Here is a 72,089-nt window from a genome sequence, read left to right as displayed (position 1 = left end):
CTTTTTCTTGTTGTTATGCAGCATACAGGAATTCGTCAGCTGCATTCAGACTGAAAGTGTGTGTTGGTACGGGTGTGTTTTTTAAAGTGCCGGTGAGACAATGAAAAACGATGCAGGAAGTCTGGTTTGTGTTACAGATTAAAGGCTGATCAGAAAAACCCAGCACAGCAGTTTATAATAGTCACACACTCGATTTTACAACTCGGGAAAATTCTCACGCTGCAGTCCTGTTTAGTAGAGAGCACAGGTGGAACAACATATGTCCACAGACCCCTGATTGTAGTATGCATGGAACACATTCACATGCAAGTCAAAAGCTGTCTCTTAATTATAAGTGCCTGAAGAACTTTTACTTACTGTAATGTATTTTCTTGATCAATATTTAGTCTATTAAATATTAGAATATATTGATCATCACATCATTATAAAGCTGAAAGGTGATGATCACATGTCTTGTTTTGTCCAATACCCAAAAGATATTCAATTTACTGACACATGAGACAAAGACAAGCAGAAAATCATCACAATTTTAGAATCTTGAACTGGAATTTTATCTACAAAATGACTTTGATGATTAATGCATTAATCAACTAATTATTTCAGCTCCAGTATCAAATTTACATTCTGACACATAACTCAAGGACTCAAAATATGTGGTGATATTCTTTATTGTTATTATTGCCAATATATCTCATGTACAGAGTCAAACCAAGAGTGAATTGATCTACTAAAGTATTGTGTGTGTATCAAAGCCTGATATATCTTCATCGTCTGTGCCATAGAGCTCCATTATTGTCCAAAACCTATTAAAACACATCAGTGAGCCACACTGTTACACTGGCTGACATGTTTCGTCATCACCATGAACACACACACTGCAATTTATTTTGATTCAATCACACACACAACATCCTGCTATCAGATATACTCTCTAGAACACCAAATGTGGATTCATCCGCTGCTGAAAATAGTCCTCAAGACATGTGCTATTTCTTCTTGTTTGAGTTAAGTTTCATTAAAAACTACAGTGACAAGCGGTTTTAGGAAATTAGTGAGACATTTTTTTAAAAATGTATCCATATATTTGTGCTCTTTTTAAACATGTTTGTCTTCAGCAGGAACCAACAGGCCCAGGGCTACAGGTAGGATAGGTGGGTTTTGGTCTTGTCATGGGATTTGTTGATAATGAGAAAAATATAGCAGAATAACATTAATGGTGGGGGAAAAAAGGTTAGGTTTCCCCCTCTTGCATATTTCCTTGTTCTTACTAAAATGTCATGACCCAACTGCACTCCATTGCTGTCCATGCACTGGTCTAAAGGGTGTACAGACAAGTTAGCTCTGATAGTTATAATAAAATATGATTTGACATGTTTTTGGGAATATGGGAAAAGAACAAATCTACAAATAATTTTGAGAGGAAGCAAACAGGAGCTGACAAGCAGAATGGTGGAAAAAAGTTTGAACGGCCCCAAGTGATAATTCAGACAAAGAAGAGACTGCACCAGCAGGAACTTCAGTCTACTCTCTCCACTGCTTAATACAGGAGCATCATCTATAATACATCTACAATATGCTACAGAGAGGATGGAATCCAGAGGGAAACAGGCTGTTCTTACACTGTTCTACTGTCTATTGTCTTAATGCTCTGTCTGAATAAACATCATCCAATTATTCACAACTCTCCCGTACTGTCACATTGCACAGCTGATATGTTGACTTTTGATTTGGCAATCTTTGAACAGGTCTATGCATTCTCTCTGTGTGTCATAATAACTCTAAATTATCATATTCCTCACAAATCATCATCTCGCAGTGAGTGACAGTTATAATTGATATCAGCGCTCGGTGCGATCGATTTTTCATGGAGAATCTTTCATGTGGCGGTATGATTTAAGTCAATCAAATCAAATAAGCCCCACACCAAAACTATCACTATACATCTGCTCTGCTGCCATTTAGCGAGTTCACACTAAATGTATATCGAGGCCACTGATTCATCTCAAGTGGGAATGGATCCTTCTCACTGTGGCATCAGATGGCAACAGGACAGTTTGTTGCACATTTTCTCTTCCAGTTTGCTGTCGTCCGTCCTCCTCCACACGCACCTTTCAGCAGCGGGGGTGGATTCAGGTTGGAAAGGCATCAAATGCAGTGGTGGTGGAACACAAATGCTCAGTAGTGGATTGGGACTTGGTTTTATTGCTTGGTTTTGTCCTTCGTTTCTACTGGTTATGAACATGACATTACTATGACTAAGTGTGATGGGACAAGAAAAACAAGCACAGGTTGAAAACGAATTAGCAGTTTAGTCAGATTATCTTTATTACACTTGAAAGTTAGCCAAACTTTCATAATGTTATACTTTGCCTTTGTGTTTTCATTAAAACTGCACTAATCCATCATTTTATATTAACAACAGATAATAGACAGTCCAGTGCATCTTGCCCAGTGAATTCAGTGCATGCCAAATTCACTTAAGTAAATTGAATTTTTGTAGATATGGACTGATATGGAGCTGTGGCTCTTGGTCCTCAGAGAGCAACAGATCTGAGAGTGCGAGGAAGGGTGGTAAGGCATGAGAAGGTCAGTAATGCAGAATGGGGTAAGACCATTCAGTGATTTTCTGAACACCACAGGTAATGAGTGCAATGAGGCAAGAATAGGGGAGATGTGCTCATATTTATGGATTCTGGCAAAGAATCAAAAGAGGGGAGGCCAGGAGACCACCAAAGTGAGTGGGCTTCATCCTCTGGGTACCATGAATGTCTGTTCAAATTGTCATTATAATAATTGTTGAGAGATTTGCATTGACGTACAATTTATCATGAACTCACCTGTTGATTTGCATTAGAAACCATACAGAATAATTCATCATAACCAAGCCCTTTTTCTTTTTAGATTTTTTTAAACTCTGTATTGGTGAAATGCAACGTCACAAAGCAAAACATGTGACACATAAAAAGAAGAAGAAGAAGACGTGATGCGTACATAAGCATGAATGTTTCTGTGGTTATTGTGCACACAGTCTGGTACTGGACCCCTGCTGGACCAACTTTGTATGACATTCCATTCATATGTGGTGTGTTTCTTCCCAGGTGCTGTGATTCAGACTGATTGTCACAGGACCTATATAAAGGGGATGAGAAGAACCTGGGTCACTCTTTGTTCCACTTCCCAGCAACAGCCTGTGTCCTTGTGTTGTATTAGTGCTTTGCCTTTGTGAGTGTTTGTTTGTAGGTGATAGTCTTGTTTTTGTGCCTTTTTTCTGGTAGGTTTAAGATCCTACATCCCTTTGTTGACTGGTCTTCTTTTTATTCAGAGTGGCTGGTTCATCAGCTTTGGTTGGAGATTGTTGGTTTATTTAGTTAATAAATTGGTTAATTTTGTTGTCAACCTGACCTTTGTGATTATGTTTGGCCCTCTTGGACACAAGCTGTTTCAGTGGGTTGTAACATGGTTGCACAAAATGTGACCAGTGGAAAGAGCAAAACATTAATAAAGAGGTTTGTGTGTGGCAATTTCTTTCGCTAACAATTTTTATGCTGATAGTGTGTCAGTGTTTGTGACTTGTCCTGCTGCCCCCAAGTGGACAACAGATCCATTAATGCTGTTTTAAGTGGTCTGATCATCTAACCTGTTGGACTTCTTTTTTGTAATGTCACAGTGTCCTCATATCTCACCAGATAATGTGTGGTGTATAATGTTACTATTACAGATTTTGCAGAAATTATGGCCAAAAAAGCCCCAAACTGTAATAAAGCAGAAAAATCTTTTAATGAGGTAACAACAGTAAAACATCTTCTAATGCCATGATTACGCTCCCACAGAAAATGTGTGGTTATTATAAAATCATACCAATCTTTACTAATTAAAGAGTTTCTGCCTTTTGAAAAACCTAATCAGGTCTAGAGAACGATGGAATGATGATGAAAAAACAGGCATTAAAAAAAAATACTTTTAAATAATAGAAACCACTGCATTTCAAATGTATTGTCAAAAGAGTGCAGTCACAATGGTGGTGTGTTACACACAAGATCAATAATCACACAGCTACAACTCCATTGCTTTCTTTTGTTTTTTAACTAATAGGCCTATTTTTTTTTTTTTTTTACAGCACATATTTTAACATGTCATAGCTGAAAGAGCACAGGTGTAATCAATATCACTAATGCTGGCCGCGTTGTATTTAGCTTTATTGTGCATGATGGCTCACTGGCATGACTTAGTGGGACACCTTAGTGAAACAGAGCCATCGTTAATGTTATTAGTTACACCTGTGTTTCTGCTGCTGGTGACAGGTCCGAACACTGTGACAAAAGTCATGGAGTTTTCAACAGATCATGACAGATGCAAATTAAACTCCATTAAATACATGTTCTACCACCTCACACCTTTAAAACAGCACATGCACTTATCAGAATCTTCTTTTTAGAGGCAGAAAACTGACATATCTCCACCATGATCCTCCTTTCATTTCACACGTGAGTCTGCACCTCAGCTTGTAGGAAAAACTGTGCTTCCAGGCTGCTGCAGCTATATGATAAAGAACATGCACATCTCCAGATGCAGTATATATCATATCAATATCACCTCTGAGATCAGCATTTAGATTCTCACAAAGAACAATGACAGGCATATTCTCACTGTAATGTTCTCATGTTCTCTCACCTGTTTGCCAAAACATCAACTTACTGCTAGATAATGAATATGGGTTTAAATAAGGGTTAATAAGGGTTTAGGAATTGCAGCTCTTTAATATGTACCACCTTCTTTTTGAGGGGACCATAAATAATTGCAATAATAAAAGCTGTTTCATAGACAGGTGTTCACAATTCCTTTTTTATTTCATCATCAATTAAACAGGTAAAATGTCTGGAGTTGATTCTAGGTGTGGTCTTTGCATTTGGAAGCTGTTCCTGTGAAGCTACAACATGCAATCAAAAGAACTCTCAATGCAAGTGAAACAGGCCATCCTAAGGCGACAAAAATACCATCAGAGAGATCTCAAGAACATTAGGAGTGTCTAAATCAACAGTCTGGTAAGATAAGATAGCCTTTATTGTCATTGTACAGTCATCTATACAACGAAATTGGGAGTGCCACAACTGAAGGAGCATTATTATAAAAACACGAACAAGAATAAACAAAACATTAAGACAAAACAGGCACATCAGATGTCATAAATAAAAACAACTGAGGTACGATTGTCATGAATAAAGATAAATAAAAAAATAGAATAAATAAAAAACAGTGAAGGTGAGGCAGTGAATTACTGAACTTGTTGAGGTAGTATTACATGTACGTGAAATATTGCACATCCTATTAAATGTAAAAACAACTGGCTGTTTAATGTCGCATGTGGGTGTTGAGCATCCTGACAGCCCACGGGTAAAAGCTGTTTTTCAGTCTGTTAGTTCTGCTTTTTAGGCTCCTGTACCTCCTTCCAGAGGGCAGCAGGATGAGCAGGTGGTGTCCAGAATGGAGATGGTCACAGAAGATCCTCTTTGTTCTGGAGAGACATGGGAGCTGGTGATGTCATCCAGGGAGGGCAACGGACAGCCAATTGTCTTTTCGGCTGACCTTATCACCCCCTGCAGTTTTTACTTGTCAGCCACCGTGCAGCCAGCATACCACACAGTGATGGAGTATGCCAACACGCTCTCGATGGTGGAGCGATAGGTCACCAGCAACCTCTCCTACAGTTTGCTTCTTCTGAGTACTCTCAGGAAGTGGAGTCGCTGCTGGGCCTTCCTCACCATCGCTGTTGTATTATCTGACCAGGAGAGGTCCTTGGATTTTGTTTATATTTGTGGACTGTATAAAACTGTTTGCAGTTCCTAATGTTTTTCAACTATATTTTTGTCCAACCCCTTGAATGAAAGCTAAAGGTCTGCACTTCAATGACATCTTGATTGTTTCATTTCAAATCCATTGTGGTGGTGTACAGAGCCAAAATTACAAAAACTGTCTCATTGTCCAAATATTCATGGAGCTAACTGTATAGCGTTTTTGTAGTCGTCTGACTACTCAAAACACTTTTGCAGATTCAGATTTACTCATTCACACATTGTTGGTGCAGCCATTGAGAGCAATTTGGGGTTCAGTATTTTGCCTATGGACACTTAGAGCCAGGAATCGAACCGCCAATCGTCCGATTATAATCAGAATTTCCATATTGGCGATTAATTCAATAATTAATACAGCAATTAATTTCAGCAGGTATGACATATATCACGAATCAGATCTGATCTGCAGCTCTGTTGTGCTCTTAACTCTTTCAGCTTTGCATGATTTTTCCTGGAGCGTGCAGGCAGCAGCTTTTAAGAGCATTGGACCTTTACTGTTGTCTCTCATGCCAAGATTGCTCTTAAACCATCACAGCATATGAGCATACATGCCTAATGCAATGGCATGTCAGACAGCATTCACCTTATTGTCAAACACTGGCAACAGTGAGCCTGAAAAACATGGAATTTGCCAAGTGGCATTGGAAAGGCAGAAATGTTTGGTAAAAAAATAAATGGGAAAGAGAGCAAACATGAGTGGGGGTAGGTAACATAGAGTGTATTGTCTTTCTAGTGTGAGTGGGAAACAATAAGATGTAGGAAATAAAATGAAAAACAACCTCAGATTAGAGTGGGAGCAGAGTGGAAATGTGCAGCTCACATTCTCTGCATGTCATGGTTCTGGCACCTCTGATGCTAACTGCTGTGGTTTGCGGTTGGAGTGCTTCTTGCCACTGTGTCACCGTCCACTCATTCACTCACAAACACACTCTCACACAGAAAAAAAGATGACTTGCTTATTATAGACTCACACAGACAAAGGAGCTTCTGTACTCCCACCCTTGAAAAGCAGAGATAGCTGGCTCCATGCTAACACTTTAGCATGCACTGTGCTTAGTGATAGCAGGCTGTATTTACAGACATCCAAACACTTTGGTTCAGAGAAAAATACCTCAATGACTACTGGCCAGATTGCCACAAAATTGGGTGTTGACATACACGGTGCCCAGAGGATGGATTCTGATGATTTTGGTGTCTTTGGTGTCATTGGATTAAATTTGTTCAACAACATTTTTCATGCCAAGTTATCTTTAAAAAATGATGTTAAAATACTAGAAATATTTATGTTCCCCATAAGATAACTCATGATTATCACTCTTGTCATATCGGTCCTTTCCTCTAGTACTACCATCTGCCCAAAATTTCCATTTTATGCAAGGAATATATAAGAAAGTACAGATTATTTGCTAAACACGTTCATGCTCCTCAGAGGTTGAACCCACTCCATTTTGGGCACCTCATGAGCTTTTTAATAACACTACCCTCAGACCAAATTTTGGAGTTGATAGTTGTCTTAAGACTGTAATATGATGAAATGTGATGTGGACATGCATGGTTCCCAGAGGATCAACCCTGGTGATAGCAGTCACCAGGCTGACCAGGGTAGCAAATCCTTCCTGTATTGCCTGAACTGTATGGCTTATATTAAACTCTAGTGATAGCAGTGACCAGTCAGCCTAACTCTACTTTGTTCACAAGACAATCAATGGCTGGATTGTTATGTATGAATGTTCCCTATAGGATAAACCTTATTTTGGTAACTCCTCAACCCTTTCCTCTAGTGACAAGCTTACACCAAAATATATTCCATGATGTAATTACTGCGATATTTACAGAGCACATTCATGCTCCTCAGAGCAACATCTCTTATTTTATGACTTGTTCTCTAACAATATCCTGCAAGTCAAACTACTTACTTTATAGCCCCCTGTAGTGAGAAGGCTGTAAAATTCTGTTCAAATGTTTGTTTCCTCAAAATACAGAATGTATTGCGGGCTATAATGAACGTTGATGCCTTAAGGGGCTTCAGATGTTTAGTCTTGTTTTTGTTTGCTTGCTTTATGGGTGGGGGATGGGGGAGGGGTTGTTTGTTTGTTTTTGTTTTTGTAACAGATCAGGTTAAACTCTTTAGCTGCAGGGGTGCATATGATGTAAATTTGGTCATCTGCTGAGACAGCCAATGTTGCTGTAACCATTTTGGAGTCTTTGGGGCCTTTAGTCTTCTCACCAATGCTAATGGCATATTAGCACTCATTGTGGTGTAGGCACTTAGCTGTTCAGTTGTTAGGCATAAGCATTAAACATAAGCATTACATTAGTCTGAATCTTGATGTTTTTTGTTTAGTTTTTTGTTAAGTGAAGCATTATGGCATCATGAGAGATGTGACATCTCATATATGGGATGGCACCGTCGCTGTATCCTTGCAATTTATATGTTTTTATACACTTCACATAATATAAATGAGTCTGTGTGTGTGTGTGTGTGTGTGTGTGTGTGTGTGTGTGTGTGTGTGTGTGTGTGTGTGTGTATGGCTTAGTTAGCTCGTAGCTTAGTATGATTAATAGACCTTTAAGTGTGATGAAGTGACTTTTGCCATCCACTCATATAGACGATGTGTGTGTGTGTGTGTGTGTGTGTGTGTGTGTGTGTGTGTGTGTGTGTGTGTGTGTGTGTGTGTGCGTGCGTGCATGTGTGTGTGTGTGTGTGTGTGTGTGGCTGCCACCTTTGAACGGTTATTGTTTAAAACTGAAGATATGCATGTGACCTATGACGTGTGTGTCACTTACTGGCACACACACATACACACACACACACACACATAAAGTTGGACCCATTCTCAAATACAGATTGATACACCTCAGCACATGAATACAGTGACAATGATAATGTACCCACCCATGTAAACTCTTTATCTCCTTATTTCTCACATACACACACACACACACACACACACACACACACACATGGAGGGTGTCACTGGTAGGTGTCGCCGGGCAGATAATGGCGAGGTGACAGGTCAGAAGCTTGAGGGAGGGTTCGAGAGTTAAGAGGTTCAGTGAGGGGACAGCACTTTGGCTGATTGGTTATGCTCCCATGGGATGGGGGAAGCACTGAGACATGACATCATAGTGTCCTGAGAGGGGGAGAAAGAGAGAGAGTGAAAGCAAAAGAGAGGGTTGAAGGTCATGAGGTCCTAAAAATGGGGCACTGGTCGGTGACAACAACACCATCTGCATGAGGTCAACAACTCATTATCATCAAGCATTCTGGTGAAATTTACAATTTAGCTCAGTTTAAATTTAGGGATGTTCAGCACAGAGAGGAAACATAACTCGTGCTATTCCAGAATTTTAAGCTCTTACTCTTTTCCCTCAAGATTTCAAATCATGTTCCTATGATTTGGATACCACTTATGCTATATTCCAATCATCAATCTACTTTGCAATTTAATGGCAAATACTGAATAGTGACTATAGCCAAATGCAAATAGATGTTAAAGTTATTTTTTTGTACACTGCAAGGTTGTTGAATAGAGAAATGAATGTGACAGTATACAATCAAAGCACATGATTACAGCAAAAATGGCTGGATGTAATGGTTGCATTTTAGAATTGTTCACCACCTGAAAAGTGCACTAGAGTCAACAAAAAGCGCACTTACCCACTTGTAATTTGCTTCTTGCTTTTTACCATAGTGAAACTGTATTCCTCTGAAAGTGAAACAACTTCAAGTCTTTGAAAATGCTGTTTGCCCCCCACTGACTGAACATTGAGCCATGTGAAACTTCAGCCCAAGTATTTCAGCATTTTGGGAAATAAGCTTAAAAAATATATGTTTTTCTTTTTGTTCCTACAGTTTGGATGTTTGAGCTTCACTGTGCAAAATGATGTATGTGCAGAATTTGTTTTCACATTCATCTGCTGACAGTGGAGAGTTTCTCTGAGCTCATTGAACATCTGATTTTAAGAGGCGTTCCTACAAACATCATTTGTAACATCACAGGTAGTTTAGAAGCCAATCGTGGTCCAAAATGAAACTTGAAAATGAAAATTGTGATGTGGAAACTAGAAGGCTCCAGTGTTCAAACACTGAGAATGGACTTAACATTGAAGTAGGAGTTCCAAGCAGAGTATTTTTATATGTCTTAATACATTTATGGAGGAGATCTTTAATATCGAAGGAGAACTCACACTGATTTTACATGCTTCCAGCCCTGATGGAAAAAAACAGCTTAAACCAGTTTGAGACTGAGCTGGTCTTAGCTTGTTAGGCTGGTGAACTAGGTTGGTCAAGCTGGTGATAGGCTAGTGCAGCTGGTTGGCCATTCTCATTGAGCTGGTCAGGCTGGTCAGCCAGCTTGGAAAAATTGGTCTCAAGGAAAAATATATGGTTGGCCGACTGAGAGAAGCTGGGTCAAGCTGAGCTGGTGTAACTAGTAGGCCAACTTAGTCAAGCTTGTGTTAGGCAGGTGAAGCTGGATGCACTCCAAATTAAAAAATCAATCTTAAACTGGCATATCTTTTTATAGATCATCCTGAGAGTTTGACTAGGCTACAGGATTTACAAAAATCTATGACATTTGATTCTTCATATTTAATCTATTACTCAAGATTCGATTCAAAATGTACAATGGTACATTTGAAATAAGCCTGATATTAGAAATTTGTTGTTGGGGAGTACGACTTCATACATGATGAAAGTGATGAACAAATCTGAGGCTGTGGAGTTAGAAAGAAGTGAGGTTAGCAAACCAGCTACATTTAGCCATTACTAGTATCACCTTCGTTGAACCTGTATACAAACAGACATGTAAAAACAGCAGTTTACATTTTGTGTCTTTAGGTGGCGTTAGAAGTTTGAGTTATTTGAGTTAGTGAGCACAGGTTTGTCATAGCGCTCTGTAAAAAGGCATGATGGTACCAAATCTGGCAACCTCACTGTGACAACAGGCCTCCAGCTGAAGTGAACCCAGCTGTTGTTCACCAAGAAATAGTTATAGCATCTCACTTTTTAACTTAACCACTTAACTTTTTAGATTTACTGTCATATTTCAATTTTTAAATTTTGAACAGTCAGCCCCCTGCTTCCTGTCTTAGGCTAAGCTAGGCTAACCACGTCCTGACCCCAGCTCCATACTTACTGCATATAAACAAAAGTGACATATTGATCTTCTCGTCTCAGTAATTTACATGTACATGACAAGCCCTACATCTGCTATGATGTAAACACTCACAAAGCACTTTATTGCGAACACCTGCACAATATAATCCTCTGCAACAACTCATAAATTCTATTCTCACAAAGCTCATACATTTTCATTTTTGTTGACATTGTCAGAAAGGTGATAATTCTACTTTATGTTTAATATGGAGGTCATAGTGGTTGGTGGTGGTGTACTGGAGTGCATTATATTGAAAAGTGTCCTTAATATTGTCCACCCCATTAATATACATGATTCTGTCATCAATCTTTCTGATTAAAAAAATATGTGTTCCTGGGGTTTACTATCCATGCTGTATTTAACCCTTATACCTCACATTTTTGGCTTTTCATTTTTATTTCCTTCATAATTTTGGGCTGTGAAGCCCCTAAGGAACCCAGAGGGAGTTTATTTGTTTTGTTTCTTTAATTTGACATGGCACAAAAAATAATAATGCATCAAAATCAATGTTGTTGCTAATCACTGGCATGACTGTGATAATTCCCTTGGAATAATTAACGTTTCATGTAGCATATGGAAAATTCATTTTTTGTTTTTTTTGTTTTTCATTTAAAAATCAATTGTTTTATGTAACCACCCTGACATTTAAAGGGTTAAAATCCTGAAAGTGAATGAATATTTGATAGTTACTATCAGGACTGGTGTTGATTTAAAAAAAATAACTAATTGAAAGTGGAAAATAATATTAATTTATAAAATTTTGATGTCAGTGTTTTGACGCATACATTTTTCTCACTACCCAGATAGCATGCGAATGTGGGCCACTTGAGGCAATGATCCGGCACTGTAGGCATTCTTCTGGCCCGGACAAAACAGATGTGAACCTAAACTGGCCCATTCATTTGGGCCAAATATCACAAAACGAATATGGCCCATCTTTGGCCGAAATATGGCAAGTATGGCAATGACTAATCCGGATGCGAGCCTAAAGAGGCCCACATATAAGGAAACATACTTGGCCCACCTTTGTTGAAACATATTTGGGCCAGTCTTGGCCGAACTGGTTTATTTGGTGTGTTTTTGGTTGACATCTGGCATTGTGATGGCTTGGTTATGGCCCGCTTTTGGCAAACATGAGCGGACCGCCCAAGTGCCATCATTCCATGCTGTATGTGGGCCGGATGAACATGTCAGGTGTGGGCCAGATATGGGCCAAAAGAATTTTGCTATCTGGGTAATGAGCCATGTGTAACACTTTCTAATATGACTATCCTGTACTATGTAGTAAGTTCTGTGCTACTTAAATGACAGAATATGTCAGTATACAAAAAAGTGACTGTTCCCATGGAAATTTAAAGCATGCACTGATGTTGTTGTAACTCAGTTTCTTCTATAACCATAACATTCAGCCACTCTTCTGCCTAAAACATCTGCACCAATCCATCTGTTATGACAGACATGTATGAACCCGCCTTGTCTATTGAGCTGGTGATGTTCAGCCTGTCCAATTATGGAAAAGCTGTACTTTAAAAATCAAAGATAGATATTTCATTAGCATTGACTTAGTCCACTTAGACCATTTAAAAAAAATGTACCATTCATATGTTGACATAGAGTAACCTATAAAGACTGTTGAGTAATGTTGTGTCTTACAGTTTGATTTTTAGTCATTTAGAAAGTCAGTGTAATGTGGAAGAGGTTTTCTTATTTCTGGAATAGAACCCATAAGTTCTAGCTTCACAAACAACAAACAAACAAATAGAAAAACACATCAATGCATCTGAAGTGATTGTCTGCCTTTGTTCTATTACATGCAGTAATGTAATTGCATCTGTATTTCTGTATTGGGTAAAAATTGCTTTACTCATATTTAAATAGCTGGAGGTACGTGTCTGATATTTTATCACCTTCATTATGCTGTAAATCTAATCCTGTCCACTGCTTCTGTGGAACATCTGAATATGAAGCACATCACCTCTAGCTTACAGTAGGAATCATAAAAAAAGGGGGGGGGGGGAAGTGTTTGCCTCAGTTTTACTACAGTGTGTGGAGCGACTGAGAAAATCTCTCAGTGATTTATTGCTAAGTAAAAGGATGGTGTGGAGAGGAGGAAGAAAAGAGGCTGCTATCTTTCCTCATCACTATACACTGCTTAGAGTCCCACTGCTTAATGGCTTAAGAAATAGATGAAGAGTGGATAAATGAATGGGTAAAAGAAAGGAGGTGGTCAAATGAAATAAGAGTGACTGGTGCATTCTGATGGATAAAATACATCACAGTGTTTGAATCAGCCGAGAGACCTTTGTCACAAAACATTACACTCCCTCAGCTCCTGTCCTTGATCACTTAATCACAGCATCAAGAAAATGTTTTTCTTTTACATTTTGCTGTACTGACTTGATTGTTTTTAATGAATCCATTTATTTAAAAAGATCAATAATAACTGTCTTTGCCATCAGTACTTCATAACATCCATGGATATGTTTACCCCAGGCAGAGGGGCCTAACAAAATATTGGTTGATCATTAAGCCAGAGGTACATCCTTCTCTTAATGAGGAACTTTAACTGTTTAACATTGTATTAAATTCTTGGGACTAGCGCTAAATGCTGTGAGCATACAGCTAAAGATGCTTCTGGACACACTTTCAGTGATGTTCCTGGAATTATTGGGTGTTTCAGGTCTTTCAACATCATACACCCTCCTCCAGGTGACCCAGTGGAGGAGGGTCAGACCCCCAGCTTGTGTCCAAATGGCAAGCTACCATGACTGCATGGTTCTCCACTTTTGAGCCACAGCCATCTTGAGGCCTTCTCTGCCTCTTCGGTTGTACTGCGGATAGCTTTCCTATTGATTTTTAATTGATTTTGATGCCCAAACTAGGCTCCGGTTAGAGAGTGAGTGACCTCACCTAGCCCTCCATCCAGCTTGCTGACAGGTGCTGACCAGTCCCAAGTACTTGGAGAGCTTCCTTTCAAAGGCCTCTTCCAAGCGATCTTCCCACAGGACTGTTAGCTCCAGCAGCACCACTTGTTTGATTGACTCAGACACTTGGACTATGTCTGGTCGCAAGGTGGTGGCTGCAATATGGCTTGGGAACTTGAGCTGCCGATTGAGATCCACCAAGAGCTTCCAGTCACCTGCTGATGTCAGGAAGCCTGCAGAGTGCGTGGGATCTTCTGGCAGGCTTTGGGTGCTCTCTGCCTCCGACAAAGGTGAAGGTCTTCCTGGAGGGTCGGGACTGCTTTACCCTCTCATGTCCTGTGCTGATGGCTTCAGCATTGGTCTCAAGGACCTGGTCGTGCCTCCATTGGTATCAACAGTGCCTTAAAGATGTTCAAAAGGTTTAATGTTTAGCACTAAACAAATGTAGGCTACCACTGACACTGATAGAAATGATGGCGCTAGTTGAAAAGGCAGGGGATCACCAGTTATTACAGTCTATCCTATGGGGAATAAGGATTTCTGTACCAGATTCTATCCATCCAGCAGGTGTGGAGATATGTCATTGACTAATAGAAAACTTTAACCTACTGGTGGTATTAGATGAAAAGTTGGGGGATCACCTAAAAATTCATTCTCTGGGGGCCTTGAATATCTGTCCCAAATATCATAGCAATCTATCTTATAGCTGTTGAAATGCTGCATGGCCATTCATGCTGGTAAGGAGTTGGGGTCAAGATATTGTGACTTTTTTGTTCCTAGTAGTGGGGAGAGCTTCAAAAGCACTGGATCCTACACTTCCAATATTGCATCTCTATCGCGTCTCCTTATCAGACCCTGGTAATGCCTGCTAATGCTCAGGTCTTTTAAACTCCATGCCCAATTTTCTAACCCAGACTTTCTGTTTCTGTCAAGTCTCAGCTCAGACATCTGATAACATCATCAGAGTTTTTTTGGAGAAAGCTCCTGAAGAGCCGTAGAAACCGTTTAATAATTGTGTTCACAGGGTGAGTCATGCTACCCATACAACTGCAAGAAATATCAACAATCAAGTAATTTGCTGTAGACATTAATGGTTTCTAGATGAATCCTAAAAACTTTAGTCTTCTAGTGTAGAGACAGATATGTGTGCATCATGGTAAAATGTGAGAACAAGAGAGACGAAAGGTCAACAGTTGTACCAGTTGGGGATGTTGGAACAAGCCCTTTTAAGGAGTTGTTTTTACCATATCGATATCCCAAAAGGAGATCAGATGTTAGGTTTCCAGGAAATCTGATGTCGGCTGAAAAATGTCAGGTCAGGTCGACCTGACACACAAGTTGGCCAGACACTAAAACAAATAACGCCCACACGCAACATTGTAGTATAAAGAGTTTGAGTATACGGTATTTGTTGGGCTGTTCTACTGTTGTCATCGTTTCATTGGTGTCTGCAGTGTTTGCAGTACCATCAATAAAGTCCCAGTTGGCTGTTTGACGACTTCTGTTCTCAGTCTCTTACTTTAGGGTTACTGAAGTTAAGTAATCAAGTAATTATCTTACACTAGTGCCATTGTCAGCCTAAACTTTTGCCCAGGAAATATTAAAATCTCAAGGGAAGATTACGATACTAAACACATTTATGTTTCCCAGAGAATTAACCACTTCTACCTTGCACATATCATGAGCATTTGTTTCGCTTTTCATGTCGAACTGTCAACTTTGTACACAAGATATCTCATAAGCTAATAGTCAGATGGCCATCACATTAGTCAAACACATGCATTGAAGGGAATTACTCCATTTGGTTTCAGTGTGTTCCTTCACTACCGTAAAAGTGTGGGGGCAATTACTTAGTCTTAGCCCACCTACTAAGGTCTTCAGGTTGTATTGAGACCAAAAATGCATTGGGTTGGGCATACTCCTGCAGGTCCAGGTGAAAATATAGGACACAAACCAGGGAGTCAAGTTTGAAGAATACATCCATGAGTTTAATGGCCTATCAACGACTATAAAGATGTTGCACAGCAGTTTTGACTCCTAAGTGGCAGAATTATCATGAGAACAATCATTTTGTCCTCTGTCTGAAACTTGCAAAGTAAACAGGAGAATTATCATGACCCTACAAGGTATTGGTTTGTCTGTTTACACGTATTGGATTTGCTAGTAGGTGCGTAGCTGAATGATGATGTGCACTTTGGAAAAAATTGAGCTAATTTATTTTTGCCAGATAACTCAGTAGGTATATGTTTAGATTCAAGTGACAGCGCCCTCCAGTGGCTGTAGTGATTGTGACAAGAGCATTGCTACCCTGCTGGAGCACAAATTGTCTTGGTGAAGATCATCCAACGACAGGCAGTTTACCTATCTCTCTTTCAAGATTTTAGTTTAGTTTGTTTCATATTCTGTTTGAATAATGCAATAAACTAATGTAATAAGTGGTATATTTTTACCTTTTTCTTGTGAAAGTTCAAACTATAAGTGGCATATGTTTAGACTGATGTCAGGCCAGAGCTGACACCTATTGTATTAACATATTTTACCATTAACACTGATGACTAAAAGTAAAGATACTCTCACCTTTATTATTTTCTGTTCATCAAGTTTAGTGTGTGAGTCAGACAGTTTGGTCTGTCTAATATAGACTTCTATTTAAAACCCAGCAGATTGGTCCCAACTGCCTGTCAATAAAGCTTAGCGAGGGAGAGGAGGATAATAAAGGGCTGATATCAGTATTTATTGGATTCAAATTACTGACTCAACTCTATAAGTAACTCGTTATACTCAGCAATTCAACAAAGATACTTTAATTATTTGCTGGAATAATATACTATCATGTTTGAACGTGGCTTTTGTATTTAGTTTGAATTCATTTTGAATGTCTCAGCTTTTTACTCAAAGTTTGCAAAGAATTTAGTTGCATTTATATTCTTCACAAGTCTTTGACCGAGTGCCCACATCCTTACATACATCCCTCAAGTACACTATAACCGTTGTGCTGGTTGTGGTTGCCAATGGAAAAAAAATAACCAGCTCTGACATCAATGAAGCAGCCCCAGGACATGACACAATGCGGCACAGTGGAAACCACACATACAGAATATGTCACATTTTAACTCATCGGACAAAAGACTGAATTCCACTCATCAGTCAGCTTTTTGTTTTTATGACTCAGACATGTCAATAAGACTTATTCAACTCTTTTCTGCCATCTAAGCAATAGTTTCTTGTCTGTTTTTTCCTTCTTAACCTCCTCTGAATAACTGATGTTGATATATATGTTTATGTCAGAACAACCACTTCGTTTTTCAAGTTCATGTCGTGTGCAGACGGGTTGTGGGTGGATAAAAACGAGCTGCTGCAATTTCATATCACTTGTAAACCTGTACAAAAATACTGTACTGGATGTAAATAATATAACTTTTTAACTAACGTTGTGTTGATTCACCAATAAATATGTCCAGGAGATCCTGAAGAACATTTGCATATTTCAGGTTTTTTATGATTGTTTAGGCACTATCTTTGAAACTATAGGCTATTTTTGCAAAACTCTACATAATACCCACAAAACCTTACACCAAACCTATTCAAACTCTTGTAAAAATGAAGACCAACTATGCACTGATAGTATAAATGAATAACATGTGTGGCCTTTGCTTTTTCTGTGTAGGGCAGCAGTTTCCAATAAGGTTTTGTCATACGTGTTTTGTCATACACATACACACAGGTATCCAAATGCATATAGTATAGATGTGTATGTCTGAAGATAACAAACTATGGTAAATGGACTGCACTTAATTAGTGCTTTTCTTGTCTTTTTGACCGCTCAAAGTGCTTTTACATTACATATCACATTCACACACTGATGGCAAAAAAATGAGGCTAAATCTCGTCTTCCTTGTGGATCTACACAGCATAGTGCTCAAGCTGATTTGTAAGTGAACTGATTATCTAAAAGCGTTTTCACACATGTCAATGTGGAAAGGTAGCTGGCAAAATAGTGTCACAATGTAGAGACCAATACTTACAGTTTAGCTAGAAGTGTGTTATAATATTACAAATGGAGTGTAAAGAATGTGCATTCAGTTTAGCACACGTGGTAAATGCATTGGCTATAGGGCTGGGTATCGGTATTGACCAAAATAAATTGATACCAAGTAGTATTAAAAGATCTCCCATCAAACAATACCTGCAATCAACCTTTTTGTACCAAGATATAGAAAATATGATTGTTTGTATGGACTTGTTCACAGCCAATCAAGGCAAGTTTTCTTCGATTTAATGTGACGTGATTGGCCCACTGCCACAGCAGTTACTGTCTGTGGTGGTGAAGTCGCAATTTAATGCTTCTATTCGCATGATGGGTACTGAATGAAGTACTCAATTGGTATCAATATCACTGGTCATTTTCTAAACAATACCCAGTCCTTATTGGCTACAAGTGTGAATGGTTTCAAAAATATAGTGCTTCAAGAATCACGTTCATGTGTTGTTGTCTTAATTCGGCCTGCAATGTGTCATGTCACAGGTCAAGAAAACAGCTGCCACAAATGGATGTCATTCATTTCTCAATAACTTTTGATGATAGAATACTGCTGGCTTCAGCTGCTACCTGCTTGTTTTAGCTTACAGGAAGAGTTGGAGATAAATGGCCGTTCAACTTAGTGCAGGCATGTCCATACTATTCCATAAAGGGTCATGTGTCCGCAGGTTTTTGTTCCAACCAATCAACTGTGTGAAGACTAAGATCAGTTGATTAAATGAGTCAAGCCTGCTGTGTTCCTTCTTGGTTGGAATGAAAACCTGCAGCTACATGACCTTTTATGGAATAGTTTAGAACATGCCTGACTTAGTGGTACAATTTTCTTCTTACAGGTTGCATCTGGCTGAGATCTGATCACAATATGAGGCTGACCAACTCCAAATGTGGTCTGACTGATCTTATCACATCTCAATGTGTTGTGAGTATTTGCATCTGAATTATCATGTGTTTTTCCTTGTGCAGATATCATATCCAGATACAGCTCACATCTGCTCTGACAGTAACCTCCAACAACCTGAATCTTCCTTCTCTCTTTTTCCTCTTAGCAAAGAATTTACAATTCAATTCATAAATGTATTTTATGTAATTATAACACAAGAAGTGACTGATTGTAGAAGACATTATAGTAACTTTGTGCTAATGCTGGTGAGGGCTAACTTGCTACGTAATCTTCTCATCCATTGTGTTAACATCATGTGCATTTATGTAAAATAGCTTTAATCCAGCTGTTCATATTTCACTGTCAGTGAGGCTGTGTCATCCATATGAGAACACATTGGTTACATAGCACTTAACATGCCTGCAACCTGACAGCATGGCTCTGACTGTAGCAAGTTTGGTGTCTGCACGTTCCCGTCTCACTCTTATGATCTCATGTTCTGTTCTTCAAAGCTCGGGGGAGCAGGCTTGACTCACCTGTAGCTGCAGCCAGGACTGGACTCTATCAGTCCAGACAGTAAATATTTGGACAGTTACATATTGTATGTTCTTCAGGCTTAGTTTGAAGTATAATAATGGATAGCATATTAAAAAGCCAAGTCTCAGCTTTAATTTGAGAAGGTTTACATCAGCAGGAAGTGGGAGGATATGGCCATTTTAACAAATAATGCCCACATTTCAGGGGTTCCAAAGTAATTGGACACCTGGATACTAAATGTTTATTGGGCAGCTGTGTTTCAGCACAAAATAGCTCAAACATGACTCAGAGCTCTTTAACCCTGTAAAGTCAGAACCATCAAATAATTGCCAGAAAATGTGCTGTTCGACTGAGGAGACCAGGCCTTGTGGATGAACAGAAATGAATTTGCTTGGTGAAGAAAAAGCCCTTGATGATTGCACAGCAAGTCAAGAATGCTCTCCAGGATTCAGCACAAAGATGCAAACCTCTGCTAAACCTCAGAAACAGAAAGGCAAGCAGCAGTTCACAAAAATATACAAGAAAGAAAAGCGACAGAGTTCTGGAACAAAGTTCAAGGAAACAGAGGACTGATGAAACAAAAATCAACCTCTATCGAAATGATGGAAAAGGGAAAGGAGAGAGAGAGAGAGAGAGAGAGAGAGAGAGAGAGAGAGAAAGGAACAGCTGATGAGCCAAAGTGTAGCAGCTCATCTGTCAAACATGGTGGTGCTTCTGTTACGGTTTGGGCGTGTGTGGCTGCCAATGGAGCTGGCACGCTGGCATTTAACTGATGATTTCACTGCTGACAGAAGCAACAGGATGAACGCAGGGGAACAGAGGAGCCTACTGTGTGCTCACATTCAGACAGAATCACAACTCATCGGAGCACGTTTTCATCAAGTCAGTGATGAATGATGAGTCAATCAGCCGGTCGCAATCCGACTGAGCTGCGTTCCACTAGCTGGAGACTAAAGCTGGAGGTATCTGCAGCAAAGATACAAAGCTGCTGATGTCTGTAGCTGCAAAGGATTTCCCACTAAATACTAAATATGATCATTTTATTTGACTTCAAGTGAATCTGAATCTCTAAACTTTGGCCTCTATGTGTTAAAAGCACTATATCTCCCACACAGTTCTGTCTTTATTGAAGTAAACCCACTCACATTAAAGCTGAGACTTGGCCCTTTTTATGTAATATCCATTATTATAAATTTACAACTAAAATGTACTAACAGAAATCTACTGTGATGAGACTGATGGTGAACAGCCTCTCTCTTTTCTCTTTGTGTTGGCAGCTCAGATTTTATTTTGATGGATAAAAAGGATGGATGGAGAAGTTTCCAAATTGTTACACCATCCAGAACCATAAATAAAATAATCCAGCCTATCATCTCCACCACTGCTCCCAGCCTCCCCTAGGTGTGCTGCATCAGTTATGGCATGATTTAACCTGCCAGCTAAAAGATTCACTGCATCATCACAGGCTTTAAATAATTAACTTTAATAGTTTGAAACACTCTGTAACACACTATACTGAAATTTGATAAAGATTCTAATAACACACATTTTAAGCATTTATTACACATGTTTACACAGAGTCATACACATGTGCAAATCCTTCATATGCTGATTTAAAACAAAAAAACTAACTTCTTGGTATTGTAAAATATAGATTAACAGACATTCTGCATTGTAATATTAACATTTGCTGAGTACTAGAAGTTGTTAAGTACAAATGCACATTTTAATCATACAATAAATTAGGTTTTATTTCAGAATTTTTCATACATCACTGCACATAAACCTAAAAATGCTATGAAAGTTTTAATGAATCTAAATATACAGTTTATACAGCGTTTGAATGCAGAAATTCATTTTATTCTTGAACTTCAAAATAGAAATTCTTAATTCAAGAGCTTTTAGCCACATCCCATAGTCTTCATCAGTGCATGGATTGAGAAACAAATGATTCATGGATAAATAAATGCTTCATTTATACAGCATTTATTTGGAGCCGTGATAGAAGACAGGACTGAACCATTTCATTTAAATAGAGGGGGTTGTTTGGGCAATAAAGAGACTTTGGATTGTTAATTCTTGCCAGAAACAAAAAGATTTAAGCATTAGTTTAATGAGTACATTGTAAATGAAACATTATATTGATATCTATTAATGATTATAAGTTTAAAAAACAAACAAACTAATATTGCAGTTTTTTTAGGGCCTCTGCCAGTCATGGGTCCTTAGAATCATCCTGACTTTTCACCCCTTTACAGCACCCGTGGTTACACATGAGTCTCTTTAAATTAAATTAAAGAGTAGATCTGCTCTATGTGAAAAGTGCCTTGAGATAACCTTTATTGTAATTTGACACTATATAAATAAAGATTGATTGATTGATTGATTGATTAACAGAAGCATATACTGAGGAGTTCCAGCACACTTCCTGCTTGAAACTATAATACACTGTGGTATAACTATTTATGAATTGATTATAACACAGTGTAAAATGACATGTTACCATGTTGGCACTCTGCTCTACATCTCCTATTGACTCTGTGGGCTGTTCACAAGAATACATATTTACATCCACAAACAAAAGAGCTACATATGCAGTTCCCTCCAATAAAACTGGAGATCAGAATAGGAAAATAAATACAAACGCTGACAGTCTCATTACAATGAACACACAGCAGGACACACTCTTCAATAACACTGCAGACATGTCTGTGTGTTTGCTCCATGCTGGCTCCAGTGTCATGCATGCTTTCCTTTTTTATGATTACTGTGGAATATGTCAACATATGCATGTGTGCACATTGGTCAGTGTGTGTGTGTGTGTGTGTGTGTGTGTGTGTGTGTGTGTGTGTGTGTGTGTGTGTGTGTGTGTGTGTGTGTGTGTGTGTGACTGTGTGTGACCCAGCTGCCACTGAGCTGCCCTCCCCCATTCTCCAAGGACGTTTGGCCAACAGAGAGTCAGCCCCTTTGTCTCTCAGTGAGCTTACATGTATCCTCTCTCTTTTACATCATCTATGTTCATGTCTCTCTCTCTCTCTCTCTCTCTCTCTCTCTCTCTCTGTCTCTCTCTCTCTCTGTCTCTCCGTCCCCGTCCTGCTCTGTCTCCACGTCTCTCTCCTCCTCACAACTGCACCTCTCTTCCCTTTATCTCTCATACGTCACCTCATTTTCTTTATGTTTCATTCTCTGTGTTGTCTGTCTGTCATTTCTCTGCAGTGTGAGAAAAAGCAGTTCTCTAGAATCCTGCCAGGCCTATTTGAAGTTTTTAAACTCTCTACATGTGTAACAGTGTAGGGTACTCCCCTGTTCAAATTTTCATTAGCTGGCTGAGAGCATTTTGGGGGCTTTTCACAGCAGAGCTCTTTGTCATCATCTCCCTTCATTTCCAAGGCTGCTCTGCCACCTTGTGACTCAAGAAATTAGACCACCTTAAAGGACACATTCACAACTTTTCAAGTGTGTCTTAAAGCAACAGTCAGATGTCCATATGATCAGTGAAAGAGGTGTTGTGTCTTTCAGTATAAGTGATGGGGGGAGGGGGGTCCTCCATCACTTCCATTGTAAGTGCATAATGAAGGGATCTTCTAAAGGTCAGTATGAACAGGAGGAATGATTACAGCAAGAAAACCGGTTTCACTGTTCATTTGGTCTCCTGACAATGGCTGGATCTACCATATAGGCAATTTGGGTAACTGTCCAGGGGCCCTTGAGAAGGAAGTTGGCTTTTTTTTCTTCACTTTTTTATTGTCAGGCTCCACAGATGATGTTGATCATTATGGTCACTGTCAGAAATATCCAAAATGAAATATGGAGTTATGAGATTTCTACCAGACAGCAGCGTTATCCAATCCAATTTATTATTTTTTTTTAACTGTGGGTGGGGGCATGAGTGTCGGTAGTGCCCTGGGGCCCCTGGCCATGTTAATCTAGCTTTGCTCCTGACTGTTGTTTTAGGACAGACTTGAAAAGTTATGAACTTTTCCTTTAATGTGAAGCAATACCTCAACAGCTTCTGCTAGTATTGAATTATTGCATACAGTATATATGCACTGTGACAGAGAGCTACAACATCCACTATCTATTTTTAAAAAAAAGTCAAATTAGAGTGTAACATTTTTCTCCTAAAATGACATTTATTCTCTACATTTCCTCTTTGTCCACACAGAGATGTGTAGCTCAACTTTATTTGTAGGTTATTGTGTATTGTGATGGTTGAAATGAGAAAGATTTTTCAGTGAGAGCTGTTCAATATGGGAACCTTGTTCTGTTAACAGCAGTGTTGTACTGGCTGTGGCTCCTGGCTACAATGTGCAGCTACAGTATCATTATAATAAAGACATTTGTTAAACACTTCTGTTTGTTTAAATACATTCATGTCAGACACATCCCATAATACATTTATATATATATATATATAATATATATACAATATATTTACACACACACACACACACATATATAATAGAGAATCATTCAAACACATGTAAAGCATAACAAACATAATGAAGTTATAGAAGCACTGCTGCTGCAACATGATCCTGCAGCTCACTTCCTGTCAGCAGTATCAGTCACTGCACCAGCAGCACAGGCTCAATGCTCACATGACTTTAATACTAAGGGACAGTTTGCTTCATGTTCTTTCCTAATATTGCAGCAATACACATAGGAGCTGCTGCTGCTGCTGCTGATAATAATAATAATTCATATTCATCATCATACAGTACAAGCCTACTCATTTATGGGTTTTTCTTTATTTTTACTATCTGATGATGAACTTCTTATCTTCTTCAGTTGAGTTGTTGAGTGTAGTGTTGGTATACAGCAATCAAACTTTATTTATACAGCAGCTTTCATACAGGTTAATGTAGTTCATAGTGCTTCACAGCTGATTGATGAGCTCATAATAAGACAGAACAAGTGACAACATAAAGAAAAGGAATAAAAACTATGAAATTAAGACCAATGCACTCAAGAGAAAGTAAGAATGATAAAAATGTAAATAAATAAATAAAAATAATAGAGAATAAGAAACGTTTAATAAAAGTTAGAGTTAAAGAATAGATTAGAATAGAAATAGAAAACAAAAGTGAACATGAAATAAAATAGATTTAATAAAAGCTTGACTAAAACTAAATTAATAAAGATTAATAAGACAAAAGAAAGAGACTAAGAGGAAAAACGTAAGAAACTTATAGAATGATGATCATAATAAAATGACATAGAATAAAGTAGAACAAAATTAAAAAAAAAAAACATGAACTAAGAAACAATTCTTAGTTGAAGGCCAGGCTCAACAGACAGCTTTTAAGTTTACTGAGTTTGGTTTCTTGGTTATTTCCTGTTTTATTTTGTATTCACCTTTGTCTCTTGCTTCCTGTCCTCCTGTGTTCCCGCCTCCTGCCCCGCCCTGTTTAGTGTCACCTGTGTCTAATTATCCATCCTTCCTTGTGTATTGAGTGTGGCTGTGTCTCAATTGCGAGGCTGCATCCTTCGAAGGCCGCAAAGGCCGCGTACTTCGAAGGATGCAGCCTCGCAATTGAGACACAGCCTGTGTGTGCTCCTCTTTGTCTCTGCTAGTCTGTCTCTGCAGTTTCCTGTGTTTCTATGTACCAAACCTGCTGTCCCATTAAAACCTATTCCTGAGTTGAGTCCTGCTCTTGAGTCTTCATCTGTTGTCAGTCTTAACAACTCTTAAACATTTCAGATGGTACTGTTGGTATTTGTGGTTCCGTGCATGGTGGAGGAGGTGTGAAGGGCTTAGCCGGTGACACTGTTTGAGGTTTATTCAGAATTCAAGACACACTTGAACCGGCACGGCTACCGCAACATTCTGCAGCAGGTTTAGGATGAGTTGGACTGCAGAGAAGGAAAAGCAGCCAACAAGTGCTCAGCATATGTGGGAACTCCTTCAAGACTATGGGAAAAGCAGCCAGGTGAAGACCTCATGAAGCTGGCTGACAGAGTGCTAGAAGAGTGCAAAGCTGTCATCAAAGCAAACAGTGAGGAATCTAAAATATGAAACATATTTTGGTAGGTTTGGTTTAACTCTTTTTTTTGTTTATTGCATGATTGCATAATTGTTTTGTTTTGTGATTCCATAAGTTTTATGTCTTCAGTGTTTTTCTACAATGCAGAAAATAGTAAAACATAAAGAAAACCCTTTAATGTGTCGATGTGTTCAGACTTTTGACTGGTACTGTATATCTTGTCATTATATCTTTCATGTTGTATATGATTATAATATATGTAGTATTCACATTTTTAATGTTATTTATACTCCACTTTACTTACTCTATACTGCATATGTCTTTTTTAACTGATTTACTTGCAGCAAACAAGGCTGCATGTGTGCTGTTAGTCCACAGTAATGTCCTCACTGATGAGTGCAAAGAAAAGCTGGTTGACCCCCCCCCCCCCCCCACCACCACCACCACCACCACCACCACCCCCTTGTGGAGCATCTGCACCCTGCTGCACATGAATGAGTGTCCATTTGTGAGTGAGTTGCACATCTGTTCATTTTAGGAGCTTTAGAAAAAAGCTTTGATTTTAATATAGGAGTATCACCTCTGATCAAATGAACTTGTTGTAGGAGATGGTGAAGTTGCAAACACCAGATGTTGTATTTGGCTGGTACAGTACGCTGGATTCTGAATACAATCATGTTTGTCTTTCGCTTTTGATGGTTTTTCTGCCTCACATAGAAGTTTCTTCAATTTTATGTCTCATGCAGAAATATTTAAAAGTAAATCAGCCAAAGCTGGAATGTTTATCCAGTATGTGTTGCATTTCCTGCTGTGCTGTGGTGAACTTTTTCTTTCTTTGTTCAGAGGATGGATTGATGAATTTCAGTATTTGAAATTGGATGCAGACTTTTTTTGTCCCCATGGTTACATCAGCAGAAAACTGATAGAAAGATACTGTTAAATGACCTATGTAGCTGTACAATCAGAGTGGAGCCAAGAACACTGTGCACTAAACATTATTAAAAAGAGCGTACATGCAGAAACTAAAGAAATCCATCAAACAAAACCTTACCGATTATAGTTCAATAAACAGTCACTGTCAACATCTAAAACTTTTATTTTGAAGGCATGGTTGCCTCACCAGTAATCTGAGTGCTCGTTTAGGACAGTTTGTTTACTTCCCCTTCACCATGGTAACCGACCTGTATACAAAGCGACTGTGCAGAGTCTAGATAGATAGATAGATAGATAGATAGATAGATAGATAGATGACATGCTATAGGACAGCCAAATAGCCTTTAACTGTAACACTTAGAAACCAAGTATGTATATATGTATGTCAGTCTGTGTGTTGTAAAGTGTTACTTTTCTTTTGACTAAACAGTACTGAGTCAGTACTGACTAAACTATTCTTTTACTTTATTATGTTTGAATGTTTCTTGGAGGCAGCGTGACAAGCATTTTAATGTGTGTGTTTGTTTCCAGTGTTTCCAGTGAGAAAAGATGCCAGTAATTGAGGGGAAGAGTGACATGGAGCGTCTGGGTGTCTTCAAAGAGATGAGCTACATCTCTATAGGAGACAAGTACAACGCACCCACCAACCGTAAGCATCTGAACAGCTCATTTATCTGCCTGTTTACCTGTAAATGAAATGCCAACAATATGAACTGTAAAGAAACATCAGCCTTTAGCTTGAGATGATGAGTTCTTGACAATAGCCAACTGACATATGTGTGAGTATGTCATCTCTTCCTTCCAGGTCCGTTCAATGAGTCAGCCTATCGTAGCCGGCAGATTCAGGCAGGCATCGCTAAACAACGCTGTGCACTGCAGAGCGGCTTCTTCGACAAGTCGTTCAAGCGGATATTTGAACGCGAGGCACTGAGTGACCCGGTGAGACTGGCCCGACAGTACCGCATCCAGCAGACCAAGAAGAACCTGGGGAAGGCCTTCCTGCCCTGTAATGGGATCAAGAAGAAGTGAGAAAGCACACAAACACCACAGAGGTCACACACATATTGACAAAAGACTGTACTTACACCTTTGACTGACATAACATGTATTCATTGTGGTGCTTCACATCTCTTTCCTTGTCTGTTTGCTTCCAGCAGTGGTTCAGGTAGTTACTACGGGACTCTATCAGGACCACTTGAAGCCATGAGTCCCCTGACTGTTGCTCGGAAGGCCCATCCCTCACCTGGACGCAACATCGTCACTTCACCTCCCAAGAAAGGCAGTGGTTACAGGTTCACGGCAAGAACTCTTTCACCACCACTCACCAAGCATATTTAGACTCATTCTGTCTCTGGAATAATTACAATACTAGAGTGAAAAAGCATTTCTATGAAAAGTAGCCTAAGCAACATATTCACATAGTTTATTTTGTTGAATGATCTAACCTCTGTTTTAGGATGCTTTCCAATGACCAGTGATGAATATGTACATTTTTTGCATAAGTAAATAACATAATATCTCCGGCAGCTATCCTAATGTAACACTGTCCAAAGTGGAGTTGTATACCTCGGACCCCTACGACAGAGCCAAAGAGGCCCTGAAGGTAATGCTAAAGAGAAACCTCTGTATTTTTCAACCTGGACCATAGTTTTCCATCTTTTTGTGTTTAAGTGACTCATGGGGACAATAATTTTAGAAATTGGTCTAGTATTGACCGAGAGCACTGCAGCTAGAAACGGGCTGCAATGTAATCTGATGGGGCAGGAGCTCCCTGTCAATGTACAGGCTTGTTTTTGCCAATGACAGATTGCTCAGATTGTTATTGTAAATGTCTGACAACATTATGGAGAGAATCATACAGAGAAATGAAAAGGTTTTCTTTACCTTTCATTCAATTTGTTACAGTTTGTTACTTGGTCTGACCAAGTCTCGCTCAAGAAGACTGCTTCTGAAATCTCATGAGGGTTACATTCTTGTCAAAATCAGTTAAATTTTCAGCCGTGATAGAGTTGGAGAGAGGAGTTCCAAGAGTAGAGAAAGAGTACCTTTGTGTTATTGTTTTTCAAAATCATGTCTTATGGTTTCACTGATTTCAACAACAACACAACTCTCACAAGATTTCAGAACAAGGCTTTTTCAGTGAGGCTTTGTTAGATACAAACTGACCAGATCAAGCGAAAAGTAAAGAAAAACTTTCATTTCTCTGTATGGTCCTTTCTATAATAATAAAAATCATTAACAAAATCAATTTTACTTCTTCTACTTCTAAATCTCGATTAAATCTTCCTGTTTCAATCACATTCTGAGTGACATGCAGACAAAGGAGTCAAGAAAAAGCAAAGCAAATTGTTAACATGGGGTCAAAAGTGAGAAATACATTTCCTTCTGAAAATGACAATTTTACAGTAGCAGGTCTGAGTTTTAATGAACGATATATTTTGATAACAATGTAAGAAAATATGAATATTGATTATTTATATGCTTCTATTGTTTTTTCCAACCCAGTTCAGATGAAACCAGGAGAATATACTAGCAAACCGTATCTAATAAGTTAGTCTGACATTAACTCTTGCTTCCTCTACACATTTTTACAGCCTGCTTAGATGCCAGTATGTTTAGTACTTTACTATTAATAACTGTATTGTCTGTAACTAATGAATTAGATGTAGCTAGATCTGTTGTATTGTGATGTGATGTGTTTGTAGATAGCCAGCTGTTTTTTGCTTTTATTTCAGACAGATGCCCCTCTACCACTATCCATTCTATCCCCTCACCCATCTCCTTAGAGGCAGTATGTCGATGTTTGATGTCCCTCTACCTCCTTTATATATCTGTGTCTTGTTTCCATGTGTATGCCTCTGCTGTGTTAATCTGTTTTTACTAACAGTCTTTGTCCTGTCTTTCTAACATCCCACTCGTGGCCTGTACCTTGTCGTGGTGAGTGGGCTTTATACTAAATCAGGCCTCAAGGTGTGTGTCATGTCTGAAATACTGAAACCTAATGGAAAGAGAAACCTATTCTCCTTCAAATCTGTGTATACTACTACTCCATTCATGTTTTTTACTGGAAACAATGTACAAAAACAAACTAATAACTTACTGCCATCACATCAGGATACAACAAAGGAGAAAAACTAAAGGCCTTTAAATTGACTTCATTCTCTTTAGGAAATATCATCTAGCTCGTGAGTTCGTCTCATTGGTGATCTAATAAACAATAAATTCCCTATCACTGTTTTCTAAAGCTACACACAATACAGCCTCTGTGCTTGACTCAAACTCATCATACTCATAGTTTTATAGACTCACTCATAGTCCTCGAGAAATAACATTTTCCATTACTCAACACTACATACCTACTGAACATACAGTTAGGAAACAGCACACTAGCTAGCTAATTCTTGTCTCATGTGTGGTCTGATGAACAGTAAATTAATCAAATTCAGTATCGCTGTTTTCTAAGCTACTGTAGGTGTCATCTTTTACGGGACCCATGTGAATGCAGTTTTCATGCCAATACAGCCGTTGAGGCTTCCATCATTTCACCAAGGCTTTCATCATGCAGAAGTGTGCCAGATTTTACTCAAACTAGGTTGAAAAAACAATAGACCCTCATATTTAGAGTTATTCAGTTGGTTGCAATCTGCAACCTCCCCACTAGATGCCACTAATCCTACACACTGCTCCTTTAAACGAACTTTATTAAAATGTGTGCTGTTTGAGATACAGAAGGAGGACTCAATCCATCGCTCCAAGTTTAGAGATGGCCCTTTCAAGCTCAACCTCCATCCCAGAGACTATTTCCAGGGCAATCCATATCACAGTGACAAACCAACCCCACCAGCACATAAGCCCCTCCCACCAAGACAGAAAGTCTCTCCTGCTCCCTTTAAACCAGCATCCCCCGGCAAACAAGTCAGTATCTCTATCTGCTCTACAGAAGCAGAATTTGAGTGAAATATCAGACTACTTTTTATTACAAACAGTGTCGCCCACCTGTAATATGACTGTTCATGTGGCTCTCTCTTGTGTTAGATTGGAGGAATGAAAGCGGGGACATTTGACAAGTATCCCTCACATTCTGCTGATCCATACGTCCTTCGCCGTTCCAAACCGACCAATCAAGAGCCAGTCTTCCGTCCCACTCCTGGTCCTAAGAGCACACCTGTCAAGAGTATCATCACTGTCAATGTTAACAGGTGTGATCCCTAATTCTCTTTAATCACCTACCCTCTCTACTCTCTGTGCTCTCACATACTATATAGCTTTCAGGTGAGACTAACCACCATCTGCAGAATTTAATGAAACATTTTTTAAAGGGTTAATTCAAGGAAGCCATCTATATGGTGTGTTTAGGGTGAAGTGGAAAACATTGAAAGTTTCTTTTATTAACCTGCAGTACCTTTTTTGACCACTTGGGGTGAGCAGAACTAAACCATATAAAACACTGACATTACCTTTCAAGTTGATGGTAACTTGTCAGCAATTGCCTGTTAAGTAGTTAAACATGCTTTATAGAGATGCAGAGTTGGTGATAATTCTCTGTGGACCCATTATACATAAATATTGATTAGAGCAGCTTTAACAAGTAACAGTCTAAGTTGAGATCAGGCATTATCCTAGAAGTTCCATTCTGACTTCAGTTTGTCATACACAACAAGTAAGTATTTGCTTTATCAGTGTTGAAAAAAATACATGAAAAGGAAATCCAAGAAATTAGGTTAATCCAATCTTTTCTACACTGACCTTTCTTGTTGTTTCAGGAGTGTAAATTCTGTAAACTACACTTCAACCATCCCAGCTGTGATGACCTTCTGACTACATTACCCATACCACACCAACATGTTTCTTTTTTTCTACTGTATAAGTTATGTTACTGTGTCTGTTTTACCACCTGCTGTCATGAGAGCTGTAAAAGATGTAGATGATTAAGTTTTCAACAGTGGATTCATTTGTGAACTTTTTCCCTTTTCCCTTCACTGAATCCTTTTCTCTTCTATTGCATATCCTTGTATAATATTCAGGATATCACATGTATAGTAACACATGACAGCTCAAATAAAGTTGAGTTCCTTTAGTCTTCAGCTCTGTAACAAGATGTTTTGTTATGGAAGGAAATATGACTCTTGATTAACAGTATGTCAGTATGTGTATATGATGTTTGTTACAGGTTGTTGAAAAGAATTAGATGGTTTTCATGCAGTTGTATTTACTCCTGGGTCCATATTATATATTAACTTGAGACAATAAACATGAGACAAGGTGAAATTGGATATCATAATATACCTGTTTACACCAGAAGACAGTGATACAGGTGCCATCATGTCCATTGCAAATGCTAAAGACTGGCTTTGCAATTGGCTGTGCAGAGTAATGTTGACAGTGCCCTCTGCTGGCAAGGTTTTTAACAGCAACTGAACTGGGACTTATTAGGACAAATGAAGCATGACTACATTCATGCAGCTCAACCTATTTAGGGGTGTACTCTAATGTTTCATATTGGGAGTGCGCACACACAGTAAAGCAACACAGAGAAGTACAAATGAATGACCTAACTATTCTCACACAGAGACTGTAGCTGACACTAAATGCAGCAGAAATAGCAAAAATAATATTTTGCAGGATTAATCCTCTCCAGACATTAAATGCTGAACACATTAAATATTCCACTGGTAGGGTAACTGGAGCCTGGACACCACATTCTATAACTGAGTCACTCTGTGGAAAGCAGGCCTCTGCTAATTACCTCTGGCTTGTAACTGGATCATTAGCTTCTAGTGAGTTCTATCAATCAGGAACAAGTAGCTATAACAGGGTAATAAGTCCTTAGAGGATCAGGCTGGCAATTATCTATATTGTTCTTATTGTTCTTTTGAAACAGAGTCAAACCAACAGTGAACTGATCTACTGACAACTATTGTGTGTGTTTCCAAAGTCTGATATATCTTATTCCTCTTTGCCGTAGACCTCCATTGTTGCCAAATACTATTAAAAACACATGAGTGGGGGTGCTTGGGTAGTCGAGTGGGTAAAGGGCATGCTACATGATGGCAGAGTCCCTGTCATGTTGAAACCTTGTAACTATATATGTTATTTTGGACATACTAGATTTCTGACTGTGACCATAATTATCAACATTTCTGTAGAGCCTGACCAAAAGGGCCCCTTTCTGTTCAAGGACCCCTGGGCACTTACTTACCCAGATTGTCAGTATGGTAGATCTGACCATAACTGTACATGTTTTTAAACAAACTTATCTGCTATCATGTAACTGGACCATTTGCTCAGTTTCAGTTTTTCTCCAAATGCACTAATATATTTGTGTAAGTGAAATATCAAATATGAAATCTGATATGAAAGAACACACCATAAATATTTTATTTAATTCACGGTTAGTCCATCTTTCTCATCCCACTGGCCGGCTTTTAACCTTGAGTCTATTCAATGGTTTGTGATTTGTTTCAGATGCTGTAGACCAGTGGTCTCCAACCCTGGTCCTGGAGAGCTACTGCCCTTAGGTATCTCCCCACTCTAACACACCTGATTCTAATTATTAGCTGAAGCTCGTTAAGGGTCTAATAACATGCTAATAATTACAATCAGGTGTGTATAAAATATGCAGGGCAGTAGCTCTCCAGCAGCAGGTTTGGAGACCACTGCTGTAGACCATATATATATAGATCCTGATGAGATCACCTGATTAAAAATATATGAAATAATATTCATGATAGCCAGTCTATACTGATTTAAAATTCTACAATAAAGCTCTCTTACTTCATACTAACACTGCAAGGGTATGAGGGCTATCCTGAATCTCCCAGTGGAAGACTTCAAGCTTATTCAACTGTAATGACAATGTTTACATTAATTTATCACAGTAATAATGTATTAACATGAATAAGTTTAACAAATAGGCTATAATATTTTCAAAACATTTTGTGTTGAGTGTGGCTGGTGAGCAGTCAACCTATAATACTGTATGTTTTATCGTCCAGGGGGAAATAAACTAGTGGTCTTTCTTTTTAAGAGACGATCTTTGGGAGGGCTTCTCTTCCCATAATGCACTGCGACAGCTGTAGGTTATAAATATGAGCGTGCCTTCCACACTGCCTCTTAGTCCACAAGAAAAATGTGTGAGAGACGTGACTCTGATGTCTGCGTAAACGTGGTAAGAATTTCAGTTGTTTTTAAGAAATGTGTAAATAAACATTTGTTATTGTATTAAGTTCGTGAGAAAGTTAAAGTGTGTTGTTTACTTATTAAGAAGAATCAACCTCTAATGTTACTTTTGTAAAATGGCGCATATGAGTCATTTTGGCGGTTTGGGCCGGTGTTATGTCGAAGTTGAGGGTTACGGTAAACTTGGGTTAAAGTTAAGCACATTAGCATAGGACTGGTTTGGGTTATTTTGGAGAAGAGGGGAAACAGACTTGGTCATAACACCGGCGTGAAGGTGCGTGGCCTGGACACGCTGTTGAAGTGCTGCCAGTTAACGTTACTTGAAGTGTTTTTTGCTCATTGAACTGCCTGCCCACCAATTTCTGTGACACTTAGTGGCTCCATTGCAGCACGTTGTAACCCTTTATATTCTGTTTCAGAAATGCTGGGTTCCCGGTGAACAGACGTGACCGGGCCTCCGCCATGAGATGATTCAACCAACCTCGTGCCTCTTTCTTTGGAGTAAAGGTAAACAGAGTTTTGATGGTTCACTTTAAGATTCACAGTAAAACAGACACATGTTTAAGTTTCAGTAAAATACACATCATGGTGGCTGTTTCTTTCACTCCAGCGCTCAGTCAGCTGTCCAGGTATTGGTGTCTGGCTCAGTGTTACAGTGCTGGTAGAGTATCTCTGTATTTGGCTTCGGCTGCAGGTTCTGTTTTAGAGTCTGCTGTCGCTGAGCTGCTGCAGAGTGCTGCCCAACGAGAGTGGCCTGTCCTGATCCAACAGCAGGACGGGCCTAGTACAAGGCTGCACACTTCAGACTTACTCCTATAAGGAAGCTTTGAAAGTTAAACTTTGATAGGTGGTGGTAGAAAATAGCAGTTTTCCATCATAGAATCAATTAAAAAGTAGCAACGTAACTTATGACACTTTCGATTGAGTGAAGTAAATTTTCCTTGTTGACTGTTGCAGGCAGAGCTACTGATGAGCTGCTCAGTGTGGAGATGACTGTCATGCTGCAGACTGACTGAAGGTGAGCGCTGCAAAACCAGTAATATTTATATTAAAGCACTTAATGCTGTGATGATAAAATATAACACATCATGCTGACAAAATACCATGGTGATTATCAAACCCTGAGCATAGCAGCTGGCTGTGAGCAGTGACCAGTAGTGTTCCTGCTTTAACTGACTATTTTCTCTACAGCAGTGTGTGGAGCAGCTGGCCTGCAGGGGGCAGTACACAGCCAGGAACCAAGAGTGATGTCAGGTATGTAACAGTATGCATCCTGTATGTAGTATAGACACTGTAACCCCAATCCTGTACTGCCATGGCAGAGACTTCCCTATCTGCTGTGGAATCTTAGTATTGGGAGAGAAACGTCAGGACTTTGGCACAGATTCAAGTAACTATTTACCACAATCTGACTCAAGACCTGAAACATGCTCCTTGTGAGATTCTATTAAGCCAACATGTGAATTGCAATTTCTTTAAAAACTCAAGTGCTCTCTAGTAATGCATTTCTTGTTTTTTTTAGTGTTGCCTGACTGGTGTGAAGAACTGGAGTCCACCGGCTAGGATGTTGACAGACTGTCAGACACTTCTGCTCAGCCTGGGGATGCAATTTTAAACTGTCTGACATTGATTACATTAACATTACTGGAATGCAAAATCTGAATAAAATGTGAACAATCTGCAGTAACTTTTTGGTGGTTTATAGGTTCTTTGTTTTCCACATTTTCAATGTATCCAGATATTGCACAGTCTCTTGATTCTTATTTAACTAAATGAGGGGTTAGTATACATTTGGACTATTTCCAGCAGGAATATCCAAATTAACTGCTGTACCACTTTCAAACCATTAGCATTACTATCACTTGGGGAATGAATTATGGTAAATCAAAAATCCATTGCAATACATTTTTCAAGAATAAGCTGATAAGTAAATGATTTAAAGACAATATTGAGTTAAAATGTAAAAGTATTTTATTACACATTCAGTTTAAAAATGAAAGTTAGAAAAACAAAACAAGTGGACTGGGGCTAACATACTAACTTGTGCAGTCACAGCAAGTGGGTGACACTCATGTATCCCAGTGCCTTTAACCACAGCAAACAGTGAAGGGATCTCAATCAGAGGGACAAACCTATCCCAGCAGACTGGCCCACAACTCCACTAAATCTAATTAAACTACAAACTACAGAGGTTAAACAAAAATAGTTGGTCCTAATCTCCATTATTTATAAGGCTGTACTAAAAAGGGCAGGCAAAAAGCAGCAGCAGATGGCATCCTACAAAAAGAGACGCAGAGTTAGTTAGCCACCTGCGTACACAATAGAATCAAAGTGTCCAGGCACCACTTTCCACCATAGTAGAGAAAAGGGTCTACGGGCTGGAGACACCAACAGAGAGGCTTAGCATAAAAAACCAAAGTTAGCACTCAGAAACAAGAACTTCTGGCAGTTAAATCTCAGCCTACCGACCTCCGGCCAGAACACATGGCAGCAGAAAAGGAAGAACAAAGGTACACAGGTGTCTTAAATAACCTTGTCCTGATTAGAGGCGGTTAGAAGTGTTTGACCAACAGTGGGTAACACAAAAATGCAAAAGGACTGAACTAATGTGTGAACATTTTGACACTTAACTGTAATTACAACACTTGATCAGAAAGAAATCCCATAAACACACTATATTAGAATTTTGACAGTCATCAACCACCACCCAAGCTTATTGTGGTTTTTCCTCATTTTGTCAATCGTCAACCTCTGCCATTACCCTGTCATGTTTCCAGACTGCTCTCCCTCTGACAGCTTACACAAACACACTGCAGATCCATCCCTGAACCCAAACTCAGGGTAGAGCGGTTCAGTGAATGTGTTGTGGAAGGTGTGGAGGTGGATCAATGTGTCAGAGGAGACTCTATAGAAAGAAAGGATGCCAACATGACAGTCAAGATATACTCCTATTCTGTTAGTCTGGACAGAGGGTGGGATGTTGACAGTCTTTGCTTTGTCATTGTGCCAAGCAGAGAAAAGACCATCAGAAGCAAACAGAGCCCAGGACTTGTCATTCCTTCCCAACCTGCAGTCATTATCAGTCCCTTTCCGTCCAATTCCTCTGTAAGCTACTCCTAGAGAGAGCCATCCCTCCCTCTCAACCTCCCAGTAACATCTACCAGTAAGACCATTAACACACATCACCCCAAACAAGAAGTCATATCTGTCTGGGTGAGGAGGATATGGCTGCAACTCTTTCACCACTGTTGCCTTTCTGCTGTCTTCAGAGAGGAGGACATTTTTGTTTGCTGTGTTTGGATCCAGTGTGAGTTCACAGGCATCTGATGGACAGAAGAAAACTCAATACAACACAGACAGTAACAGAATGAGAAATAGAGCTGAAAAGTGAGATGTGTTATTTGGACATCCAATGCTATGGAAGCAGAAATCTTGAGTGTTTGCACAGACAGTGTCAGGTGACTGGCCGACTGTGCTAGAGGAGATCTTTGTTCTTTGATAAAAAGTCTAAGGAACTAGCCTATAGGCTATAAATTAAAACCTAAGGAATATGGCGTCAACATGACTTGAAATAACATTTTGGTAACACACAAAAATCACTACGCTCAAACTTCAGTTTTATGTGCCTCTAACGTTGAGTGGAAACTAAAGATTAGAATTTGATTGATGCCATTCTTATGACAGTCTACAAGCCTGCGTTTCATGCATTCTCCATAAAATGATGTAAACAAAAGCTTTTACTTACACTTTCTTAAGCCTGGTGTCAAATATCGCTCTCCGTGGTCAACCCTGAAACAAGAAAATACACTTGATCATTTCAATAGGTGCAATGACGCCACTCTGAGCTCTTCACAGAGTTCCTTATTTTAACATGGAGGGTGAATCTAACCATCCTATGAAGGAAACAATTTTGCCGCATATATTCTTGATCCCATTATTTTGGTCATTAACCAAAGCTTTTAACCATAGATTGAAGCTTGAAACATAGCTTGATCACTAAATCGTGAGCCTTTAGGCCCTGCTCCTTCACCACAAGCAGTCCAGTTTGGTACAACATTAGTGCTGATGCTAAAGGAATTGTGAACAAGACACCAACATTGACAGACCTACCCATTCCCTTGATTTAGAAATTGTCTAAAATGTGTCTAAGCTTTTGACTGTCACTGTATTACATGGTCTGAAGAAGCAAGCAGGACCACAGCATCCGTAAACAGCAGAAATGCATTTCTGACACCCACACACTGGTCCCTACAGTCTCCACATTTCAGCTACACATTGAGATTCCTTTCATTAACATCACAACAGACTTGTTTGTGATGTTGATGAAATGGCAAAAACCTGGTAGAGCCCAATCCCCACAAAGAACAGACTTAGATTTATTAACAGACTTTATAATGGACTTAAAGCAAAGCAGGTCAAGCACTTTGTGTCATTGTATCTGTATGAAATGTGCTATACAAATAAAGTCTAATTAAAGATAAACTTCCAGCACAGAATGTGGACATAGCTTTCACTGTGGTTTTGAAAGGGCCAAATAGCTCATAATAACAGCTCCATACCACATACTCCTGCAGTATTCCCTACAAGATACACCAGGGACAAGGCAATAAGCCATCACAAGTCCACAAAGCACAAGTGTGAACAAACGTTGCACAGCTCTTGGCGCATCCCCATGACCAAGGTTGTTAAAATTGCAACCATGTACCCCAACAACTGTCTGGCTACAACTACACTTTTCCAATGTCTCTTTATTTGCAATTTCTAACTAACGAAGCCTCTCACATGACTACCTTCCATCCCATGTGATATTAAGTTATATGACACATGTTGACAGTATGATAGGTAAAAGGCTTTCCAAAGGGTAGACAGTGACAAACAGTGACTAAAAATGCTGGAGGTTCTCTCCATACCTGAGAGTGTCAAGTTTCCAGTGTGGATTCTCAAGTCCAGCAGAGAGCAGTTTTACTCCCATGTTTCCTAGGTGATTGTAGCTCAGGTCCAATTCTCTCAGATGGGAAGGGTTGGAGCTCAGAGCTGAGGCCAAAGATACACAGCCTTCGTCTGTGATCTGACAGCCTGACAGCCTGCAAGCAGAAATCGAGACTAATTAATAAACAAATTAATGGTTAAATTAAATTAAAGGGAAAATGTGTCTTAAACTGAAATTTGTTTACTCTGATAGGCTTTTCAGCAGTGATTAGATAATATAACTAAATATCATCATGACACAATAGTACATGATTGCCAGAAGCTATGCCAAAGATTGGCAACAGAAGCAGTCACAGAAAATACTATAAAGGTTGGTCCTTTGTTCAGTGATAATGTTCTAAATTTAAATAGAGATTTAAAGGGTTATCTGATGAACACATTGAATCCTGACCAGAGAGTCTCCAGTCTACAGTTTGGACTCTCTAGTCCAGCAGAGAGCAGTTTCACCCCTGAATCCCGCAGGTCATTGTTACTCAGGTCCAGCTCTGTCAGACTGGAGGACTTCGAGCTGAGGACTGTTGCCAGAGCTTCACAGCTTCTCTCTGATAGGTTGCAGCCACTCAATCTGAGAACATAAGAAAGTGCAAAAATACATTAAAGGATAGGTGCAGGTTTTATCAAGTCTGTCTTAATACAATACATATTTGCCTTTATGTATATACAGTACCAGTCAAAAGTTTGGAAACACTTTCTCATTCAAGTGAATGGGAAGGTGTGTCCACAGTTTTGACTGGTACTGTATATGTATGTGGAAATGGGTCTTGAATCACTAAGAATTCCTACTATATCTACATAAATTTCAAACAAATAATTTTGACTCACCATACTGGTGGTACAACAAAAATGCAGAGACTTGCATTTTTGTTGTACCGTCTGTTGGCTATATAAGTAACATGATAAGTATAAGTAACATTTCCTCTGTTCCCCAATCTCTTCTCTCCTATAGGTATTTATTTTATTGGTCTTTTCCAAGTTGAGAGCAACTTCCTCTTTGCATTGCACATCTAGCACCTAAAAACCTACATTTTAAGTAGCCCAGCAGGACTACATTAACAGCTATTCTTCTACCACACTACTTAGGAGACTAGTACCTCTACTTGTAGAAATGTTACTGGCTAACACTGGCTAACACTGCTAGTTTCCACATACTTACTGAACATGTCAGTACTGTATTAAGACAGCATTGAAAAAACCTAAACCTAAACCTCTTTTAAAAATATAATTTTAAATTATATCTGCAGTGATTTATGAAGGTATGGGTCTACATACACAGATTTTTTGGAGGCTTTGACCACTGGCAGGAGTCTCAGAATAGCTTCTTTGGAAGTAGAGTATTTCTTCAGGTCAAACACATCCAGGTCTTCCTCAGAGGACAATAAGATAAAGACCAGAGCTGACCACTGAGCGGGAGAGAGATCTTCTGTAGAGAGACTTCCTGAATTCAGCTGGTTTTGGATCTCCTCCACTAGAGAATGGTCCTTCAGCTCATTCAGACAGTGGAGCAGATTGATGCTTTTCTCAGGAGATGTACTCTGCCTAATTTTCTTCTTGACATACTCAGCTGTTTCCTGGTTGGTCTGTGAGTTACTTCCTGTCTGTGTCAGGAGGCCACGTAGAAGAATTTGATTGGTCTCAAGGGAAAGGCCCAGAAGGAATCGAAGGAACAAGTCAAGGTGCCCATTTGGGCTCTGGAAAGCCTTGTCCACAGCACTCTGATAGAAGAGTTGGAATTTGTTACTCAACAGATCAGATGTCTGGAAGTTTGACTGTTCTTCTGCAAGGAGGTTAACTCCAGAGTTGATGAATGTCAGATGGACATAAAGAGCAGCGAGGAACTCTTGAACACTCAAGTGGACGAAGCAGAACATCTTATCCTGGTACAGCCCTCTCTCTTCTTTGAAGATCTGTGTGAACACTCCTGAGCACACCGAGGCCTCTCTGATATTGATGCCACACTCTGTCAGGTCTGATTCATAGAAGATCAGGTTGCCTTTGTCCAGCTGCTCAAAAGCCAGTTTTCCCAGAGACTCAATCATCTTCCTGCTCTCTGGATTCCAGTGTTGATCTGTCACAGCTACTCCATGATACTTTACATTGCTGAGTTTGGTTTGAATCACCAGGAAGTGGATGTACATCTCAGTCAAGGTCTTAGGCAGCTCAGCAACCTCATTGGTTTTCATCACATCTTCCAGCACTGTGGCAGTGATCCAGCAGAAGACTGGGATTTGGCACATGGTGTGGAGGCTTTGTGTTGTCTTGATGTGGGAGATGATCATGAAAGCCTGCTGCTTGTCTCTGAATCTCTTCCTGAAGTACTCCTCCTTCTGTGGGTCAGTGAACCCTCTGACTTCTGTCACCATGTCAACACACTCAGGAGGAACCTGATTGGCTGCTGCAGGTCGTGTGGTTATCCAGACATGAGCTGAGGGAAGCAGTTTTCCGCTGATGAGGTTTGTCAGCAGCACATCCACTGAGGTGGACTCTGTCACATCAGTCAGGATCTCATTGTTGTGGAAGTCTAGTGGAAGTCGACACTCATCCAGACCGTCAAAGATGAACACAACCTGGAACTCTTCAAACCTGAGGATTCCTGCTTCTTTGGTCTCACCAAACAAGTGATGAATAAGTTCCACCAAGCTGTACCTTTTTCCTTTTAGCAAATTTAGCTCTCGGAAAGGGACTGGAAATGTGAGCTGTATATTTTGGTGAGCTTTGTCTTCAGCCCAGTCCAGGGCAAACTTGTGTGTTAAGACGGTTTTCCCAATGCCAGCCACCCCCTTTGTCATCAGTGTCCTGATAGGGGGATCTATTCCAGGTTTGAAGATCTCTTCAGATCTAATCACCATTTCCCCTTCTGGTCTCCTGAATGCTCTTTCAATCTGTATGACCTCATGTTCGTTGCTGAGCTGTCCAGACCCTCCTTCATTGATGAAAAGCTCTGTGAAGATCTCATTCAGGAGAGTTGGGTTCCCTGCTTTGGCAATCCCCTCGAACAAACACTCAAACCTCTCTTTCAGATTACATTTGAGTTTATGCTGACATGCTGCAGGACATTCTGAATTAGAACAACAATTAAGATAATGAATGCATGTTACATTAAATATCATATGCAACATTACAATGTACAACATTTTTCATATTATTTGATGTATTGATACATCATGATATTATTATTAGGGCCACCTGCTCTGCCTATGAATGCCATGTTTTCTCTATGTGGACATTATTACGTTACCACTTAAAACTGAAGCGTTTATGCCTTTTCAATCAACAACAAAGTGAAACTGAACCTTTGAGTTTTAGTTATAACTAGTTTAGGTTTGATACAGGGTTATAAAAAAATAGGTTTGATAAGCAGATTTATTAGTGGAGTGCTAACCCTAATCCTACCTGAGTATGGCATGCCATTATACAGAAACATTTAAACTCATTTTGGAAATGTAATGGACAGTTTTCTCTTTGGACAAATGTAAAAAAAATATGAAGCATCTTACTGCTCTGCAGAGAGTCAGCCAGCTGATCCTGTTTCATTCTCCTCAGGAAGTTCAGTGAGATCTTCAGAAAAGCCTCTCTGCTGCTCCTCCTGTGCTCTTTCTCTTGATCATCGATCACATTCTCATCCTCCCTCTTCTTCTCCGAATATTTTGGATCATCTGGACACAGAACCCTCTTGAACCCCTTTAGCTCATTCTTCACAAAAGTGATAATGTTCTCCTCAAGCAGCTGGGAAAAAAAGTGTAATTTTTAGGTTTTACACCACTCATTTTTGGAAGAAAAACAGCTACTATCACACAATATCATGTCCTATTATACCTAAGACATGAAAATATTACATAACAATAATGATTGAAATGTATTTTATGTAAAGTGAAAATGACAAGAACTTTATGGAAGTGTGGGGTTTAATATATAACCATTGGAGCCATCAGTCTTCACTGCTACATCATAAAAAGAAATCATTATTAAAATTATTAACTATTAATTTAACTAAAAGACATATCAATAACAATAACAAATACGGACAAATATGGTCGATGGACAACTTTTTGAAGCACCTATCCATAAGTATAACATTTAAAAAGATTTTCATTTTTGTGCGTTTTGGGCCACTTTGGGAAAAGTCATCAAATTTCAGGGTAAAAGACATTTGGGGTGTTTTTACAGCTGTCAAATGTCAAAAACGGTCAAATTTGACCTGAATACTATGTAAGGGTGAAAAACACTTGTGATCACAGAGTGGTTTTCGTTCTTTGACAAAAAATCTTTGGCTGCATATGCTCACAGGCTTGTTAGAGCACAGTGACAACACTACAGCAAAATGTTTTTACCAGCTAACTTACAAACCCGACAAGCATGATGGACATTCATGGCTTCGGGAGTGTAGCCCAGTATTGCTTTTTGATGGTTATGTCTTTATCAGTCACAGCACCTTAAGCTACAACTTTGATTTATTTTCATAGCTCGGGCCATTGGTTCTATCAGTTATGATAACATGGTACTTGCGACTTGGTCCAACAAAAAAGTTCTGCCAAGCCATTTGGAGGTAAAACAGAAACATAATCTGGGAGAGCTGAGAGATTCCGAAAGATTATCTGTAGGTAGTTGCATGGAATTTAAACGCTTTTGCTACCAATACACTGACCTATAAAATAACTGAATGGAAGGATTGTCTTTTGATACATAAATACTGTAACATCTCACTGATCTAAAGGGTGTTACATTCAGACTATTATAAAACTGACTCTGTCATGTCATATAATTTCTTCTAGATGATGTAAAAGGTTTACATTTACACACCATGAATATGTAGCCCAAGTCTCTTTCATGATGCTCAGGCAATGGATCATCTGCCCTCTTCTGGTTGACTCTGTGAAGTATACATGAAATGAAGCATGAGGAGTTGGCACATACTGCAATATGTCTTCCAGCCTTCCAGATTTTGGAATTCTAGTCATAACAGGATGACTTAATTCTTGTAATTGTAGCCTCCCATTTGAGACTTTTGTTGGTCCTTTAACATCTTAGATTAGCTGAAAGGATTGGAATATTAATTAAATAATACATTTTAAAAATAATGGATGCAGTGTAATTTTGATGGTAATATTACATACGTCATTTCAGGGAAATTGTGTCCATCTCTGAATGTAAAAGGAGGTTCCCTTGATTGGTCACTCTTCATAGACACACAGCTGGATTCAGGGAAATCTGGTTTCTCCAGACAGATCCTGACAGACAGATAGGAACATCACCATTTAATTGATCATCCACAGAACCTGCTAGGTACCCAGAAACTATTTGGGCTCAATAAAATGTATTTTTCGATCCACCCAGTATGTTCTTCTCTTTTCACACACTTTTACAGCCATTTGGTCAAAAACTGTTGGTGGCACTGAATGAAATGTCAGGGGTTCATCAAAGTCATTAGGATTCATTCTCTGGGGACCAACATTTATGGCAATGTAACAAGTAGTTGTTGATATTTTTGTATGGATCAAAATGTTTGACCATTTGAGTCGTTGTTAGATCATTTTGGAACACTTTGATACAACCTACCTCTCTGTTCAGGTACAACAACTTAGTTAAAGCCTCATAATATTACAATAATAAATACAGTACATGCCCAACATAACTTTACCAGATGAATACATCATCTAATACTAGTAACATCTTACCTCTTATCAGGAGAACACTGTCCATGTATGAACCTAAGAGGTGCTTCCTTTGACTGGTCACTCTGAAAGGCCACGCAGCTGCTTTTAGGGGAGTCTGGTCTCTGTTGATCACTCCTGTACATGGAGACAGATATGATCTGAGAATTCAGAGGCAGTAGTTTCCCAAGTGGCAGTTTGAGCTGAGAGCATTGATTGATGAGTTTGTTTCACTTTTCCCAAGGGCATGGAGCCACCTATATACCTAATGGTATTCCATCATATTAATGCAGAACTAGGTGGTGCCATCATAAAACTAATATAAATAAATAATAAAAATATAAATTTCTTCTTTTTGGTTTTTGATTTTTAGCAAAGGAGAACACATGAGTGATTTACATAGCAGATGTTGTAGTATGCAATTTAATTTCAGTTGGAGTTTACTCTTTTTCAGGAGGATCGCTTCCATCCTTCAACATAATAGGTGATTCCTTTGACTGGTCACTCTTAAAGGACATGCAGCTGGGTCCAGGGGAGTCTGGTCTCTCTTGATGAGTCCTGGCAGACAGATAGGATCAGATCAGAATGAAGAATACATTTATTTAGTGGCAACCATACTGACATGCTATCCACAAGAAAGGTAGTGTGTACAGTAGCATGGATAAAATGCTCTGTTATGGTATTTGTAATTCTATATGTCAATATCACTGAGGTCACTCTTAATGGACACACAACTGGTTTTAGAGGAGTCTGGTTTCTCTTGATCACTCCTGTACATGGACACAGATCTGATCTGAGAATTCAAAGGTTTGGAAATACCACAGTATGGGCAGTAGTTTCCCAAATGGAAGGCTGAGCTGAGAGCATTGATTTATGAGTTTGTTTGATTTTTCCAAATGACATGGAGCCATCGGTAAAGTTATGAGTCACAACGGTGTTGACTGCTATGGCAAGTCAAAATGAAAATGAACATACATACATACTCAAAAAACCTGTTATTCCTCCTAAATCATTTTCAAACAGAACTGAAATCACATTTGATTTTGCAGTCAAAGATAATGTCAACCTTTTTTTAAAATGCACTATTAATAGATTTTTATCATTACGATGAAAAAAGCTCTTGGGGAAAATTAGACATTAGACAATTAGACATGCTAGCTGTTGTCTCAGTGATTGGAGGCGCATGTCAGTTTCTGTGTTTGATTGACAGCAACTAGCAGGCTGCTATCAGGCTTAGTGTGACCATCTACTCTGCCTATGAATGCCACGTTATTGCTTTATGGAAGATTTTAATGGCTGTATTGAAATAAGAGGTCCAGCTATGTAGACTGACACAGTAAATGATGCTATTCCATCACTATACTAGAGGTCACATCATGAAATCAAAAAACAGATTCTGTAATGGACAGTAGGAGTTTAAAGTTTACTCTTTTTCAGGAGGATCGTTTCCTTTTTTCAACATAATAGGTGATTCCTTTGACTGGTCACTCTTAAAGGACACACAGCTGGGTCCAGGGGAGTCTGGTCTCTCTTGATGAGTCCTGGCAGACAGATAGGATCAGATCAGAATGGAGAATAACTTTATTTAGGTGCATCCATAGCAACAAACTATCATCGAGAAAGGTGGGTATAGGAATAAAATGCTCTGTTATTAGGAATTATTATTATTGTTCTCTGAAAACAAATGCATTTTTCACAGCCTAAATGTGCCCAAAAACTCATACACACATGCCAGACCTGGCGAAAAATTTGATATTTCATGGTTTGCAGAAATGGCCATAGCAAAATGGCTCTAAAGTGCTCTCAAGGCAAAAGTTGAGAACCTCACTCCAGACTGATGTTGACAAACGACATATATAAATTGATGCAAAAATCATATAAACATCTACTATTGCCTTATAGCAATCCTGTGCATTGATTTGCACCACTGTCCACACATTGTGTACATACAGTACATATAGTATCAGTCCACATGGTCCAATACAAGCAGAAATATTAAAAGGGATAGTTATGATGGTATAACTGCAATGGTAAAAACTATTACAATAGACACATTTATATTGTCTTACAGTGTATGGCCATATTGCTCAGGCCCATGTGTTTTGCAAAGAGTTTCCCTCTATTGTACAGGGCACTGATGGATGACTGTAATTGTACATGCTTTTGCACCAAAGCCCACATGATATGTAATGAGGGCAGAGAGATATAAGGAAGGTGTGACAGCCTCTGTTACGGTCTGTGCTCCTCCTGCTGTTATGTGGATTTTTTCTATTGCAGGTTGTTTTCAGGTTGAGATGGGTGGAATCATCTAATCTGATGTGTTGCACCTGGGCAGTGCTGGGACTAAATTATTTATGCTGGCTCCTCTATTTTGTCTCTCTCTCATCATTGGTGTGTCCTCTTTGTTCTTCCTTCACAACACACCACAACACAACACATACACTACAGATTCATTTATAAAGATACTTTTGCCTTCTTCTACATGAAATATTACTGTACTAAAAATACTTTACATCTTGTGTGTTTTGCCTCCTTGTTCACTGAGCCTGGGCTGTGACAAAGGTCTCTAACCAGGAACCTTGCAGTTTATGTTTGGCCCCATAACCTCTATGAACCTTGAATGTAAAAGCTATGTGTCCATAGATCAAGTCCCATGCAGCTCAGGGAATCACAATAATAATTTATCAGGGAAACATTATGACATAATCAAAAGTTCATGACAATCATTTCAATATTTGTCAGGACAAGTTTCTTTACCCGCCTAATCACAAATGGAATCTATTAAAAACAAGCAGTAGGTGGTAGAAAGTAACGGCTACAGTACCTTTTCATTGTGGAAATAACGTGCTGCCACTCTGATTAGAGACAATGGAGAAAAAGACAAACAATGACAACAACGTAAGTTAAGGTGGTGTCTTCAGTATACTGTAGAATACATATGAATTCATTGCATAATGACCCTGTCATCTGCTGTCTCATTGTTTCATTATGAGTTATAAAAGACTCCTAACTATTCTCACATTCATTTAAAAAAAGCTGTTATAAAATACAATGTTATTTAATATATACATGAATACAGACATCTCTAATGACTTCAACACCAGTAATCAAATATCACTGTGATGAATATATCAGACTGATATTAAATGACAGAAAAACATTCCAATAAACAGAGAATAACTTTTTAATTATGAGTTACACTTACTCACGAGAGTCCCATGAATGAGCGTCACTCCAGCAGCTCTCCTGTGTTCACCAGGCTTGTACTGAGAGAGAGTTTTCTGTTCATCTCAGTGAACAGAAAGGATTCACCCACAGGTATAAAAGCAGTGAAATATGATAGACAGTGCTTATCTTTTTCAGCAGTCCTGATCAGTGTATGACAATGTACAGGTCTAATTGTCATGTGATATCTGAGCTGTCAAAGAATGCAGTCCAACTGGTTTCAGTTTGCGGGCAGGAACTAAACTTCATATCTGTGTACACACACACACACACTTACACAATCATCAAAAGTCATATGAAGAGCAGTTTCAGATGAGTTTTCAGATGATTTCATAATGCTGTGCACTACAGCATTATGCAATTTAATGGTGTACCAGAAACCCAGTAAAGGTAAATCAAATCAAAAGGAAAGTTGAAATGAATAGGGAAATTACTGATATTAAAATTCCAATTGTGCTTGATGCTAGTGAGATTATCATACAGTAATGTCAAGCAAAAGGTTGATCACATTTGGTCTCAACAGAAGAGGAATTCTGTAGAAGAGTAGAGAGTGGTGACAGAAGTAAATCTGATCACAGGAGAAGAAAACAGAAAGGAGGAAACAAAATAATCTCTCTACTGACTAATGGGGCTTTTCCACTATATAGTTCTAGCACTACTCAGCTCGACTCGACTTGCCAATGATCCAACCTTTAACCTGAAAGAACCTGACTGATGCTTCAAATAAAACATCAAAAAACATTGTTGGAGGTTGCAGTGGAGCAGCTTAGACACAAACACACCTTAAGATACATGCAAAACTATTTTTAAAACAAGTGTCAGCATTGTCCAGACAGACAGATAGAATGATAGACAGATAGACAAATAGATAAACAGAGACAGATGAGGCTACTTGATACTGTATTTAAGCTGTGTAACGTTTAGCTGGAGCCAGTAGGGGGCAGTGTGGTGTAAGGAGGCGTTTGAGCTCCAGCTGAGAAACACACAGCTGAGTGTAACTGGTTACACAACTGACCAGTGTCACATAGAATTACACTAAACTGACACATCGATACGTTGTACACATGGTAAGCTGAAAACACACAATTATTACTGTTGTGTTATATATATATATATATGTATCATAATAGTTCAGATTTAAAGTTTAATATAATTTGGGTTATTTATGTATCTTACATTTAACCCTTACGGCCAAAATCGCACCAAACATAATCTCAAAAACATTATAGCAGGACAGTTTAAATGTATTTTAAAACTAATGGTCATGAAACTAAATTTTAAGTGCTTGCTGTCACGCAGACTTGAAAGACGCACCCCCCCCCCCCCCAAAAAAAAAACCCTCCTTTTAGGAAAACGCTCATAAGGGGCAGTTCCGTTATATCAAACCAAACTCCGTCCACAAATAAGTATATTTAAAAGGTATTCGCCCTGCCAACATATACCTGTACTCTGAGCCCGTTAACCCTGACCTTGTTGAAATAGGTTAGTCTCAGCACTTTAATTCGGCTGGCATATAATCAACCAAGAAGCATTTATATCAACATATTTCAATAAGATTTAGAAATGCAAGCCAAAGTCTGACGTTTAGTGGGTTTTGTTGGAAACAATGTAACCTACTTATAAACAGTGTGTGAATTAAGTGGAGAGTCCTGAATGTTCTTCTATCCTAACTGACAGCAGTGTGAACATTTCCTTTCCCAAGCAAGTCATAAAGCGTCAGATTAATAATGCACTTTGATGCGAAGAAGTGAACGGGGTTTGGTTTGGAGGAGGAGTTTCTCTCAAGTGAACAGAGATCAAGAGTTTTTTCTCAGAGGAGAGGAGCGTGTTTAACTTCTGCAGGGAAAAGTGGAGGAAAAGGGGTAAGTTATTTCATCTCTAATAGAAAGTAAGGACTTTACATCTGTCGTGTTTAATCTGAAGCTCAGGATACTCGCAGCTGCGTTAAAGTAACACTCAAAAATGCCTGCTTGGCAAAATCACAACAAACGGATGTTTTTATCACGAGTTTGGCCAGCTGTGACCCCTGAACAACTGCTAACAGCTAAACAGACAGAAACAGTTTGTCCACGCAGACTGTTTCAGCTGATTTCCGCAGAAATCTGTTAAGAAAAGTGACGCATTATTTGTAAGTTTTCCCACATGTGTTCTTCTGTTTGGTTCAACATCTGTAACGTTTACACTTCTCACATCTGCTGCCTGTCACTTAATATTTAACCCGTCTTTTTAAGATGAAAAGTTGGCAGGATAGTAAATTTAGTAGTTCGGTTCTGATGTCTGTTTTATGTTTAATGATTTCTTTTTTTTGCACAGGTCAACAAGGATGCATCATGCTGATGTTTGGTGGATGTTTTTTTTTCCACCACACTGCAAACAGTCTCATGATTTAGTAGCTCTTGGGTTATATTTATTATACTTCTCACACCAGAATGAGCTGGTTTGCTTTCTCAATAACATTTTGCAACCCTGAAAAAAGGAGAAGTGAAGTCAGATTGTCAAACACATGGAGAAATCTGTCCAGATGCTGACATGATATTGCACAGCTCAGTGTTAAAAAAAGAAGAAAAAAAGCTTTGCTCTGGCTGTTACTGGCCTGCTTTAGTCATCAAATACTTTCACTCCTGTCAAGTGGCACAGCCAGCATAGGATTTCCTGGAGTAACTACCTTTGCCTACATTGCAGTTTATTAAGTTAGATAAAGAAACTGTTGGGATTTGAAACAACTTTGAATTTAAATGCAAACTTCATGTTCTTCCCTCTGAAGTGAGCTGAGGTGGGACGTGGTCCTCTCCTTTTGTGGAACCTGCTGTCATGGCGAAGTACCTGAGATATTTCACCACTGTGGGTGATGATCAGCCGGTCCATTTGGAGGAAGAAGAGCTGCATGTGGCCAGCGAGGAGTTGAGTCCAGCCACCGGCCAGTTTCCAGAAACAGTGACTTTCAGAGATGCTCTGCGGAGGCTGTACAGCTCAGACCGGTTCCAGGTACGCTGTCGGCACAGAACTCTCACAGATCCATTAAAAAAATTAATTATTCTCCAAATTGATACCGTTGATTATTTTTATTCTTGTATGACTTAATAAAGTTTGAAGACAGTCTACACACTGTAGCTCCCAATGCTTTAATGGGATACTCTTGATATCCCATCAAACTATACCTGCAATGGGTTCTTTGGTTCTTACTTTTGTTCTTTGGTCCAGCACCTGTTTTTTTGTTCCAGATGTGTGCATATACCAACTTTGTGACTTAATAAAGTGTCAGAAATTAGTGAAAAACAGACATCACAATTTCCAAAAGTCCAAGGTGATGTCTTCTAAGAGCTTGTTTTGCTTGTTGTTTTTGTGCACAGTCCAAATCCCGAAGAAAGTCAATTAGCAGTGATTTACACCAGAGAGAGACAGATTTTAAAAGCTGGAACCAATTAATGTTTGGCATTTTTATTCATGCTTGACTCAGTAAAGTGTGAGAAAATAGTGAAAAACAGACATCACAATTTCCAAAAGTCCAAAGTGATGTCTCCTGAGAGCTTGTTTTGTTTGTGCAACAGTCCAAATCCTAAAGATAGTCAATATAAAACAGTTAGAGATAGTCAGTCCTCACATTTGAGAATCTGGAACCAGTGAATGTTTGCCCATGTTGCCTGTCTGATTGATTCATGTTTGTAAAGAGAGCTGCTGTAAGGTGTATAAAAGGAGGTGTCATCTACATATTGTGTGACTTTGCTTTCAGGTAGTGGTGGTGTGTTTGGTCGTTCTGGATGCCTTGTTTGTGCTGGCCGAGCTGCTTATTGATCTGGAAATTATCGATGGACATGAAAGCATTGCTGCTGAGGTGAGACAAAAGATTTGTCCACTTACTGCAAGAAAACAGTTATTATCAATACCTTTTTATATGACTTACTGTCCTTGGCAGGTGTTTCACTACCTGAGTCTGGCTCTTCTCACTTTCTTCATGATTGAGCTGCTTGGGAAGCTGTTTGCGTATCGCCTGGAGTTCTTCCATCATAAATTCGAGGTGTTTGATGGTGCGATTGTGGTGGTGTCCTTCGTGTTGGACGTGGTTTTCATCTTCCATGAGGACGCCTTTGCTGGGATGAACCTCCTCATCCTCCTGCGACTATGGAGGGTGGCCAGAATTATCAACGGTAACATTCATTGGATTAAAAGTGTGTACAGGGTGCGGACAAAATAACAGGAACAGGAACAGCAGTGCAGAGAGATGCATTTAAATACAAAAAGGCTTGTGTAAATATAAGCTGTATTAAGTGTATAACCTCTAGTTTTTAACAATCTATGCTCATTTTTGATGTTGCATTAGATCATACTCGTCTGAAAACACAGTTCCTGGTACTTTGTGCACTAGTTGGGTCACCTGTTGTGTCAAACTGTGCAAATTGCATAACACATATTTCTTTCAAACAAGGGAACACTCAGATAACTCAGATAAATATTAATAATTAGCAAAAAATGTAGATAGTACCTACCTTGAGTATATTGTCCTGTTGGTACAGAGCATCACATTAAATATAGAGTCATTGATAGTCCTGGTATTTACTCACGAGTAGACACATACAGTGACTTTATCATACTGTAGTGGTCTCCAACCCGGCTCCTGGAGAGCTACTGTCCTGCAAGTTTTAAGTATCTCACACACCTGATTCTAATATTAACTCGTTATCAAGCGCATTGAAAAGCTTCAGCTGCTTGATAACGAGTTCATATTAAAGTCAGGTGTGCAATAGACCTCCGGGAGCAGGGTTGGAGACCACTGGCATACTGTATCTCAGAGCAACCTCAAATATCAGTTTAAGACATGTACTATGAGTACTATTGTGACATCACAACCTCGTCTAATACTAGCTTACACAAGTGAGATGTAGAAACTTGAAGCTGCCAGTGTACAAGCACTAAGAATGGGAGAGTGAAGTAGGACACATCTATACCTATATCTATACCAACCATACCATCGCTTGCTAAAAGCTAAATAATTAAATTTTGGGTTCTTAAATAGCTGCAGAATATTAACAGTTGACAAATATTCAACAATTATCATCATCAATATAGACTACAGACAGATAAGAAACAATAGACCTCTAGGCACTGACTCGAATGATAGTAGTCAGGTCCCAGTGTCAGTTCAACAGGGTTGCTATCTATATACTGTGATCCCCTCCAGATATGTCTACTAATTATACATCATTTGTCTGATAGTCTTTCCATAATAAAAGGTAAATTATTTTGGTAAAATCCTAGAATGGCATCTGTCATCAAATATATTGAATTTCCTAAGTTTCTACAATACACCTAGGTTGAATATTGGATCAGGATTGGCTCCAAACTAGTTGTGATGTCACAAATCCTGCCCCTTAAAATTAGATTTAAAATGAGCTCAGAGAAACTTTCCACTTTAAACAGATAATTATGGAAACAGGCTTCTAGTGTCAAACATTTTTGAGTGGAAGGGGACTTCAAGGCTTCCATTGAGTTTACAAGGAAAATGTAGAATAGAAGTGTTTTAGAAGTCAGTATAATACTGTAAGATTTAATTTGAGTTAATTTACCAGCAATATATTGACAATGTTGATGCAGTTAAGTAGTTATATATTTGTGATTTAGTATTTACAGATTTACAGATTCAGATAGTAACACCAGCATCTTTTGAAACAGTTAAGATAGTCTCTTGAATCTATTTCTGTGGTTTTACCTCATTACAGTTACATTTGTCTATGTCTAAGTCGTTCCTGGCCTCTGATTGGTGGGGTTAGTCACCTGGGGGTGAGAGATAAGGAAGTGGTTGTTGTTGTATTCTGATGCCGGGAGCTACAGTAAAGTTCTGCCTAAAAGTCATCTGTCTCCATCCTGCTGTTTTCTCTCATGAAGAGTGTCCAAATACCACCTATGGAACCCTCACGTTACAATACTTGTAACATGTATGGTTGACTGTGTTTGAATGTGTTGTAGGGATCCTGGTGTCAGTGAAGACCCGAGCACACCAGCAGATCCACAAGCTGAAGGAGAGCTACGATCACCTGGTCAAAAGAGTCACAGAGCTGCAGGAGCGCAATGATAAACTGGTACTTCTTTCTGTCTTCATATTGAGTCAGATGTTAAAACACAAAGGTCCAGATTCACTGAGATAGCGTGGGGAAGAATACTCATGTTTTTGCTCCAGATATGTGGCAAGATATTGAGGAATTATGACGACATCGCCGACCTCACAATGAAGCAACGTTGCTAAAAATAGCTTACAATAATAGCGTTATTGACTTATCGTACAATAATGTAATTATCAACATCATGTTTATATATGGACTTATCATATGACACATGGACATGACATTCATCTTTTTTGTTACCTCAATATTGCCACACTTCACATTAGCAGCTAAGATATATCATGTTGTTATATTATCATTATATCAGTGGTATAAAATGATCTTCAAATGACAATAATATCATTTATCACGATAATTTCTGAGACTATATATATATATATATATATATATATGTATGTATGTCCAAATAAAATGATCATGACAGAACAGTGTTCTATGATGACTCGGGTCCATCAAACAAACCAACTCTTTTCTCTCTGTGTCTCAGGAACAAGAGAACCAGAAACTTCAAGCCCTCCTCAAGAAGAACAACATCGACTTCTGAATCAACAAGCTAACTTTTGTGGAGCTACTGTTTAATATGATTTCTATCATGTACCTTTATGCACCATTTTTTTTTTTAAATATCAGACTGTACATTCAATGATAATCCTTTACTGTCGACCTTATTTCAAGGTCCCTTCTACGTGTTTCCAGTTGTACTCACTGCAGAGAAATGACCTTTTTATATATTTGTTATGAACTAGTCCATCCATATCCAGGTTTGCTGTTATTGTAGTAGTGATAGAAAGCAGTTAATTTACACATGAATTTCATGAGTGTACTACAGGGCATAACTCCATAAAGCTATATGGTCATGACCTTTATTTGCTTGTAAATATCTGAAACCTTCCTTGACTGATAACATGTACATAAAACTAAATTGACATCTTGTTGAGTGGCATTTAAAAGGACTGTATGATGTGTAAAACATGAGATTCAAATAAATGAAGTGGTTTCATTTATTTAAAAAAAAGTTCAATAATCTTATCAAAAATCTATTTACATTATTCACACAATATACAATAGATAGATCACACAGACAGGCTGATCTGTACGGTAAAGGTTACACATCACACAAAAGGGAAGAAGAAGTCAAATGGTAGTTTGGCGTCAATGGTTGGTGCAGCTCTGAAACCAGGAAGAGCAGCAGCAGACACCGGTACGAAGGACACGGAGCTCCTGATTGACACAAGACTGCTGCCACTGGTCAGCAGGTCCTGACACACACACACACACACACACACACAGTAGAAATAGTTAGACACTTATAGATTTCCAACATAAAGAAACCTGCATGTCTTTAGTTTGTTCCTAAAAGCCTCAGCATGCCTCACACAAAGTGATTGTCTCATTCTCTGCCACCCTTTTGTTTCACTCTCACTGCTCTTATCAGCCTGCTGTCCAGCAGCAGCAGCAGCAGCAGCAGCAGCGGCATGCAGCTGTTTCCACTGTGCACCACCTGCTCAGCAGTTTGTTTGAAGCATACAACAGTAAGTTGAAGTCTTACCAGACTGCTGGTGTTGGTTTGGATGACTTCTTTGATGCTCACAACCTGAGCTTGGGGATTCAGCAATGATCCGTATTTGGTCCATTCAATTTCTAAATGATGTGACAATGGGATGTTGCAACTCTGTCCTTCCTGTAAATGAAACACATACTGTTGTACTGTAGCCTCACAACAAGTTTGCTTACTGGTTATTAACTGTAGAAACATTAACTTTGATTTAAAGTAGTATTTAAAGTCTAAATAAGTAGTATGCAATATATTATAAATGTTAAATGTCAGAGAGCTGCAGAAATGTGATGAGTTTGTTCAGAGTAGACAACTGCAGTACAGAAGCTCTATTTATTGTCTGATTAGACTTAATATCACTCATGATGAATAATCAGATAGCTGAGGCAGTATCATGAAGAATAGAAGAAGAACATCAGTGGGTTCAACACTAGTGTTTCAAGATGCTAACATTTTGATATTTATATACAATATTATTGTATGTGTATACAGTATATCCAGCACTGATTTGATCCTTTTCTAAGCATCTTAATCTTGTTAACTTCTTTTTTCACCCCAGACACTTAAAAAATAATAAAAATGAAGTCATTCTAATTAGTATTTGAAGAATGAAGAACATACCACTGAGTAATGCATGGATTTTTGCATGGATTTTTAAACTATGTACTAAATGGCACATAAGGATGTATGGTCAATCCATAGCTCTGACTATCTGAAGAACATTTTTATGCATTAGTTGGTTCTTAAGTGTAAATAGTTCAGTTTGATAAATACAGACACAGTAGTGGAAACTCAATTCCTATGACTTCAAAGGACAGACTTCAAGTCACAGCTGTATTAACATAGACTTGATGTCCAGACTCCAAATGATTATTATTGTAGCTTAAATTGACCTGAGACTATTTTCTACTGTGTTGGTATATAATCAGTGCTTACCCCAGGACTAAAGCTGCTCTTGATGGATAGCCAGTCCAGAGGATTGTTTAATGGAGAGTTTCCAAAGGCAGCCACATACTGAGGATAGTTTGGTCCTCTCAGGACATCCAGAAGCACCTGTGACACCACGGAGCAGTTAGCAGCATCCTCCAGTCTGCAGGGACAAGACAAGTCAACATCATGTACATCTGACTGAGACAATAGACTGAGTGAAATGTGTTGAGTGTGAGGATGTCCTGCCTTAATGTGCAGCCGGACACGGAGTCCACACCGAACAGGAGGGGGGAGCGCTGATGTGGACCCTGCAGACAGTCCTGGTCTACAGAGCTGTGGAGAAGAGACAGTGTGCCTCTGGGGTCAACGCTCCTCACAATCCCAGTGAGGAAGACTGTTAAGGACAAATGCTAGGACATGTAGCACATCAGACTACACTACTGCTGCTGCCTCATTCAAAACTCACTGTTCTGTCAGGCAGGTAAAGGATATTCTGCAGTTTTTTGTCCAGAAACAAGCGGCAGTCCAACCACATAACCTGGATTTCCACTGTAGTGGACAGACACGTCCTCACCGTCGTCCTGTTCAACACACGCTCACACACGCACACACACGCACACACACGCACACACACACACACACACACACACACACACACACACACACACACACACACACACGCACACACACACACGCACACACACACAGACACAGTATATGACTTACATAGAGTCTCAATAATAAAACATGCAGAACATTTTTTGTTTAATCAGAACTTTACTTTTACATTCACAAGACTTTTAGCTTTTAGTATCTAGTAGCTTTCTGAAAATATTATGAAATGGGCAAATTTAAATCCTTCTGGATCTTGCAAACTCCATGGCCAGAAGTATATTAAGACTCTCCATAGTTCAGACACAGAATGTACTGTATGAGTATAGTATGAAGGCTTTTACACAACACTTCAGTCAATGTACTAACTTACAAGCTTTGTTTTTGGCTTTCAACTAAATCTCACATTTTTGATTGGAGGGCAACTGAGAAACTTAGCAGTAGAATGTACTTGTATATTAAACAATCTAATAAAAGTAGATAAAGTAAGTGTTTAATAGAAAGTAGTATGTTGAGTGACTCTACCTGGATAAATGTGATATGAAACTCCTGTTCTAGAGGCAGCGCTGTGCTCTGGACAAACCCAAGCACCAGAGACACCATCACATCCACTAGCTGTCCATCTGGACTGTACTTCATCACATAGACAACCTGAGGGGACAAAATACCTGATTGGTCCAACAATGACTTGGTGTATTTGCAGGAGGTTTTAGTCCCATGTGTCCTCACCTTCAGCACCACGTTAGCACAGACGTCTGGCATCAGCAGAGCAGGGCTCAAGCTTTCTCCTCCACTCATCTGCAGCTCAGTCTGAGTCCCTTCTAGAGACTGTAGGACCACTGAAACCAGCAGCACAGGAACAACCTCCACACACACACACACACACACACACACACACACACACACACACACACACACACACACACACACACACACACACACACACACACACACACACACACACACACATCACTCAAACACATGTTTAACATTCTTTTTTTTAACCGTCACAGCATGCAGTGTTTGTTCATATTTTACACACAGCCACTGGTTTATATGCTCAGACTTTAAACTTGCACATTATTATATAATCTACCACAGGGCACTATATGCCTATTTTTATTATTGGCAGCATTGTTATATTAATATTTTTGATGTCATTATCTGCAAAATAAAGCACATATTCAATGAAAGCTTTACACAGGTTTATAATAATAATATATGTGACATAAAAGCAGCCTGGCTTTTGATTAAGAACTATCTTTTTATTCTATTGGTTTTGATGTTTGTAAAGTTGTTCTACTTTATTTTATGTTGTTTTATTTTATTATTATCATTCTATAAGTTTGATCTTATTGATTTTATTCATGATTCTTTTGTCTTTTAATCTCTTTTAAACATAGTTTTGGTTGAGCTTTTATGTTACTTTTTTAAATTTCATTTTTACTTTTGTTTTGTCTTTTCAATCTATTTTAACTTTTTTTTATTTTTAAATGAACTTTTTTATTTTTTATTTCCGCTCATGTTTTAATGTTTTATTTCTCTTGCATGCATTTTATCAGTTTTCTTTCTTTTTAATTTCTTTTTATTAGTTCCCTCATCATTTTTTTCCCTTTTCTTTATGGTGTCAATTGTTCTGTCTTATTATCAGCTGGTCAATCAACTGTGAAGCACCTTCAACTACGTTAAACTACAGTTTGATTGATTGATTGATTGATTGATTGATTGACATGATGATCACTGATGACGTGTCAATTACATTTCAGAGAGTTGATTGGTTGTGCCAAAGGTAGAAGTTTGGAAGCCAGAAGAAACACACACACACACACACACACATTTAAACTCTGAATAGTAGGTGTAGGTGTAGGTGTGTGTCATCAGTGCCAGTGTGACAATAACTTCCTTCTTCTTGGGAAATGGACATAAAGTTGTGAGAGAGGGAAGTCATGGTCCTGTCTCTGCGTTGCTAAAGTTAACCTCAGACTTATTTCACTGTGTGGTAAGTTCAAAGACGACGTGTTTTTTTGGGTGGTTTGACTATTCTTCTTGCAAAAGCAGCACTACCTTGCTACATTTCCTGATTAGGTAGAGGCTGTGTTGGCCAGTACAGAGACTTTCATGTAGTTCCCTGATCATTGTAAAGTATTTAACTGCACCTTCATGTTCTAACTCTTCCTCTCAGCTGGCACTGAGCTGGGATGGCATTATGGGATCTGGAGGCTCAGTTCTGCACCTAATCTTAATCTAGGGAAGTGTCTTTTAAGTGTGAAATATACTATGTATATAGCTGCTATATACACTAAAAGAAATGCATTATTTTGTATTGAATGTACTGCATTAAGTTTGCACCATTTAACTTGTGCTTCTATGAATGAATTAGACAATTATGCTCTCAGTTCATCAATCAATTGGTAATAGTCAAACAAAATGGCCAACACATTTTGTCCATAACATATTGAGTTTTTTTAAATTTGTTGTGATTTCTGTTTAAAAAAATAGTAGGCATACTCACTTCTGCATCTTTGTTCTTCCCCTGTAGAGTAAAAAAAACAGAAATTATTTAAAATATTTAAATTAACATCAGCTCATCCTTTTTGTAGAGTTTGTTAGTGTTTTAAACATCCAACACAAAAACTAATATATCTACCAACATACAAATGACCTACATTTGCTTATCAAATAAAATAATGTAAAGGAACAGGAACAATTGAAGGAGAAGACATAAGAACCTAACATTTTTGCCCCTTTAATCACAGCATGACTCCTGCAGTGCATTAAACCTCTCACACTGATAGTACCTGAGTGTGTTTGAGCGTGGACTTTTATTTTGACAGGATGCACAGTGTGTATCATAGTGAAGGTGGGACTCACAGCAAGCAGCTGGAGGTCAGTGTATGTGTCCATGCTGAGAGCTGGCAGAGTGCTGCAGTCCTGCTCCAGGTCCACACGGCGGGAACACCGGCTGCTCTGCTCCTTCAGGAACGCTGGGACACAAGCAGAGACAAAAAACACTAATTACTAACAGAGATAGCAAATGATAAGAAAATAAGATGACAGAAAACCCTTATTTCTTAAATTGTATATATATCTTATAGCTGCTCTTTTAATGTGCCATACTTCAGTTTTAAATCAGTTGGAAGTTTAACTGATGCAGAGTAAAAAATACAGCACAGAATAATGAAATAATCTAAATGTGAAGAATTATCTCCATGCTGCACCTCTGAAAGTACTGAAGTTAAACCACACTAATTCCCAGCCTGCACTGTGTTTCACTTTTTTCAATAAAATTCATTTAGCATGTGCTTTTACTCAAAGTGATACTAATACTAACACTACTACTACTACTAATAATAATAATAATAATAATAATAAAAAATGATACTAATAAGCTTTATTTCTATAGCACCTTTCCAAACTGAAGTTTCAAGGTGCGTCACACAATACAATCTAAACAGAATAACATACATAAAAACACAATAACAACAATAATCAAGCATGAATAGGTGAAACATTAAACAATAAATAAAACAACAAAATGCAGAAATTATATAATATTACAAAAATCTCTGAAATGTCTTTACAGGTGGGTTTTTATAATGAGGCACTAACTCAGCTGATCTTTTGTTTGTTCCACAGCATTGAAGCTACAACAATAAAAGCATGACTTCACTTAGTTTTTAAGCCTGAACCTTTTAACAACGTCTGATTTTCTGATGTGAGGGATCTCAGCACAGAGTAAGGTGTGAAGAGTTGTGAAATAGAAAGCAGAGATAGACCATGTATGGATTTGAAAGTTCTGAGTAAAATCTTAAATTGAATTCTATAACAGACGAGCAGCCAGGACAGGACTGATGTGTTCTCTACCTGGACTGTTTCATTCTGAACCAACTGTGAATAATGAATTATAATAGTACAGTTGTAAAAGTGATGAACATCTGAGAGTTTTGTTTTAGATCAGTCCATCGAGTGTGGAGGAGTTCACAAAAGAGCTTTGTCTTTAGTCCTTTAAGATTGAGACAGAAGCGTGTGGTTAGTGACTTAGAGCTCAGACTCCTTTCATTAGTGAGCAGAAGGACTTTTATGTGTGTTGCACCTTGGACCGTGTTTGTAGTGAAATGTCACATGACAGCAGTCACCTCACATGTTCCTCAGTAACCTCTGCAGCTATTATCATAAACATGTCACCTCTTCTCTACACTGACTGCTTTACACTTAGAACACTGCTGAAGTGTTGATGTAGGATTTTATTAGATTCACTGCTGGGCTTTTTTCATTCAAATAATCCATTAGTTACTGAATACAAGCTCTGTGTACATGAAGCATTTGGACTCTTCTTGTGATTATTTGTGACATACTGGAGATGTAGGTAAACACAATAAAATCATTCATGTGAGATCTTAGTGCCGTTTATACTTAACCTTTGTGTCATCCTCGTCTGTTTTGACTGTTCCTTCTTTCCTCCCTTCCTTCTTTCCGTCTGTCCTCCCTCCCTCCCTCCTTCTTCTTTCTTTCTTTCCTCTCCCTACCTTCCTCCCTTCCTTCCTTCTTTCCTTTCTTCCTCCCTCCTTTCCTTCCTCCCTTCCTTCTTTCCGTCTGTCCTTCCTCCCTCCCTCTCTCTTCCTTTCCTCCCCCTACCTTCCTCCCTTCCTTCTTTCCCCTAAGTTTTAAACATGCAGCCGCTACTTAAAAAACCTGGCCTTGACTGCAGCATGCTGGCCAATTTTAGGCCCATCTCCAAGCTGCCCTTTATATCTAAATTATTGGAGAAAATTGTTCATGCCCAGCTACAGTCATTTCTGGATGAGCACAATGTCCTGGAGGTCTTTCAGTCAGGCTTCAAAACCCTGCACAGCACCAACAAATGACTCTGGTGACCATGTCATTCTTGTCCTGTTGGACCTAACAGCGGCCTTTGATACAGTGGACCACAACACCCTAGTGGCTCGGCTAAGCCACCTAGTGGGTATCTGTGGTACTGCGCTGGACTGGATCAGATCCTATCTGGCTGACAGAACCATGAGTGTGAGCCTTGGAACTTCAGAGTCCAGCTCTGCTCCACTGCCGTATGGGGTTCCACAGGGGTCGGTCTTAGGGCCCCTGCTCTACTCGCTGTATTTACTGCCACTGGGCTCCATCCTAAGAAAGCATGGCATCTCTTTTCACTTTTATGCTGACGACAGTCAGATATATGTGCCACTGAAAAAAAGAAACGCTTTCTCCCTAACACCACTTCTGGCATGTCTTGAAGACATCAAAGCCTGGATGGCTTTGAACTTCCTTAACTTTAATGAGAAAAAAACAGAAGTGATGGTGTTTGGTCCCAGTGGCCTTTGTGAACCCCCTCCATTTGACTTGGGTCCTTTGGCAGATTATTTTAAGTCAACAGTCTCAAATTTGGGTTTTAAGATGGACAGTGATTTTAAATTGGATCGGCAAATTAGTGCTGTGGTGAAGTCCAGCTTTTTTCACATTAGGCAGCTGGCAAAAGTAAAGCCCTTCCTCACACTACAGCACTTTGAAACAGTAATCCATGCCTTCATCACATCTCGGCTGGATTACTGTAATGCACTTTATTTTGGAGTCAGTCAGTCCTCCCTCGCACGTCTCCAGTTGGTGCAAAATGCAGCCGCTCGCCTCTTAACTGGAGTACGTAAGAGGGAGCACATAACGCCCATCCTGGCCTCCCTCCACTGGCTACCTGTGCACCATTTTAAGATTCTTTTATTTGTTTTTAAATCTTTAAATGGACTGGCCCCGCTCTACCTCTCCGAGCTCCTTCACCCCCACGCTCCTGCTCGGTGCCTCAGGTCAGCTGATCTGCTGCTCCTTGAGGTACCGAGGTCAAAGCGGAAGCTCAGAGGGGATAGAGCCTTTTCTGTAGCTGCTCCTAAATTATGGAACAAGCTTCCTTTAAATATTCGACAAAAACCCATTTTTATTCCTTGGCTTTCAACCGAGCATGAGACTCTGCTCCTGTTTTAGTGTTTTATGGTTTGTTTATTTTAATTATTGTTTTATTGTTTTTAATTTGTTTTAAAAACAATAAACAATTATCTTAGTATTTATTTCCTGTTAATTGTTTTACGTTTCCTGTGTTGTTTTTATGTATTTATGTACAGCACTTTGTTTCAGCTGTGGTTGTTTTAAAGTGCTTTATAAATAAAGTTGAGTTGAGTTTCCTCTGTCCTCCTTTCTTTCTTTACTTCCTTCCTTCCTTCCTTCTTCCTCCCTCCTTTCCCTCCTTCCTTCCTCCCTCCTTTCCTTCCTTCTTCCTCCCTTCCTCCCTCCTTTCCTTCCTTCTTCCTTCCTATCTTGACTCAAGGACAACAGGAAGGTTAAAGTTGAAGCATTAAAGGAAGAATATATGACTTTAAAATAAAAGATTATTTCGATATTGTTTTCAAATGAAACGTTATATTAATGAGCAATAAAACACACTGTTGCTTCATTCAGTAAACTGATGGATGTAGCTGCTACACCCTCACTAGCTTATGGTGGCTAATGTAAGCAAACTTTAGATTGCTGATCCTTTTCTAGTTGTGATGCTGTTTTAGCACTGACTCATAATTAGACCTGTCACAATAACTACCTTTATTGGATGATGTATTGTCTCAGAAATAATGGCGATACATGATATTATTGTTATTTGTAATTTGACAGTTGAGTATAGTGTCACATTGAGGTGAGCAGTATGTACCTGCAGGACTGTTGTCCACACAGTCAGCAGTGAGAGCAGCAGCTGGCAGCCAGAAGGTTCCTCTCTGTCCACTCTCTCCTGCTGTCAGCATCACATCTCCATACTGAAACCAACACAGCATCAGCAGAGGATGAGCACACACACACTCGTCTGATGAAAGAAGCAGTTGGTAGAGATTGTTAGCAGAGACTCACCTGGTATCCAGACGAGGCTCGGAGCTCTGTGGTTGACTCCCAACTGCCGCTTACATCTGAGCCGAAAAAATACTGGGAGAATTGTTTAAAGAGGGAGTCGAAGTTGGTGTCGGTTGGAAGAGCGGGCGAGGGGTGAGACAGTCCATCGAAACCTGGACACACACACACACACACACACACACACACACACACACGGCTGTATAATGCATGTATAATGATAAAATAATACCAGCCTTATCCTTTAAATTCAGCATTAAAATGAATTTAAATCTATGAATTGAGCAATTGGTGGAAGATTTAAGTAAAGCTTGGTTTATTATACGATTGGTTGATCAACAGAAAATTAATCATCAGCTGTTTTAATAATGAAATAATGATTTTAGTTATTTTTATAATCAAAATACCAAACACATGCAGGTTGATTTGAAGCTTTCCTTTACATCATAATAAACTGAATCTCTCTGGATTGTTTGGTGCTTTATTCATATTCATGTTCATATGATTGCTCATAAATACTGTCCCAGATAGCATGCGAATGTGGGCCACTTGAGGCAATGATCCGGCACTGTAGGCATTCTTCTGGCCCGGACAAAACAGACGTGAACCTAAACTGACCCATTCATTTGGGCCAAATATCACAAAACGAATATGGCCCATCTTTGGCCGAAATATGGCAAGTATGGCAATGACTAATCCGGATGTGAGCCTAAAGAGGCCCACATATAAGGAAACATACTTGGCCCACCTTTGTTGAAACATATTTGGGCCAGTCTTGGCCGAACTGGTTTATTTGGTGTGTTTTCGGTTGACATCTGGCATTGTGATGGCTTGGTTATGGCCCACTTTTGGCAAACATGAGCGGACCACCCAAGTGCCATCATTCCATGCTGTATGTGGGCCGGATGAACATGTCAGGTGTGGGCCAGATATGGGCCAAAAGAATTTTGCTATCTGGGGTGTGACTTACGGTTCTGTGAATGAATGCAGAAGATGTCAGAGTTAGTCTCCTTCTTCACAGACGACTGCAGCTCTGAGTATCCGTCTATCTTAATTCTTAAAGAGTAGGAGGCCACATCCCGGCTGCATAGCTGCTTGTTGACGCTGGAAACACACGAGCCAGATGTGTTTAAATCCCCTCCAGTCATGTTTCTGAGCATGTCAAATGATCTGCTTTCATATGTGTGTCTTTGTATAATGAATATGTGTGTGTGTGACATGTTCCAACTGAAGGAACAAGAGGAAAAACATGTTTTTCAGTGGAAGACGGTAGATATTTCTTATCTCCATTTAAAAAGATATAAGAAACACTGAATGAATGGTGACACTGGCACTCCTAACATAATGGAAACAGAAGGTCATCTAATAGTTTAGTGATCGTATTGTTTAACCGTGGATCAAATCTAATCTGTTATATAAACTGAGGTAGAACTGAATGAAATGAGTGTAAACAGCAAAGAGAAGTAGGCCTGTATGTACATGTGTTTTCATGTTGCTTTCATTCTGCCTTTTCATCAATAAAACTCAACACAATTTTCACATTAAAAGCCTTCAGCAGGTAAAGCATAATCCCTACCTCTATTGGAAGGCTTTTAATTGGAAATTCTAGCAGTGTCTGAATGTATTTTATTCAGTTTTAGTGACTTTATTAAAGTGAATGAAATGTGTGTTTCTGTTCAAAGAGAAACTGACAGTAGAATTAAAGAGTATGACATCATTGTTACTGGAAATGTCCATGATGCTCAATTTAACAAATGAGCTATTAATATAAAAGTTAATCTTTCCTTCACTTTTTTTTCTTACCAGCGTTTCATTAAGGAATCAGCAGCTTTTACTTGAGAGTTTGCAGTAAAATCAGAACTTTCTGACTAAATCATTGGGACAGAAATGTATTAAAGACAGTGTAGGTTCTGATCTTACTTATTAACACTATTATTATTTCTTCAGTACAGTATTACAGACGGGGCAGATTATAAAGTGGTGTTGGGCCTCCATGTGTTACCAGAACAGCTTCAGTGCTGCTTGGTATTCATTCTACAGTCTTTGCTTTACAGTCTTGATACAAAATCAGAATCAACTGGGTCTGCTCAGCATTTTTATACATGGGTCGAATATTGTGATGCAACCCTTTTTTCATAAAATCTGATTATATATAGGAAAAATTAATTTGAACTAAAATGTGGAATAAACATGATTCACTTTTGCAATGCATCACTATGCTTTTTTAACAAATTGTACATCATTTCTCAAAACTTATTTAGAAAAAATGCTTGTTTTTAGGATATGTCCTGCTCAATATTGACACAATGCTTTAACATTTAAATGTGGAAATACTACTATTTCTTTTCATTTGATGCTTGAATTATTTGTATAAGTCCACTTAAATACACCGTAGGTGATAAAATATTGAATATATATCATTCTTTTGTGGTTACACCATTTGACATTTTCAGGAGCATTCAGTCTTACTTTTGGTTAAAAATGGTGCAAATGTCATTTCAAATGATGTAAAACCAACAAAAATACTAAATGTACATTTTAACAAACCTGATGCTGCTTTTAAATCTAGTTTAACTGATTTATTAATTCATCATCTTACCAACCCTTATTTATCACTGACCCACATACCAAGGAGCATGTTTGAATGTTAACTGCTTAATTGTATCATGCAGTGCACTGTGCATGTTTCTCTACACATTTATTGAGGTTGTTCCTTTAATTTGTCCCCTGTCTGTATCTCTGTGTTACTGACCTGCAGTGAATGGAAGCATGGTATAGTTATCAGCATTGTTCAGCTCCTTCTGCAGCAGCCAGCAGACTCACCTGACAGTGCTCACTGAGCAGCTGGTGAACAGAGCTACCTGCTCACTACACTGTCTGTCACAGCAGCAGCTGATGTCACACACATCCCTGTGCTCGTCGCAGGGGCACAACGTGGACACTGGAACACACACACACACACACACACACACACACACACACACACACACACACACACACACACACACAGAAACACAAAAACACTCAAAATGACTTTCTCAGGATACGGATTGATTATCCATTAGTCTTAAACTTGACCCAGCTGAGTAAATAATCCTTAAAAAAAGCTATCTTCACCTTCTGGGCTATATGAAGGATGTGTTATGTATACTGTAGGACACTCACACTTCACACTGCTGTCCTCTGGAACAATGCAGGTCCATTAAATCTTGCACTTCAAGACTTTTTCCGAATGTACTGGTATGTGCAATTAAGTCTGCTACAACTGCTCTTATTTATAACTCCATCAATATTTATTACTGCCATTCTGATATTCTCTTTTTTTAACAATGGTTTCTTTTATGTGTCACACTGTATGTTGTTTTATGTTATTAGTCACTGGGGACACACAATTCCATTGTGCTGCTGTGCAACGACAATAAAGGCATTGAATTGAACTGAATTGAAATATGTATAATTGGCTGCTACATGTCTGTATGTGTTGTTCTGGCTATGTGCATGTGTCTTTACACTCATGGTCATATCTAGGATAGGCATATGTGTGTAAGATTGGGAATTATGTTTTAATAAACATACTTTTGATGTGTCTATATGATATGTATATAATATATATTAGACGTACAGAATCTAGCCTATACGCATTTGTATAATGTGTATGTCTGTGCTTTCTTTTTTTTGTGAAACAATGTAGGGAGAATTAAGGTCATATGGGACATGTTGGAAAACTTGTTCTATTCAGTTATTTTAAAACTAACTAGTATATGCATGTGAACATACAGGCGACCGTTTTTTTCACTTTCTGATGCAGAAAGCAAAACACCATGTTGGCCGACAAAATAAAATGACCAAATATGGGTATGCACATTTCAGAAGGTTTTGGCAGATAAGGCTGATTTGTATTTATCAAAGTATTTCTAAGCCTAAAAAAAGTTACATTACTAAATCTAGGTACTAATTCTGAAATGATTTGACACAAGGAACATTAATATATATGCCATTTTCCTTTTGAGTACAATATCTAAAAAATGGCTCCTGGTTTAACAAGGAAACATCTCAGGGATTTCATAATGATATTAGGTGTTGATAGACTCATACTTGCAAAACGTGTCCTACATTGCCCTGATCCACCCTATAGTGCTATGCAAAGAGTAAAGGCTGTTATACAGCTTACTGCCAGAACAGATCATTAGATAAAAACTCCATTAAGATCTGTAAATATGCTGACTAGCACCAGATAAACATACGGACACATGGCTCATGTTTGGTTCCCACAGCAGCTAACTGACTGGGGAATAGCAGACTGTACGCTTCACTGTGTTATTATATGGTTGAGAAATAACGCTTTGTAATAAAGTTTGAAGCAAACAGGGAGCTACAGGTGGAACGTACCGTCCGTCACAGGAGTGAGTAGGTAGCCGGAGGCGGGCAGCGGGTCGCCGGGGACGGTGGGTCTAAGCGGGTCCGCGGTGCTGCTGTAGCTCGGTGTTGTGGTGGTGGAGTCAGGCTGTGATGTTGTAGAACTGTCCGTAAAGCTGTATGTGAAGTTCAGCTCGGGATAGTCAGTCGTATTGAAGTTGTAGCTTGTTGTGTTTTCGTCGGTAGTGACGGCGGTAAACAGGAGAAATGAACAGAACCAGGCTGCAGCAGCTGAGGCCGACATTTCTGTTTAATCGCGTTGCTATGGTTCTTCTTCTTCTTCGTCGGCGTCGTCTATTGTAATGGCGGGTTAGTGACTCTACTGGAGAGTTAGCTCCACCTGTTGTTCAAGTACAGAACTGCTTCAATCCTCTGTCATGAAGCACAGTCGTCAAGTTTATATATTAATTTGTTATTTTTGTTTAGTTTCAAGGACAAAACAAATATTACCTTTTAAAGGGCCAATCCCCCTAAATCACAAAAGTTGTTTTAACTCAAAAGTGCTGTTAAATCATGTAGATACTCAGATTAACTTTTGTCTCTACCCAAATATGACAGAAGTAAATTAAATTGTGTTTTTGGTGCTCAAAGCAGTGAAAAAAATCATATAGCCTACATAAAGCTTATCAACTGCACACAAGTGTGCCTCAGGGTCAAATCATCACACACTCAGACAAGTCAATTAATAAATAAACACTTTATCACAGATCAAAGTAGCAAAGACACAAATTGTAAGATATACAGATAAAAAAATGTATTTTTAAAGGACAGGAGTGTAGTAGGATAAAGTGGCATGTAGTATGGTGAGAATGCAGATTGCAACCCGTTGTCCTCTGTCACCCCTGTCTTTCATCTATGGCAACTGCGAAACTTATGAAAAAATGTGAAAGGCTAGAGCCAGTGTTTAGTTTGTCTGATCTTGGCTACTGTAGAAACATGGTGGTGCAACATAGCGGCCCCTGTGGAAGAAGACTCACGCCATATGTAAATATAAAGGCTTACTCTAAGGTAACAAAAAGACAATGATTATTATTTTCAGGTGATTATACACTAATTAAAACATACTTATACTTAGACTACATTCCATTTCTGTCAAGTCTATTGTGCTAGATGCCACTAAATTGTACACACTGCACCTTTAAATTTAATTCTGAGTAACATAATATTGCCCTGACAGATATGATAACAACCAAATGTATTACCTGGATTCATTTGGTGTAACATCCCAGTCTTAATGTATATTTACACATTTACTGAATTACTAATAATACTAATAATTAATAATATATCATCATACTGTTCATTCAGTTCATAAAATCATTACAGCTCTATTTGGAGAACAGTGAGGTCATGGCCTCAGTATTTGAAGGGATGAGGGAGTTGTAGCCATATATTACCATGTGTCACATTCAAAATAGTCAGAAATCAGGTTTTAAAATATTTTGAATGACTATATTAACTTGATCTTTTGAATGTATGTTCCTGCTCAGTCCTGTGCTTTCACCATCAAACCCTTCTATGCCTTTAGCTTTTAGCACTTTGTAATACAAATGTCTGAAAATATGTGAGTTATTATAAAAGGAAGGCTTCTGCTTAACCGTGATGATGGATTTATAATACCAGTATTCCTAAAATTGTGTAACTGAAGGAACACGTAAGACTTTAAAGGGGTGTCAAAGTTAAATACTTTTTGCAGTGTTTTTTTTCTTCAGTGCCTCTTTTCTACAGTCTAAACCAGAGCATCAGACTGTGACACATGTTCCTGTTCATTTCTTCTGAGAGTCAGTCTGAGATCTTAAACTGAGATTGCTCGCTCTACTTTTTGGGTTGAGAGCTTTCAGCGTTTGTAATGGCATCCTTAATTCCCCTTTTTGTCCACAAGATGGAAGCACAGGACAGTGAAACACAGATGTTGCTCAGTTTACTGGAATGATCAGACTGTCTTTCCTCACCGCTTTAAGCTTTTATATTGTGTCAACCCCTGAAGAAAATAACATTGTGATGAATGCAGAATATAGTCAAATGATGAACTATAGCTATCTTAATAAATTAATGTACTGCAATAAACTGATACATTATGCTTCTTGTGTAAAAATAAAACATTTAAAAAAACACCAAGAAATTGATACAGAGTACATATTGATACATCAGAGCTAACCTCTGCCATCTGTAGTGAAATTACAATTATGGAGACTTTATCACCAGTGTTAACACAAGCAGGATAAAAATATTTTAACACAAAACACATGACATGTTATCATGTTGTAAAAGTTGCTTTTTATTATGAACAGTTGTTTATTAACACAACCAGAAGACAGAGAGCAATGTTAGCATTCAGTTGTGTTTCTGTGACCTGACTAGCTTAAGTAGTTACTAGATGCTCCACTAGCCTATGTTAACAAGCTAGTTTCTAACAACCAAAAGGATGCTACAGCAGTGAGACTGAACCAAAAACAAGAAAGTTGAGGGCTGTAAAACCGCTAACAATTAGCTGAGAGATGCTTAAATGTTTCATATCGCTAAAGGAAAACTGCAGAGTTGGTGATAATTCTCTGAGGAAGTTTAAGCGGTATGAATTGCATGAAGCAAATATGTCATTAAATGTGTCAGTGTGTAATGTGTCGCTTGTGGCTCCAACTGATGAACCTACAGAGAATTATCAGTAACTCTGCAGCTCCCCTCGGCTTTATGTAGCATCATAGTGAATTTTAGCTGCAACTTCACTGTTTTGGTTCATTCTCAGTGCTCTCATTGCGTCAACACGATGTTGCTCAGTTAGTTGTCTGTAATGTGTTAATAAGCAGCTGTTTGCTAACATGACGTGTCTCCAATGCTGCTCTCATTCTCTCAAACCTCCTCTATTTAATTTTTATGAAGCCATAATGCTAACACACACACACACACACACACACACACACACACACACACACACAGCTGATATTATCCTTCAATCCTTCCTTGAGGTGAAGTAGATTGTTAGATAACAGAATTGACAGTGAGTGAATTCACCTTGTCTCGCTCTCCTGACTGACCTCTGACCTCCTCTCCTGTGTCTTCAGGTTAAGTACAGCTACATTTAAACATAAATGTCTGTGTGCAGGTTGTGTGTTTCCTGTAACATCACACTAGTTGGTCTTTGTCCTCCTGCAGTATCTCTCTGCCCCTCACACCCATTAATTAATTGTAAATGGCCATTAAGGCGGCGTGGGCCGAACCGTTGATGAATATATTCAATCTGAGACTTTGTGGACAATATGCAATTGTCGGGGGAGGAACACTTGCACTCTAGAGGGTAATAGGCAAGGTGGGCATGTTTGTAAGAATGTGTATACGTGTGTACTATATGTTTGTGTGCATTCTTACACACACACACACTGTGTGTTCAGGCATGGCCATTGAACGACACAGGTTATCACAAGGTCACCACCTCACTTGCATTGTGTGTGTGTGTGTGACTGTGAGTGTGCTTAGTTCAGTGGCAGTGAGAGGAAGGAAGTCTAATTAGAGCATTAATTAAGAAGCAAACGGCTTATTGAATAAATCCTGTGGTCATTAACAGAACACACTGCGCCCTGCCTCCTCCCACTCTGTTCCCTCCCTCCGCCCTGATGTCACTGTGATGACGAAGCTGGAACTTTGTGCTAATAAAGCTGTGACTTTCTTACTGCTCAGTGTTACTATTACACTTCCTGCTCTGCTGCAGAATACAAGACTTCCAGGTCAAAAAAAGAGACAAAAGTCCTGAATTCATATATTCTATAACTTAGAGTCCTTTCTAGAAAGAGTGAAAAGCATTCCATTAGGGCTGTTCTATTAGGATGTGAAAAATACTTGATACTTGCCTGATTTTTCTGACCAGTGTTGTGGTTTGCAATTTATATTGTGATTGTTGTAAATGATCAACAGATCATCATTGCTTGTTTTTCATACATTACTATTGTGTGTAAAAAGTTATATATTAGCTTTTTTTCAATTTAGCATACTTTAAAATTTTAAAGGACCAGTGTGTGGAATTTAGTGAAATCTAGTGGTGAGTTTGCAGATTGTAACCAACTTACTCTGCTTCCAAAGATGTAGGAGAATCTACAGAGGCTGCAAAACTTGTGACAAATGTCAAAAACTGCATAAGTCCTTTCTAGAGTCAGTGTTTGGTTTGTCTGTTCTGGGCTACTCTTGAAACAACATGGCAGCTTCTGTGGAAGAGGACCCACTCCCTATGT

The 72,089-nt window shown here is 38.9% G+C and overlaps 4 protein-coding genes, 1 long non-coding RNA gene and 1 other non-coding gene across 7 annotated transcripts; 4 read left to right on the top strand and 2 right to left on the bottom strand.

Moving 5' to 3' along the window:
- Positions 1-26,843: 26,843 nt before the first annotated feature.
- LOC128363494 (UPF0602 protein C4orf47 homolog) lies at positions 26,844-31,129 on the top strand. Its single transcript, XM_053324507.1, has 7 exons — positions 26,844-26,960; positions 27,117-27,336; positions 27,466-27,603; positions 27,839-27,914; positions 30,041-30,226; positions 30,347-30,510; positions 31,075-31,129. Exons 1-7 carry the CDS (start codon positions 26,861-26,863, stop codon positions 31,127-31,129), a joined length of 939 nt encoding a protein of 312 aa, XP_053180482.1. The 5' UTR covers positions 26,844-26,860.
- Positions 31,130-33,435: 2,306 nt separating this feature from the next.
- Positions 33,436-35,171, top strand: LOC128363497 (uncharacterized). The gene is made up of 5 exons (XR_008321668.1): positions 33,436-33,479; positions 33,910-33,997; positions 34,448-34,508; positions 34,682-34,744; positions 35,013-35,171. It is a non-coding gene; the product is annotated as an uncharacterized LOC128363497 (long non-coding RNA).
- LOC128363529 (small nucleolar RNA SNORA74) lies at positions 34,096-34,291 on the top strand. The gene has a single exon (XR_008321685.1). It is a non-coding gene; the product is annotated as a small nucleolar RNA SNORA74 (small nucleolar RNA).
- Positions 35,172-36,247: 1,076 nt separating the features above from the next.
- LOC128363472 (protein NLRC3-like) lies at positions 36,248-47,431 on the bottom strand. The gene is made up of 13 exons (XM_053324473.1): positions 47,337-47,431; positions 46,952-46,982; positions 45,555-45,668; positions 44,572-44,685; positions 44,152-44,265; positions 43,591-43,704; positions 43,277-43,346; positions 41,974-42,202; positions 39,749-41,534; positions 38,871-39,044; positions 38,401-38,574; positions 37,236-37,279; positions 36,248-36,813 (listed from the first exon to the last, which is right to left on the bottom strand). Exons 2-13 carry the CDS (start codon positions 46,957-46,959, stop codon positions 36,248-36,250), a joined length of 3,507 nt encoding a protein of 1,168 aa, XP_053180448.1. The 5' UTR covers positions 46,960-46,982; positions 47,337-47,431.
- A 1,711-nt stretch (positions 47,432-49,142) lies between these two features.
- Positions 49,143-54,455, top strand: hvcn1 (hydrogen voltage-gated channel 1). 2 transcript variants are annotated; one of them, XM_053324509.1, is made up of 6 exons: positions 49,143-49,214; positions 50,117-50,337; positions 51,083-51,184; positions 51,266-51,497; positions 53,314-53,426; positions 53,956-54,455. In XM_053324509.1, exons 2-6 carry the CDS (start codon positions 50,164-50,166, stop codon positions 54,010-54,012), a joined length of 678 nt encoding a protein of 225 aa, XP_053180484.1. In that variant the 5' UTR covers positions 49,143-49,214; positions 50,117-50,163; the 3' UTR covers positions 54,013-54,455. The 2 variants fall into 2 exon arrangements, with proteins under 2 accessions (XP_053180484.1, XP_053180483.1); XM_053324508.1 differs by lacking the exon at positions 49,143-49,214 and having other exon boundaries at positions 49,950-50,337.
- A 124-nt stretch (positions 54,456-54,579) lies between these two features.
- On the bottom strand, positions 54,580-68,113 carry LOC128363471 (tectonic-1-like). Its single transcript, XM_053324472.1, has 14 exons — positions 67,843-68,113; positions 66,277-66,394; positions 64,424-64,557; positions 63,457-63,608; positions 63,263-63,365; positions 59,437-59,549; positions 59,078-59,098; positions 57,295-57,429; positions 57,091-57,216; positions 56,446-56,534; positions 56,200-56,337; positions 55,960-56,113; positions 55,018-55,149; positions 54,580-54,727 (listed from the first exon to the last, which is right to left on the bottom strand). The coding sequence occupies exons 1-14, from the start codon at positions 68,111-68,113 to the stop codon at positions 54,581-54,583; spliced, it is 1,833 nt and encodes a 610-aa protein (XP_053180447.1). The 3' UTR covers position 54,580.
- Between the last annotated feature and the right edge of the window lie 3,976 nt (positions 68,114-72,089).

Source organism: Scomber japonicus, chromosome 8 (genome assembly GCF_027409825.1).
Source record: "Scomber japonicus isolate fScoJap1 chromosome 8, fScoJap1.pri, whole genome shotgun sequence".
Lineage (NCBI taxonomy): Eukaryota > Metazoa > Chordata > Actinopteri > Scombriformes > Scombridae > Scomber > Scomber japonicus.
This window is presented reverse-complemented; position numbering and strand designations above follow the sequence as displayed.

Excerpts from the sequence above, each read along its gene's own strand:
- LOC128363471 (XM_053324472.1), bottom strand. The coding sequence starts at position 68,113 with ATGTCGGCCTCAGCTGCTGCAGCCTGGTTCTGTTCATTTCTCCTGTTT. Across the intron at positions 64,558-66,276 it reads TGCTCAGTGAGCACTGTCAG|CGTCAACAAGCAGCTATGCA; the intron begins GTGAGTCTGCTG and ends GTGTGTTTCCAG. Across the intron at positions 63,366-63,456 it reads GAGCCTCGTCTGGATACCAG|TATGGAGATGTGATGCTGAC; the intron begins GTGAGTCTCTGC and ends TGTTGGTTTCAG.
- LOC128363494 (XM_053324507.1), top strand. The coding sequence starts at position 26,861 with ATGCCAGTAATTGAGGGGAAGAGTGACATGGAGCGTCTGGGTGTCTTC. Across the intron at positions 27,915-30,040 it reads GAGCCAAAGAGGCCCTGAAG|AAGGAGGACTCAATCCATCG; the intron begins GTAATGCTAAAG and ends TTTGAGATACAG. Across the intron at positions 30,511-31,074 it reads ATCACTGTCAATGTTAACAG|GAGTGTAAATTCTGTAAACT; the intron begins GTGTGATCCCTA and ends TTGTTGTTTCAG.
- hvcn1 (XM_053324509.1), top strand. The coding sequence starts at position 50,164 with ATGGCGAAGTACCTGAGATATTTCACCACTGTGGGTGATGATCAGCCG. Across the intron at positions 51,185-51,265 it reads ATGAAAGCATTGCTGCTGAG|GTGTTTCACTACCTGAGTCT; the intron begins GTGAGACAAAAG and ends TGTCCTTGGCAG. Across the intron at positions 53,427-53,955 it reads AGGAGCGCAATGATAAACTG|GAACAAGAGAACCAGAAACT; the intron begins GTACTTCTTTCT and ends TCTGTGTCTCAG.
- LOC128363472 (XM_053324473.1), bottom strand. Across the intron at positions 37,280-38,400 it reads TGGAAACTTGACACTCTCAG|GGTTGACCACGGAGAGCGAT; the intron begins GTATGGAGAGAA and ends TTCTTGTTTCAG. Across the intron at positions 36,814-37,235 it reads GACACCAGGCTTAAGAAAGT|ATGCCTGTGAACTCACACTG; the intron begins GTAAGTAAAAGC and ends TCTGTCCATCAG.